This window comes from Saccostrea echinata, unplaced genomic scaffold (genome assembly GCF_033153115.1).
Source record: "Saccostrea echinata isolate AGI-Se365-2 ecotype Australia unplaced genomic scaffold, CSIRO_AGI_Sech_v1 ptg000054l, whole genome shotgun sequence".
NCBI classification, from domain to species: domain Eukaryota; kingdom Metazoa; phylum Mollusca; class Bivalvia; order Ostreida; family Ostreidae; genus Saccostrea; species Saccostrea echinata.
In genome coordinates, this window is record NW_026889803.1 from 47,572,983 (window position 1) to 47,634,159 (window position 61,177).

The window sequence follows — 61,177 nt, forward strand, 5'->3', positions numbered from 1 at the left end:
TTCGGCACATATTGTGGCCGGTGACAATACGTACCGATGAATGACAATATGTGCAGTGGGGATAGGTACATACTGTCCCCGGTGAAAGGTGTACAGGATGACAACATGTACCGTCACAAAAGTTCTATTAAACTACATATGCTTTGCAAATGTAAAAGTTAGAGATATACTATAGAACAATATGCTCAAACAACGTTATAGGATCAGTGATGCAGATAAGCCCTATCTATCTTAAATATTTAAGCAATTATCTGATTATTCAAAATATTCACTCAAAATTTCATATTCTTTTTGCAACATCTTCAGAATGTCATCAAGCCTCTTTGCTTCCTTGCATAGTTTTCCCTTTTCCAATCCAGATATCTCCCAGAGATTCGAAAATAGAGATACAAGATCCAACATGATTCCGAAGTTGGAAAACGTGCTCAGGACCTTTATCGAAAGTCAACTCCTCCGGAGATATCTTTGAGTGTAGTCGGGATAAGATCATCCATCAATGAACCAAGCCCCAAGATCCTAGCGACCTCATCTGAACTTCCGGTTTCAGTAAACACATCTACAGCATGGGAGTGCTTAATCAAATTTCATATTTCTGTGACAACGGATATAGCTTCTCCGACACGTTTAATTTCCTGAAATGCCAAAGACACTTCCAAATCCCTGTTGTCTTTTATTATGGCTTCTAAACTTTCACCCTCCTCTCTCAGTACTCTTATTAAATCTTTCATTTTTGCAGACGTTCTATTATGGTTCTCAAGGCAAAAGTTTGCATCACTGAATTTCTTTTTAACGATTCCGAGTTTGATACATCCATAGATAAGTCCTGCAGCTCCGGATGTTACCCCTGTAGCGATGCCAGCTTCGGTAAATCCGAGGGACACGCCTAGTGTTAACGGAGCAGTGACTATACCAACTAGTGTCAGTCCTCCGCCAAGAATCCCGATACTCGAGCATCCTATGGAAACCAGAGAATAAAGTTTGGCTTGCTCTTGGACAATTTCTTTGATGTTTGTTAGATTTGCAATAACCCGTTTCCTTTCAGGAGACCAAACTTCTGTGAAATACTGCTTTGCTTCTGGAAAAGTTTTTAATTTTTCCATTAGTATTGTATGTACTTCACCTTAAAAAAAATGCATTGTGAATGCAGGCTAATCAGGGAAATTAGTAATGTAAATATAAAAGAAACACCACTGTTGTTTTCCAAATATACAATACTTTTAAACTACTTGCTTTTTCATATGTCAGTGAATCATCACAGGAGAATATCTTGGCATTGCCGTGGTAATTTTGTAAGTCAAAAATGTGTGTCTTTTTCTGTAAAGAATAAGACGGTTGACACGTCTTTCATTTCCAGTAGTTCACTGGTAAAACATTCTCACCTTTCTTCTCTCAGGTGCTTCGTATCGTCATCAGAACATGAGAAACAATTCCAATACAACAATATTCCACAATCATAATATGCTCAAGGAAAGCTTGCAGCGATGTCAACACTGATTTTATACAACTTCTCCCAAATTGTGTTAATGGTATGATGCTTTCCCTTTCAGTTTGACGAGTTATCATAAACTATATAACGTATGTATAACAATGTCAATTGCTCTATATATGGTACTTATATTTTCCTTCGACATACTTCATTCATAAAAATGAAAGGACGTTGACATGGACTATATTATAGAACTTGTCAGTGAACTTTTATCAATTCCCAGTATCGATATTTGTTTTGTAGTATAGTTATCACTTGTAAATTGTGTGTTTCAAGATTAAATATCAAAATTTTCCCGATGAGTAGTAAATATTTTTCCGATGATGGTATCTTAAATATGTGACATGAAAATGGGGTTTACACTTAAGGTGGGACTACCCTCTGACAGTAGATATAATTCCTCCCCACCGCCCCCCCCCCAAAAAAAACCCTTAAGATGTTCGTAAGTTTGTCTCACCAATAAAAAAGTGTAGTCATTTCGAAGATTGGTGTTGTAGAGTGAGATTTCCCCTTTAATTAGTCAGACTTCCCCCGGAAACCATGCTCTAGGATGAGACTTCCCTCGGAAGTGTTGCTATAGAGCGAGACTTCCCCCAAGGAGATGAATGACTCTAGAGCAGGAGTACTCCCTAAAAAGTCACTCTAGAGCCTCACTTCCCCGGGGGAAAACATATTCTTGAGTCAGTCTTCTCCCCATAGTGGATCTTCCCTCTTCAATTAATGTTGTTATTTCTTGTAGTGATATCCGTAGAGATTGTTACAATGTAAAACTTTACAGCGGTACCTTAATTGATGCGGCCCCGCTTTCACTTCAAGTAAGAGATATAAATCTGGGTCTGTTCGTCTGCCATTTTGTCTGCGAGTTAAACTTTCATATGCATAAAATATAAATTAGTTAATATAAGAGTACAGTACTACTAAAAAATTAATAGACGAGTTGATATTCATATATACTGTAAAAAATATCTAATGTGTTACTGGTTTTTTTTTTTTTTTTTTTGTATAAATTACTTAAAAACACATTTTATATGCTCCATTTTTATCCAATGAATTGACAAATTTTGAATTCACCTGGGGGATTTTACTTGAGAGCTAGACTTCAACGGATAAACATGGCTGTAGGATGACATCCTCCAAGGGGAAAGTATCATTTCTCCCAGGGGGAAGTAAGGCTCTAGAGTGAACCTTCCCCTCTTGGGTAGTCTTACTCTTTATCGAGACTTCAGGGGGAGGGGTGGCTCTGAGGGAAAGTATGGCTCTAGAGTAAGACAACCCCCTTGGGGGGAAGCTCACTCTAGAGGGAGACATCCGTGGGAAGTCTCACTATGGGGCGGGAAATTTCGCTCTACAACACCGGCGCAAATATTGACTTCTGTTTTCTTATTTAACGTGATCGGAAGGTCGTGTGTTCGAATCACGGCCGCGACTAACCTTAGTCGATAAAAAATAGGTAGCAACTGTTCCTTTGCCAAGCGCTCGGCACTTTGAATTGAAAGTTGCGGGTCTTTCGGATGAGACCTTAAAAACCGAGGCCCCGTGTCACGGTAGGCGTTGGCACGATAAAGAACCCTCACTGCTCAATGGTCCTGAGTGCCGAGTAAAGGTCTAAATTTAAAGCCCTTCACGGGTATATGGTGACGTCCCTATATGAGTAAAAAATTCTCAACAGGGACGTAAAACAACATACAATCAATCAATCAACAATCTTATTTAACAATCATTTATAATATTTGACCTAAAAATATGCATCTTTTTTTAAATTGTTAAAAATAAGGACAAGTCTATCTTTTTATAAACAAAAAAAATGCAGAAGTTTGACACGCACCATTTGTAGTTTATATTAGTACATTACTCTTTCCTATGTACAACAAAAAACATTGTAAAGAAAACTCGTTGATGGATGCATGTTTTCAACAATCACAGAGGAGCACAGATAAGCTCGTCATTATGATTTCCAATATGATCTGCAAATGTGATTGACACTAAATAACAATTTATTATTTTCATTAATACATTGAATATCAACACAGATATAAACAAGGATTTTGGGAAAATGAAAAATAAGGCTGGTTTGATAGGAAAATTTCATATCAGATAAAATGTGTTTTAAATAGCAATTTTACATGTTCTCGTAGATTCTGAACAAGCTGTATGATTGTTTAATTATAATTATATTTGACTTTTGTTGTTGTAAACCTCTGTGTCCAGTAAGAGCTTCTAGTATCTTTGTTGGCACTATGCATCAGCTCATATATCCGAGAGAGGAACGAACGACAACTCTGCAAGGGAGATTGCTCTGTTTGGGTGGACTAACTAGTGCCAGGGACCTATATACTATAGTATATAGGTCCCTGCTAGTACCGACATTGTTTTAATTTTTTTTTACAGTTATTTACCAAAAACTTCTTTCATAAAACCGCATATCAAACTTACTAGTAATATAATACCTTCATTTACTTAATTCTGTTTGAATTCTTAAGCTTTTACTCACAGTCTAAAGATCTTAAATACACTCTCCTCAATTACAGATAGCTATAAATTGCAGATGGGTGAACAAAGCGTGCAGAATGCCTATAGCTTTAGATATTAAAAAAATTATATTCAATTTGTGAATTAAGTATTTTAAGTAAAGTTCTTATTATTGAATTCTATGAAATTATGATCAACAAAACTTTTCTGAGAAAAAAAGATCTCGGAAAAAATTCTTTTATTAAAAAAATAAAATGGTATTCGTTGGATTCGAACCCCTAACAATAAAATTCTAGAGTATCATATTGCTTTGAGACTAACACCCTAACCACTACGCTTACACAGCTCCTGATGGAAAGTGGCATTTAAATCATGTTTGTGATATGACCCTTGACTTAATGGACTTCAAGTATTTCTCGGAAAGATGCGAATGCTTTGTCATAAAAGGTATAGTGGGTCTTTGCTCCATATTTTTGTAAATCCAAAAATGCATACTTTTATGCAAACTTTTAGGATTAACTTTCAAAAAAATGGAGCAAAGACCCACTCATATCAAAAAGTTTTGTTAAAGTGTGAAAAAATGACCCTTTTTGTTTCTAAGGGAATTAGTCACATCTAACGATCTAATGTTATATAGGGAAAAAAATCAGTAGAGGTATAATAATATACTGTATAACCAGTTTTTGCCAACATTATCTCAAGACTCTGTGCGTATATCAGTAAATCTAGACGTTAGTGTCCTCTAAGAGTCAGAATACCGTGAGTGCGTGTGAATGCTGAGGATGTGTTATGTATTGTATCTCGTAATATGCTGAATTTTAGGAAGTTGTCCTGAATCAAAATTAAGGACGTTGTGAATAATGTGTCATTCATTTTTATGATTCATAAATTCCCATTACACTACATACCTTCAATTCAATGGGTACATGGACATGCATTAAAATCGAACCCAGTTTTAGTAGATGTATATACGAACATGTACAAGTTTGTGGGAATGTCATTTTAAAATTATTTTACAAGAATTCCAGAAAAGCTGATCAGTAGAGTTAATAACCTCGACTAAATTACATCATAATTAACAAATAACTAGCAAAAATAAAAATCATCTGACCGAGAAAAAAAATACCTGGGGTAGTATGTGGACATCTTGACGTTTTGTCCTCGGGGAATCGGTAAGTTTACTGTCACTGACATTCTTTCACCCGTGTCATTAACAGACATAGATAGCATACCATACTGTGACTCGCTAGGGGGTTCCGCTTCTAGATGTTTTTTTTAAAATACCACTAAATATGGTAATACAATTTTTCTCAGCAGGTAATGACATTAGGTTGGCACTGATATTCCCTACCTTGAAAATAAATGCTAATCTATTTATTTCCTAAAATTGTGAACTATTGTCTTGCTGGTTTCCTCATTCAAAATCTCTTGAAATTTAAAGTAGCTTAGACTAAATGTGATGGAAATTTGTTACTTTACATCCTAGTAAAATCTCTTAAGGGCAAGCTTAAAATACAAAGAATGGCATTTTTGTGTGTGGTATATACATTGTATTTCTAAATTATTAAAATGCACCTTTTCCTTACAAAAATTCTCATTTTAAAGTTCTTTTTACCCCCCCCCCCCCTTTACAACTGAAGGAAAACACGTAGGGTTTAAAATATATGGGATCAAAGTTTTATATGAGTGTAATAATTCATACATGTATGCAAATAATTATCATGTCTGAACACATCCTTGTTGTTCAACCAAAGAACCAGGATTGGGGAAAACAGTGTGCTCAAAACATACGACTTTTTCATCATAATTGCTTTTTCCTGAAATTCTCAAGAAAAAGAGCTAAAAAGGTTTAATTTTAATGGCATGGCTTAGGTCCTCCTAGTGAATTTATCATATTTTGTCAAATCTGAATTATTACAAAAAACGAATCCGAAGTTTTAAATAAGGGAAATATAAACCCTTTTCAATCTTCTAGCAAATTCATATTTTTTAACATTCGTGTGTAGTTTACATTTAAAATTAAAAACAATGAATCCTGGGGCTGGGTGAGGAAAACTAGTAGTCCTCATTTACATTAGAAATTAAAAAAAAAATGTCTTATCAAAAAAAAAATCTGTTCAAAATCGGCCTATGATAAAATAAATGTATAACTATAATTTTCAACGCGAAAGATTAACACAGAATACACGGTTAGTCAACATATGACAATGACAGCTTTTAAAAATGCAAGTTTTAATATCGCAATAAAATACATAAAATAAATAACCATTATTACATCACCTCACATTTAGTCTATTCATTTTACCAGAAAATTCACTTAACAACTTTTGAAGAAATTGATAAAAATTAGAGATTCTAAAATACCCAAAACAAACTCTTGTATAACAGTTGTAAAATTATTTAAACATCAGATACCAATGCATATAGCAGGATGCGTTTACAATTTAAGTAATAAAATGACAGATGATTATAATTATAATGAATAACAAGGATGCCTGATTTCATTTTGGAAATTTGATAAATAACAAACCAAATAAAGACTTTGTGAAGAAACTTCATCAAACAAACTTGTACCGCAGTAACAAAAAATTCAATACTTGCTAAACTATATACCCTCTCTCTCTCTATTAAAATTACAAATTCTAAAATTCAAAGATACACTTTTTTTCATTTGTTGCTATTCTTCTGCAAACTTTTAAGCAGCTCATTCATAATTCTGTTATCTTTGGTTTTTCACTCACACTTATTCTTCCTGAGTAAGGAGTTTCATTTTCAAGCATGCACCATTATTAAGGATGGTAAACAATTATTAAAACAAAGTCTTTCATTAAGGGCTCTTCAGTTCGATTAAATAGATGGTCCTAAAACACATTGCATAGATAGATAGTGATGGTAAATTGATTTAAGGGACCACTAATTACATTAAATGAGCTGAGATCTAAGAAACATTAACATATTAATTATAGGCAACAATTCACATCTAGTGTAACTGGTATATCTACACAAGAACTCCTGTTACTATGGGTATATCAACTCAGGTATTGCACATAAAATGCTGATGGACTAAAATGTTACATAACTATTTACAGTTCACAGTCTTAAAAGTGGTAACAACTGCTAAAATTTACTTTAAAATTCAAAAAAAGTCATTTTCTATTTATATATATATATATCTATACATGTAAAAGTTCTGATAAAAAACATTTGTAGCTATTCTTTAGAAAGCAAGCTTGTACATTCGGTGGATAAATACTTTTAAAAGAGTTCTATTGAGTTTTCCCAACAAAACAATGGATATGGGGTATATTTTTTTCCCTGTATATCAAAAAATCATGCACCAATATATGTTTGCAAGAAAAGCAATTACTATGTTATCATTTTGAATAAAATCAAAATATATATGAGTTATTTTACCTATGCTAGTCTTTAACTGTTGTTAACATTATCTTAATCATACTGATACAAGCTGTAACAACATACATTTCTATCATTTAAAACATTATCTAACAATTCTTTTTTTTTTACATTCCAACTAACAATGGAATGATTTTTATAATATACTACTATCTACATACAACACAACAGGCAACAAAAATTAATGTTTGTCTTTGACACAATTAAAATGTGCAGAAATATGACTATGGAAATCTTACTTTAACCAGTTTCAAACATTATTTTACCCAATTCACCTAAACTAAAACAAAAATTGGAAAAGGATATAAATATATGACAAAGTTTTCTTTAAAAACAGAGTTGTTAGGGACTATTTGGCAAAATGTTCAGTGCTTCATCTGCTTGTTGTTGAAGCTGCGTGCTGATGGGGTTTGGATTCTGTTTTTCTGGCTATATTTCTTGCCATTACAAACAGTATTCTTGTTGTGTCTATCTAAGCTGCCTTTGGAGAGGTTGCGAGTTTCCTTGTACTGTTTAGCACGCTGAGCAGATCTATAGGACTCGACTTGAGCAAGAATTCCACAGCGAGCTGCAACTGCATTAGGCCGCCTTGGGGGTTGGCGGACAACTTGTCCTTTACTGTTTCTTGGACGGAGGCCCCGTTTGGCCACAACATTGCTGAAATTATCATTGGAAGACTCAGAAAGATTGCTGTCCTCCCCTGAACTTCCTCTGGAACAGTGACTATTGTACACAGACATACTGGGATGTTCTATGAGAAGGTTCTCCATCTCTGACATAGGAACCTGTGATGAAGATCCGCCTGCAGTAAAACAAGGAGGTGGGGTTAAAATCCAACTTTCATGCATGCGCAGAAAGAACCTGGAGTTAGGCGTGGAGGCGCCAGACGAACTGGGCGTGCCATGGCCCACACCAGTGTCGCTGTCACTATTATAGGGGGAATGCCCATACACACGACCTATTGATGGTACAGTGACACACGTAGTCTTATCTGCAAGGAGAAATTCTACTTTGCAGTTTTACCAGGGTCTGTTTAATGAGGAATTTAAATCAAGCCAAAAATTCTTTTTTTTTTGTTTTCTTGACACAATGTCTTAAAGAAAAGATAAACTTTTTAACATGTAATTTACAATTTGCTCTCAAGATACCGAAAGTTAAAACAATGTTATTTTTACTGCGCACAAAAATCACTACTCATGTATTTTTCCCTCTGGTACTTTACAATCAACATATTGATAGTAAGATAATTTCATTTTTTTTTTCCTTTGAATTGAATTTCATAATTTTCTTATAATCTCATATGTTTGAAATGTTTAAAAACTATATTTATTTTCTTCAACCAGTTCTAAAAATTATAATATTGATATGTTGATTTTTTTTTTTTTTTTTTTTTTTTTAGTTGCTTCTGCATGTAAGCAAATTTACAACACCCAGCAAATATACAGACTTTACTTAATGCTAATCTATACCAAAAAACATGCTCTACAGCACCATAAAACTAATCTTTATACAGTGTACTTTGAAGGGTCAGCTAGTTTGCCAACTAAGTATGTGCAATTTACTGTATGTGTACTTATTTCATTGTATAAATTTATTTCTTTAAATTGATAAAGAGGCTTAATTGTTTGCACAATCATGAATGAGTAATATCAGTACTTCTATTTACTTAAAAAATTCATTATATACGATTCAAACTATTGAGAAGGGAGACATCACCGGTTATCAGATCTGAGTACAGTTGTCACCCATGAGGATGACAACCCTACTCAGACCTGATAATATGTGATTCTCCCTTCTAAACAGTTCATACATATTTTATTATCCTGAAGAATCTAGATTTAATCTTAAATAGAGTAAGAAAATATCTGTCCAACCTCTTGTGTTCTCTTTAACCCACCCATACCCACTGCTTTGATTCCATACTTTTGAAATCTGTGAACAGACAACTTTAACATCACCGTTAAAATCAATTGTTCACCAATCCTTCATATATATATATATATATATATATATATATATATATATATATATATATTTATATATATATATATATATATATATATATATATATATATATATATATATGAGCTATCTCGCTTACAACATTTTATTTTCATCTAAAGGGAGACAAGTTGTCACCCTGCACACTGGCTTGCACATTTTCATTGTAATCTGAAGGGAGAGCACACAATTGTGACCCTGCGCATGGGGGAGACATCATGAATTGTCTCCCTGCATGCGACATGCTCTAAACCAATCAGATTGACTGTATTATTCTGAAGGATAATAATCATTTTTATGTTGATATTTTCACAAAGTTGTTGGATCAAGAATTAAATAAAATAAGTACACATATCATTAAAGTACCACTGATAGGTGTGCTGATTAACAGATGATGGACACCTTAACAAATGGCATGCAAACATTGAGACCACAATAAATTATAAATATTTAAATTTATCTGATTCGTTTACAAAAAAAAATATTAAAATTTATGATAAATTTTGCAGATAAGTGTATTGTTTTCTTAATGATAATTGAACATGCAGTTAAAGATGAATGAGATGTTAAAGGGAATTAATCCTACTGTGGGATCTGTTGATTTGTGTGCATACCTTGTACATTGACAATTAGCCAGTCATCATCTTTGGCAGGTGATGTCTCCAGCTCCATCTCTTTTACAGATTCCTCCTCTGGCTGGGAGGATCCAAACAGATAGTTAGCCACACTGCTGAACATATTGGCACAAGGGAGTGGATCTAGCTGCTTCAGTTGTTAGTGGAGATGTGCTTGTGTATGTATATCTCAGCTGTTATTGGAGGATGAACTTGCTTGTATATCTCTGTTGTTAGTGAAGGATTACTCTCGTCTTGGTTTAAGCAGTAAATTTAAAATTCTGTGAATCCCTGTAAAATTTCAATGAAATAAAGTTTTGTAAATGAACGAGTAATATCCTTTAATATTATGCCATTTCTTTTGGATCAAGACAAATTAATTGGTTTCTTAATTACATCAATTATATGAAAACAAAGAAAAAACATGAAAATTGACCTAATTATCTGTCATTAAATTCCATAAAACTGATTAACATATATACCTGAGTGAATTTTATCAAGCAATTTTGTGATATTTGAGTTAAAGATCATATAACTACCTGGTTTAATTCCTATACTATTATACTCTGGGGTAAAAATTCAGTCAACCATGAACCATTAGGTAACATGCATGAAGTGTCCTGTGCAATTATGTAATACAGTCTAACTGATGAAATGATATCACCCACTTTACACGATGTGGTGTAAAGAACTATATGTTATAGAAGCTAAGAGGAAAAACTATTAGACCCTGAGACATAATTATAGGTATCTTCCTAAAAAATCTGTTTTTATAAGGTTCATATATTAAACCTTTACAGATTTGAATAAATATGCCAAAAATGAAGTAACAATACTTAATTGTAAACTTGTCAATTAGAGGTCTATTGTTATTTTCCACACAACAGGAGGAAAACAATACCTGTTTGAATTGTTAAGCATGAAAAAGTCCTGTGGTGCTCCCTTATCCTAATCAAATGACACACAGCATATGTTAACTTTTAAATACCCTGGTGGCCTCATAAGTTTATTTTTCAAGGTAAAACAGGGTATTGCGGGCAATGATGCAATGTGGAGAAATTGTTTACAAGGATCACATGATTGGTCATGCATTTAACACTTTGGTATTTCATAAATGTACAACTTTCCACTTCTTCTTATATTATTTTGTCATAGAGACATGAATTGAAGGAAACATTACTAAAAAAAAAAATCATTGATCAAAATTCAGTCATTTAAACAATCAATGAATGGTTTATGATATAAACTCAAATGAGTTAAGAATTCCTATCATTTTTAATCAAAAAATTAAACATCGATTTATTGGAGAAAAATATTCCAAAAAAATATTGTTATATTGCTATACATGGAATTTTCAAACATGCGTCTTTGGATGGTGATCTATGTCTATATGCAAAATCATGTATCTAAAAATACACAGAAACGCTGCATCAGCCATTTTATGCATCTAAAAATAGGTCAGGATTTTGAAGCTTGCAAGAGAATGTTTATTACACAGTTTTCCAATGATTTCTAACTGAGAATTTCACATCATGATGATAGGAACTTCTAACTAGAAATCAATTCTCAGAGAAATCAATATATTGATCAGAGCGTTGCTACATATAGCTGATTTTGATTAAAAAAAAAATCCCACCATCAAACAGCATTTCACTTAAGGCTACAAATTGCAATAAAAACTTCTAATTTCCAGGTCTACGCTTCGTATAAACGATATACAAGTCCTGCGTTTACAATGGAGCGAGTTTAATGTTGAACGATCAAGATTCAACAAGCACAACCAGATAAAAGGAGGATCCGCCCGAACCTGGACAAAGAACGCATCAACGATAGGCTTACATAAACAGGAAAAAGCATACAACATATGTTATCTAATAAATCTAGGAAGGATTACTTATTCTACTTATGTAATTGATTCACGAATATGCATGCTTGCTTCTCATTGCACCAATTTTATAACAGCGTATATACACAACAAACTGGCAGCCATTATGAAGGTCAAATCGATGCAGCTGTCAAACTTGAAGACTAAAATTTACAAGAATAATGGCGATAAATGTTGTTCATACTCACGTATTAACAGTCTTTAGATGTCTTTCAACAAAGCTGATCAAACTTAATTTCAAAATTCGATAATTTTCAGTGAATATTTCGTTGTATTATTCCTCTGTTTTCCTCTCTCAGCTGACGACTCTAAAATAATCGACGCAACAGTGTTTACGTTTGATGGCATATTCTGATTGGTCAATTTTCCAATTGTCACGTCCTTATAAGGTAAATTCATGAATATTAATAAGAATCGATGAACCCATTATAGCAACGGATCTGCGCGCGCAGTTTCTGTCATGCGTGAATGTTATGAATAGATCGTGATTGTAAACCTCGTTCCCTTTCTACAATCGTGATGTAAACAAAGCGTACAGAGCTTCTATCATTTTAGCACTGATAAATTCCCATTTAATCAGACCACATAAAATTAAAATTTTATAATCCCCGGCGAGCGCGAGGTCATTGCGGCTGAACTTGTTCGAAAAAAATCCTATAATTATAGTATATAAGCAAAGATATGCTACCAAGGACCTGCATGTATATAACGTTAATGTAAAGGTCCCTGATATTTCATAAAGATTTTAAAAAGTTATGCATTATCATGCGTGGATCTGGGGGGGGGGGGGGAGTCCCCCTGGAATTTGCTGAGTTATAAAAAGTATATGCTGAAGCAAATATAAAAAAAAAAAGGACTTTGGAACCAACCAACCAACCCCCCCACCCCCCAGAAAACGTGGACCCCACCATCACCACCACGAAATAGGTGTTTTTCACGTTTGGAAAATGGATTTTACCTTTTATTTATTTATTCATTTATTTATTTATTTATTTTTTTGGTCAAGAATTTTTTGACCCTCCCTGGAAAAGGAGACGAATTTCATTTCTTACTGGAATGTAATGTATTATGTAATATTCGAAAAGATTTTCTGTTAAAGAAATACTATGTACATCCAAATGTTATAAAATTTTTTAATTTATTGACAAATACTGATCCATCATTCTTAAGAAAATTGTGTATATTTATCACCAACATTTTTGACACTGTCTGTCTTCCTGTAATCTCTGCTCGTCCATAATTATTGTAAATATGTATATATATGTACCTCTTGTACCATTCATATGGTTTTTGAGAGAATAAATGAATGAATGAAACATTACACAACAAGTCAATGCGTCAAAACAAGACATGAATAATTGATTTAATGTTGGTTTCATTTTAATATATCGTTTAATTTTTTAAAAACTTTTTTTTACATGTAAATTGAATTTTTAATTCGTACTATTTTTTTTTTTAAAAATATTTTATATTTATATCTGATTATGATGTTTTAAATATATATTTTTTTCAAATTACGTGTTATTTTAATCACATTGGTAACATCACACCTTGTGACTTATAAATATTTCTTGATACCTGTAATTCAAAGAGAGAAGCATTTTTGCAATTAAAAAGAAGAACCGTGGAATTCTCTGAATCTGAAATTTTTCTCTTTAAATGTACAGCCGACTAAAATACGTTAATTTTCAGTGTTTTTAGATTGATATCATGGCCGTAGGAACCGGGAGGGGGGGGGGCACGGGGGGGGGCGTGCCCCCAATAATTTTGCCGATATTTAGAATACTATAGAAAACATACATAGCTTTTAGATGCTTGTCCCCCCTCAATAATAACGTCTGATGACCCCCCCTTTTTTTTTTTTTTTTTTTGCTTGTAAAGGAATTTTGGTAGTTGATAGTGCCCCTCCAACTGAAAATGTATGGTTGTGCCCCCTCAAAGTGAAATTGCTTCCTACGGGCCTGGATATAATAAATAAAATCAGAAATATTATGATTAATTCATGTTTTTCTTGTTCAGTTATAGATTCCAAGGAAATTCCGAAAGCGTAGCATTTGGAATCTGAGACAAAACAAACAATGGATATAAACGATTGGGATAATTATGGAGTAGTGGTTGAGGTAAGGAAACCGTTCACCAAGGTCATCTACAGTAAATTGTGTTTAAGAGTTAACTCTCTTCGTACTGATTTTAGCACAGGTAGAGCGGATGAAAATATAACGAAAATAACTGTAATTTAATCGTTTATAATTTTTACAATAGGACCAAATTTCAGGTTTTGGTTGTATCTAGCCTAAAAAAAAAATAATAATAATAAAAACCCAAACTAGAAATAGGTCCACAGGATATAATTCAACATGAAATGCATTAGTGGATGAAGTTTGATAAAAATATCTTGAATAGTTTCTCTAAATTTGAGTTTTATACACAATAAATAGTAAAGACAGAAGTCATTGAGAAGGTCAAGGTAAAAAAAAAAATGGACACAGTTCTTTAAATTCTTACCAAATAATGTTTCAGCGCATAAACTTACATAAAAATATCTTGAAAAGTTTCTTTCCAACTGAGTTTAACACAAATTAAAGAAAAGTGAGGTAAATTTAAGGTCAAAGGAAAGAAAGTTAAAAAATGTTGATGCAATTGAAAATCTTTCATCAATATGTGTAAGCATATGAATATTGACAAAAAATATATTGAATAGTTTCTTTGAAACTGAACTAAACGCAAAGTGTCATGGAAGGACAGTTGGGAGGACGGAAGACAGACATGACAAATGCAATATGCACCGACCATACTCATTGCATGGCACATAAAAAGACACAAAAACACAATATCCAGAGGTCCTGAACGGCGTGCCTATTACGGTAACAAAGAAATCTAAAAGTTTCCTGTTCTATTGTACATTTCTACCCTTTACATTCGTATTTATAAGGCCAGAAAAAGTAATCAATAGTTTCTTAGACACCGCCGCATCAGGTCAAAAAACTGCCGCATTGATCAATTTTATTGACATATTGAAAAGGGAAGTAACTCAATTCTCTATTTTTTTTTTAAGTTGAAAAGGAAAATCGAGTTATTTCCCTTTTCAAAATGCTACTAGATAGACGTTCTTATTAGAAATGTTCAAAGAAGTAAAAACCAGTCGATATCATCATTATGTTGAACAACTGACATGAAAAGAGGTATAACACCCGCTCCCTCCCCCCCCCCCCCCCCTAAAAAAAAAAACAAAAAAAACAAGACGCCAATGGGTCACATCGCTCACCTGAGCACATTGACTAGGAAAGAGCACAAATCTGTTCAGTATTAAAAATTTAACATGGGGGCGGAGGGCTTGAATTTTAAACTTCCTGAGGATATGCTTCCACATCAGTATAAGAAATGGCTTTGCTGTTCTTGAGCAGATTTTTTCCTGTATACAGCTTTGTAAAAATTTGATCCCCCATTAGGGCCCCGCCCTATCCCCGGGGGTCATCATTTGAACAAACTTGAATCTACACTACCTGAGTATGCTTCTATATCAATTAGACTAAACATGGCTTTTCTATTCTTGAGAAGAAGATTTTTTTCCTATATATTCCTATGTAAAACTTTGATCCCCCATTGTGGCCCCACCATACCCCTGGATGTCATCATTTGAATTTTGAATCTACACTACCTGAGGATGCTTCCATATCAAAATGACTAATAATGGCTTTGTTGTTACTGAGAAGAAGATTTTTTAAAGGTTTTTCCCTATATTTATTCTTATGTAAAACTTCGATTTCCCATTGCGACCCCACCCAAACCCCGGGGGTCACGATTTGAACAAACTTGAATCTACAAAAAGAGATGATGCTTGCATATCAGTATGACTGATTACATCTTTATTGTTCTTGAGAAAAAGATTTTTTTTTTTAAATTGCTCTATGTATATTCCTATGTAAAATTTTGATCCCCTATTGTGGCCTCACCCTACCCCCATCGGTCATTATTTGAACAAACTTGAATCTATACACTATGTAATGAAAGTTTTACATAAGTTTAAACTTTTCATGCTTATTGGTTTTTGAGAAGAAGATTTTTGAAAGATGACACCAAATTTTCACTAATTCTTAATAATTTCTCCTTGAAAGAGGGCGTGGCTTTTATTTGAACAAACTTGAAGCTAGAAAGAACCTGCCTGCCGCATTGCATTTTGAAAATTTTGGCCTTAGAAACTATTAATTAATCTTTTTTGGCCTAAACGATGCTCTTTTCACAGTAGGCTAAAACTAGCAGGGACGAAGATAAACCTTTACTCCCAACATCCTACATAACTAGCAACATCAATTATTATGTGTTCGTCGAGCTGAGAACATTCAGTCTTATTCATAATAAATTTACATTCACGTGTACAATAATTTATAAATAAATAAATTTGCGTACTTTGAATTCCTATCTTCATTTATTAAGTAAAGCTTTCCTCTCTAACCCCCCCCCCCCTCCCGGTAAACTGTCTCTAGAGTAGAATTTTTCCCCAGGAAATAGGTTCTAGAGTAGGATTTCCACCATGGAAAAATGACTCTAGAGTAGGATTTCCCCTATTAGTAAGGAAATCCCACACCAGATTCAATATTCCGGGGGGGGGGGGGTGTTAATCCTTTATTTTTATATTTTTTTTCTCCAATTGTATTTCAAACTATATGTACATAATATTGATGTGTAAATGTCTCTCCAAGATTCTCGAGATTAAATATCCAAAATAGCTGCCGTTGCCTTGGAACAAAACATGGGTCATTTATTCCTAAAAATTGAAATTTTGCAAAACTTTAAGAGTGTTTTTGCTCTCTATTTTCAAAATAGCTTTATTTATCAGCTTGTTTTGATATGGATCGTTACATTATAATAAAAATCATGGAAATAAGAGTGTTTCCAACCTACGAAATGCTCAAATTTAGTATGGAATCTTAAAATATATAGCTCAAATCCTTTAGCCTCAACCAAAAAATGAACTCATTGTAAATTTTTAAAATTAGTCACTCAAACAATCGTAGACTCGATTTCTCATCATCCTTTCTCGGCACAACAGTACCTGTCTGTTCATGAATTTAAAATGTATATCAGGCCATCTTTAAAGATTTAATGTAATGTAAAATTTTGAAAGCCAAATGTGACCCCACCCTACCTCTGGGGGAGGGGTAGGGGTCTTCATTTGAACAAACATAAATCTACACTACATGAAGTTGCTAATTTGACTAATCAAGGCTTTGCTGTTCTTGAGAAGATTTTAAAATGCTTAATACTCTTTCATATATATTTCTATATCAAACTTTGATTCCCTATTGTTGCACCACCCTATCCCCGGGGGCCATGATTTGAACAATTTACAATCTACACTACCTATGGAAGTTTTCACATATAGGTTTTAGCTTTTATGGTCCAGTGGTTCTTCAGAAGAAGATTTTAAAAGTATTCACCTATATATTTCAAATCTATAATTTGATTCCCCTATTGTGGCCCCAACCAAAATGTACATAGCACTATGTGAGGTGAAACGAATATTTTCAGGCGGCATTCAAAGTTTGGACGCTGTTTACGGAGACCAAAGGAAATAAAGACAAGCATGCCTTATATGGTTTTGTAGATGAATTATCGTAAAAGAGAGTGGTAATAAATTGTTTGCCAGTGCATTTTCTCTGAAAGTGTATACGTGACTGCAATTCTTGGGGAGGGAGGCACTCTGTATAATTCAGAGCTAGATACAGTGTTATTATCACCATGTACTATGAGGCAAAATTTACTGCAGAAACAAGTACCTGTATATGTGGTGCAGGCGTATTTCATTATGCCCCTGCCACCCAACATGGCAGAGTAAATACAGACGAAGTTTTCGAAACGGTAACATTGTTAGCCCTGAGAGGACCGTTTGGAAGTTGAAAGGTAAATGAGGTAGCAGAATAGGAGTAGAAAATGTTTATTACACGGATACCATGCGTCGGGGGGGGGGGGGGGGGGTGCGAGAAATAATACCTGAAAAGTCGAAGGTTTTTACAATGGTACGAAAGCCTATTAGGATCAAACTTCGGTAAAAAAAAATTTAAAAGGCGTTATAACGCGAAAAAAAGCGTAATATAACGCGGAAAAAGGCGTAATAACGCAAATAAAGGCGTAATTACGCCTTTCCAAAAGGCGTTATAACGCGAAACGTTATTACGCCTTTCCAAAAGGCGTTATTACGCCTTTCCAAAAGGCGTTATTACGCCTTTCTATATATAAAATACATGGTTACTTACTTGAAATATAAGCGATATTTGGGCGAGGGTAAGAAAACGTGATAGAGGGCGAGGCTGTCCTATCCGCAAAATTCCGCAAAAATTGGACAACGGCAGAAAATACCCGTTATACGGTAACTCCTTTTCAAACAGGCCGGTAGTACGAATGCGAGTGAGGGGGGGGGGGGGGTCCCACACCCCACTCTTTGAGAGAATAGTCTTGCTATAGTTTAAATATAACAAATCATTTATTGATATTTTGGTCCCTGAACATTTTGTTGCAGTATGGTTAAACTCGGGCAAGTCTTTGCATTTAAAAAAAGTTTTACCGAAAAATTAGAATAAGTTTCCCCTCAAGTTTAGGCAGTTTATTTTTTTCGGGGGGGGGGGGGTTGTTTCTTGGTTTTTTTTTTTTTTGTTTGCTTGTCAATTTTATGGGACCCCCCCCCCCCCCAACTTTAAAAGCACGGGCCTGTCAAAGACATAATAATGGCCCTTCAAAAAGCATAATAACGCCTTTTTGAAAGGCGTATTAATGCCTTTTAGAAAGGCATAATAACGCCTTTTAAAAAGGCGTAATAACGCCTTTTGGAAAGGCGTAATAACGCCTTTTAGAAAGGCGTAATAACGCCTTTTGGAAAGGCGTAATTACGCCTTTATTTGCGTTATTACGCCTTTTCCGCGTTATAACGCCTTTTCAAAAGGCGTTATTACGCCTTTTTTCGCGTTATAACGCCTTTTTATAACGCCTTTTAATTTTTTTTAAACTGTAGTTTGATCCTAATAGGCTTTCGTACAATGGGCATATCTTTTTCTGTCTGCGTATTCAGTTAGACATTCCGAATTACAAAATTAATGTTATATACACTGTAGAAAATAGAATCCTAAGATTTTCATATAATTACTATATTCATGCATAAAACAAGATTTGTAAACCATTCTTCGCATACGTCTGATTTATGATTGATTTCTGTCAACATGTGTTACTTAACATTCGATTTCAGCGCTAAATAGAGCCCTAATTGAACATAACAAGCATTCAAAGAACACAAACTTAATCCGGGAATACTTTAACAATAGATGATTGATAGTTATGCCCGAAAATAAAATGTATTACGGACCAAAAACCACAGATAATAAAGTTAAAAACATCTCACTGTCCACGTCAAGGAGTTAATGGCTATTTAAGTTTGGGGGTAAAACAAGAAAGGGTTAACTGTCCAGCGGAATCTCGCCTTTACCGAGGAAACGTGTCACTTTCACATGCTAATTGATATGAATTACTTGTCGATTTCTCTAATTTAATGCCGTCCATCAATTAAATTGTCATTTAGATCATGTTGGTGATGAATGACAAATGAATTCTGTTGAGATTTTTTTTCTGGACACCAAGGAAACCGATTAAATGTAAAATATAGTAATTAACGACCAGTCTCAGAGGGACTTAACTCATTTCTTAAAGTTCAACTCGAGGTCTTTGTCGCCTTTCGATTATTGCACTTTCTGCAACGGCGATATGGCGATAATGTAAATACATATTTACATGCAGTGTAATTTTCTTTATGAAATGCGTTGGAAACCTACAATATTCAATACCCTATAACAAACACGAAACCTTGTCACTACGCGGTAGAATACACGGTAGGAACTACATGTATATGCATTTTCAATACTCTGGGAACACCAGAATGTATATTGCTTAGTTCAATTTAATCTAAAAACAAGTACCCTATTAAATTATTGTAAAACTGTAAGAAATGTACATTTGAAATTAATTTGTCATTTTTTCCCTCGCAATATTCATTTCAATTATTTAACTTTCCAACGTCAAAACGGTTCTTGCGTCTATTTAGCACACTAGTTCTGAAAAGCGCTAAATTCATAATGAATAATTACGAAATTAACAATTACTAAGAGAGAAAATTAGAGAATGTAAATATAAGCATTGAATTCTTATTTTTGGATGTCGTCGGTCCGACAAATTATCTTACCGCGCTAACGCGCGGTATTCAATTTGTCAGCACTGCCAGGTGCTGTTATGGGACCGACGACAATCAAGAACAAGAAAACATTGATGTAACCATCAATTGTCGCCCGGGAAATAAATAAAGTAAACAATGGAAATGAGTCTTTATCATCAAACCGCTTCGATATGTGTGAAAAAGAGGCATGCGTCTAAATGATGGAGACGATAGTCGAGAATATTTTGAAAACTTATAGTCGGATGAAAATCGAACAAAAACGATACCCTTTTAAACTTTATCAATTCCTCAAGTAAATGTTGGCTGCATAAAATATAATTTGAAACCACACACATGCATCACCTATTTTCAAAAATATCTTTCACTTTAAGAATATAAAACACGAACTGTGTAAAGTACATTTTTACGTTTTTATGCGATAAGTAAAATTCGATGTTCTAAAAAAAGGGACCTGTCGTTTTTTCGATAGTAAATGATAAGCAACTTTATATATTAAATATGAAAAACATATATATTTTTACAGATTCACTTTATGGAAGTAAATATATTGTGTATCTCGTAATTTATAAAGGGAAAGAACATTCTGATTAACAATCTTTTTAATGTTTATAAAACCTATAATTCTGAATAACTTCTCCCACCTCAATCCCCATATACCAACACTTAAACTTATATGTATAGAGCAGCCCGGTCCTCCGGGCTGCAATAAGAATCCAATGCTTAAATATACCGGTCTTGTAGAGTAGGACCCCCCCCCCCCCCTAAAATCTTTCCCTCCCGCGGAAAATTGGCTCTAGAGTGGGATTTCCCCACAGAAAAATGACTCTATCTACAGTAGGATCTTCCCTAGGGAAATCCTATATCAGAGTCAATTTTTTTTTGGGGGGGGGGGGAGGGGGGAGGGTCTTACTCTGTGTAATAGTTATAGAGTGCGATTGCCCGAAGAAATATTATATCATTTATATTCTAAGATTATGCATAAGGCACAAGTATTCATATATTTCAATAAATCCTATATCAGAGTCAATTTTGTGTGTGTGTGGGGGGGGGGGGGAGGGGGGAGGGGAGGGTCCCACTCTGTGTAATAGTCATAGAGTGCGATTGCCCGAAGAACCAAATTTCCCCCAATACAATATCATGGCCATACGTATACATGGGGGGAGGAGGGGGCGATACATTGTTACAAGTGTCCTCTCTTCAAAAAGGCACTCAGTTACATTGAAAATATAAATTATTATATACATTTTAAAATTCCTTCACGAACAAATTGGTATCTACGAGAGAAGTGTTGAGACAAAGGTTCTTAGGATTTTTTAAGTGACTAATTTTTCAATTTTCTATATGGGTTAAAACTTTGGGTTGAGACTCAATAATTTAAACTAAATATTTTAAGATTTACCGTATATACTCGCTTATAAGTCGGTCCGCCTATAAGTCAGTTGTATTTTTTGAGGTTATTTTGGAGGGATTTGCCATTGACCAGCTTATAAGTTGGTATAACTTTTTCCCAGAATCGGTTGATAATTTCAGTTCAATGCTTTTACGTTTTTCCTGGTTTTAATTAACAATTTTAGAAATGACGCCGATATTTAATTTTCAATCGTTAAAAAATAGGTATTACACATTAAAGATAAAAATAAAATTATTGAAATATATGAATACTTGTGCTTTATGCATAATCTTAGAATATAAACGATAAAATATTTCCAGACTTTGTTCAACAATAATCATCGGAAACGCTTGAAGAATGCTACATTTCGCCGTCCAGAAAAATACCAATCTTTTTATGACTCGACTATAAGTCGGACATAGAGTTTTGGACCAAAATTTAACTCCTCAAAAACGACTTATTGGCGAGTATATACGGTAATACTGCATTTGACAATTCTTGAATCGAAAGCACTCTTGTTTCCATTTAAAAATCAGTTGATTTTCATACAAACTTTTAGCCAAAATTGCGTGGATTTAAGCATTGATGCAAGGGGGAAAATCCTACTCTGAGAAAGAACGAGGGGAAATTTGGCTCTAGTGTGAGATTTGGGGGAAGTCCTACTCTAAAGTACAGATTCCGAGGGAAAACTGGTTATGGGGGAAATTCTACTCTACAACACCGGTAGTTTATAAAGACATAGGAGGAAAGTATGCAATGGCACTATGAATTATAAGAATTTCTTAATTTGTAAAAAAAAGTCATAAATAACCGAAATCCATCATTTCTGAGAAGTCGATAAACGAATTCTGCAAAACATACACATGTATGTACTAATGACAACTTTGCATTGCTCCCGGACATTTTACTGTAATTTACTGTATAGTATATTTTAGGTAATATGTTTATATTCAATGAAGTTGAACTCCAGACTCTACAGATAAGAGGTCCCCAACTTTTATTTCAATATTTATGAAAGGGGGGAGGGTTGTCCAGGATGCCTATAACACATTCGAAGTTTTTTTCCCCGCTCCTTGGAAATTAGTTGCGATTGATTGACACTCCAGTGAGTAGTTGTTCCTCTTCCTTGATTTATTTATTTAATAACTTATAAATTTAATACAGGAGTGGTATCAAGATTCATGTTTTTATTTGTCCTGTAAATTCAATAACATAGTCATAGAAAAATAGTACTACAACCTCTCTCTCTCTCTCTCTTCATCATCTAAGATTCGCACAGAAAAATTAATTGACAGAAGTTGAAATCACATTGTACATATTGCATTAAATGCCGGAATACGCTAGTTATAAATAAGGTACAAAATGATTTGAATAGATGAATATAATCCTCACAGCGTCAGGAATTCTAAGTCTACTCGTGGCCCCTACGAGTGGATTCAGGATCCCTGGCGTTGTGAGGATGAGATGTTCCCTGCATATGACACAGGTACTTCGAAATAAGTACATTATGATAATAGCGTGTGGGAACATGATCATCAAACTTTATGAAGCTGAGTTCATACAAAGTTTATTTTTACTGTAAAATACAACTTAAAAACACCCCAACTTAAGATTACAAATAAAACTGTTATATAATCAACAACTTCGACAAAAAAAGCTCTTCCCAATTTGTAACTGCAGCAAAAATAAATAAATAAATAAAAATAAAAAAAAATGAAAACGTGAATTGGGACGTTGGTGTTGTTTCAGTTGATTACGCACCTGCTCGACATACGGATATTTAGAACGAGGTTTTTTTCTATAATCATTTGATAGTTGGACAGCATACTAAAACAAGAGTATAATACAACACTGTAAAGGATCCATAGAAGTATGAAATAAAAGAAAATAAACTGATAGATGAAGTTATGTTCCCCCAAAATTAAAAGAAATACAATGTAGGATGATGAGGAATCAACAAAATAATTTAGTCAGGTACTCAAGTAATACATCTTAAAGTAAATCTATTTATTTGCCTTACTTGCCCCCATTTGTCACTATCACCATGAAGACTAAACAAAACAATACTGTTTGAGCATTAAATTAGTAAGCCTATCTTGTTCTATTTCATATTGGCCTCTATCGGTCTTTAAGAATATATAATGTACAAAGATAAGATACATGTGTATATTTGTTTCATTTTTATTTATCTATTATTTGCAACTCGATCAGACCATTAAAAACTATAAAAGTACTTTTGTATTATATATTCAATATAAAAATTCTTGTATAGTTCTTTCATACAAATGACTTTTCAATTACATTATTTACAGTGATAAATTATCATAGGTGATAGCAAAGTAGAATAGCTTCTTTCAGAAGAATACAAAAAAGAAGCCCTGCACACTTCACCAAGTGGTCCAGAATTTCAAAAATCTGGTAAAAATACATTGCTTATAATTGCTTATTACAACTTTGTCCTCTTAGTCCAGGAATAGAGAAAAAATATTTTCAAAGAAACAATAACTTTTCATAATAGATTCAACACAGCTCCACCCTAAAACCAGAACCCCTGATCCAGAAGCCATTAAATTCATAATTTTGGAAAAGGCACACTTGCTAATCTTAACCATGTATTAGATTTACCTGCTTGATACCTGGGAGAAGATAAAAAAAGAAATTGAAAGAAATAATGCATTTTCACTACAAACCAGTAATCAATAGAGCCCTCCCCAAACATCAGAACCCCTGATCCTGGGGCCACAAATTTCACAATTTTGGAAGAAGCACCCTTGCTCATTACAACTATGCTCTTTGTTTATTTGCTGAATACATAGGAGCAGAGAAGAAGATTTTCAAAGAATAAATGCATTTTCACTATGTAATCAAAAGAACCCCACCCTTACACCAGAACACCTGATGCAGGGGTCATGAAATTCACTTTTTTGGAACATGCCCTTCTCATCAGAACTATGCACTTAGTTTGTTTGTTGTAATACCTAGGAGAAGAAAAAAAAGATTTTTCAAAGAAATAATACATTTTCAATATATAATCAATAGAGCCCCCACCCACCAGAACCCCTGACCCTGGGGCCACAAATTTCACAACTTGGGAAGAGACACCCTTGCTTCGCATATCCATGCATCTACATGTACTTTCCTAAATATACAGAGGGAGAGAAGATTTTTAAAGAGTTTATGCATTTTCACTATATGTCATTAGAGCCCTAGCTGTCTTAACTCCAGAGCACCTGATCCTGGGGTCATGAATTTCACAATTTTGGTAGAGGACTCAATCCTTGCTAGATGTTCAAAAGGAAAGAAAAATATTTTATGATGCATGTAACACTAATTTTGATGATTTTAGCTCCACCCTTTTTTGTACCCCCTCACCCATTGATGCCATTTGCCAAATTTGGTTAAAATTGGTTCAGTGGCTCAAGAGAAAAGCTGAATTTGTTCAAATTTCAAGTTTACGACTGACGAATGACGCGCATTGCAAGACAACGGATAAAAAACCCAACAGAAGACGTTGGTAAGGTTAAAGCTGGACATCGTCTGCTCCTCTTGAGATGGCTTCTAGAGTCTGGGTGCTGATGCTGGTTCCGTTAGCTAGAGTCTGTGTGGCACACGTAGAACGACTGATGGTACTGCTGAAAGAGGAAGAGGGCCGCAACCGACTCATCATTTCCATATCTGTAATAGAAATGTATAGTGAATGCACTGCGAATGCAATAAAGAACACATATAAATGGAACGCAATTAATTTTCTTATGAGGAAAATATTATAAAGATGTTTTATCATTATGTGCTTATGGTCTGCCAACAAAATTCAAAGTTGTCTATCCTTGGCACATATAAACAGTGTACAAAATCTAGAATCAATATAATCCCAACTCATTTTTTTTTAACTTTTGTAATAAAGAAATCAAGAATCACGAATTTTTAGTGAACAAACGGACAAAACTGAAGAAGAATTCAATCAAATTCCGATTCAGTATCTCAAAATTTAATGCTAAAAATTTCCGGAAGACAAAATGATGGAAAGACGGTTACCCCCTCTCCAGTACTGGACTAAAAAGCATTCCTACATACACAAACAGTGTGTTTCAGAAAACATGCATTTTTGATTGATTACATTTTACTGGTGTTTTATCCAATACCATCTTTCAACATATCAAATTAAAAGGCACCTTTCAAAATTTATTCTTATGAAAATAAATTTTTTTAATAGATAATGAGTTAAAAAAATATATATATATATATAAAATTTCACTTAGTTACAAAATATTTTCTAAATGGCGTCATTTTTGTTGAATGAATAAAACCTATCTAATTACTAGTGTAAAGAGCCTCTGTGTAATGAGTCTGGTCTCATTTTTTTTTTTTTTTTTTTGACCATTTTGAGTTCATGTTTTTGGGGTGTGTTGTATAAACTGTGATATTCAAATGTCCCCACAAATAAAAGTGCAAGGGGTTTAAATCGGGTGATTATGGAGGCTTAATGTTCTTGGATTCGAAAGAGTTGAATCGGCCTCCAAATATCTGTTCTAACCAGTTCAAGGTGTAAGATTCAAATCATATTTCAGCATCCCATATACACTTGACTTGCTCATTTTTGAGTTTTTAAGTCATTCACAAGCTCAGTCATATTACTTAAGGATTTCATGCGAGTCTCGATCTGAAACAAAATCTCTTTCATCAATAACATTCTCAATGTTTACATGTGTTCTAATTGTCTTTGTTTTCCAAATTTTCCATTTCTTTGATCATTTACTGTTTCATTAGATTCAAACTTTTTAACCATTTTGTACAACTTCCACTTAATTGCATTAAGTTTTTTACATTCTGGAAACCTTATCTTCAATGTTCTAATCACAAGATTTGCTTTGATAAAGCAGTTTCGGAACTTCTGATGATTGTTTATTATTAAATTCCACTTTTAATAAGAATGAAATCATCTGTTTTCTTGTAATGTCAAATCTGACGTCATAATTAATTCAAATGATAATTATTTACCAAAAATTTTTATTAGTAAAAACTAAAGCCTTTTTAGGCTTTTTAAAAAAAATATAATCTTGTATAAAACTTATATATGTTTCTTTTTGCATATTAATTGAGGAAAGTAAATACATGTACGTTTTCTGAAACACCCTGTACATGCATGTGAGAGAGAGATAGAAAATTTTCAAGACTGAGGAGACCGTATCTTGTCTAATAAAAGATCAATGGATATCGCTTTTATATTCTGTCATACTAATTAACACGTTAGGAATCGATATCATCTTCTACGCTGGAATTTATGGCACTTCCAATAACTGGATAATCAAATAAAGTGCTTCGGCCCTGCGACAAAGTCAGGAGAGGACGAAGGACCAAGAATTATGCTTAACCTCTTCGGAACCTTGCTCTCCGCTAGATCCCCTAGACAATGATAAACATCTTTTCATTGACCAAATTAATTTCGTCCGTCTTATTCAATCAAGATTGTTTTTGTAATCGGCTTATCAATATGCACGGTACCAGAGCAGCCGCACATAACAAATATTTTAACAGGAGGAAACATACAAATGACATTTTGGTCCTATATTAACAATATGTCTATGACCAATTTTATGTTTAACAACAGACAAATAAGCTCTGATATTCCGTCTTTTCTCCCTTCCCATTAGGACTACGCAGTCCAAATTAACAATTCAAAAATAAATTTTGGGAAGTGTTTGATATTTTAAGGTGATTGACATGAACCACTTAAAATTCTCCGACTTTGATATACCATGGTCTTAGAATTCTTACCTTTAGTTGAGCAGCTAAGAGTTTTTGAATTTATTTGATTTTCTTATCACCACCGAACAGACTAAGCTGTGTCAGGATTATTTCTTACCTCCGTAATCTGACTGGACAGATTGAGCGGTGTCCTGTCGTCCATTAGAATGGTAACTAGAATGTATACTTGAGTAGCAATTGTTAAGTTTTGGAGATGGCATAACAGGCTTAGCTGCCAACAGACTCTGCCGAACATTTCTCTCCGGATGAAGAATTATAATATACAGTTTTGTGGCAAACATACAAATCAGTCCTACAGTGGCACTTAAGCTAATGGAAAATGACATGGTCGCTATTCGAACGTGAATGTTATGTTCAGTACTGAAATAAATTGACACAAATGCTAACCATATAATACAAGTTGTGTACATTGTAAATCCAATATACTTTGATTCATTGAATGCTTCTGGGATATTTCTAGTCAAAATAGCGTAGAATGTACAAATAATCACGAGAACAATAGGGTATGTGAAGCCAACCATATACCAAGCTCCAACCGCATCATTGCAAACTAGCTGATGGTCGTCACGGTCTGCATGATACGATACAGCCCGGGGCGGACGAAGCAACAGCCACACAATGCCTACGGCATTCTGGAATGCTACAAACGCTCCGCAAATGAAGAGCTGGGACCGTGGACTGATGAATCTTGGTCGTTTTGAAGTCCTTTTTCCTGCTCTAAAGATTCTAGATATTCTGTTGGTTTTTGTGAGTATGGCGGAATATATTATAGAGAACGACAGTCCAATACAGTACTTCTGAGCGCCGCAAGTGATCTCGCTTGGTTTTGAGACCAGTATGAAAGTCATAGCATAACACATAAAAATTCCAAATAAAAGAACAAAGCTTAACTCCCGTCCAGATGCCTTCACTACTGGGGTATCATTGTACAAAATAAAGATCACCATGACAACAGCTGTTGCTATGATGCCGAGAGAGGCAAATGCCATGGCAACCAATGCTATGGCATCTGTATACCTACAAAATATTAAATTAAAATTACGCAAATGTGACTTAATCGTGTACGAAAATTTCTACATGTATTATATTATTACTGTTGATCTTGAAATCTTAAATCATGCACTATATGAGGAATATGATACTATTTATGAGGAATCAATTGCTTCCAATACCAGTTAAAAATGGATTCACATTCTGATTGAATATTCATTAAAGGATAATGTGATTTCTTTCGTTTTTTGTGCCCCCATATGAGACATACTTATATGGTGTTATGTTGGTTTACAGATGTTCCACACATCTGACATTATATACAGAACTATTTGTTCGTTGCATGAATACTTCCCCAAGTGGCTGGAAGTAATTGAAAAAACATTTAACCATCTCAAATGAACCCTGCTTGGGGATTTAAGATTGCTGTCCCAGGGTATAATTAAGGTTTCAAACTATGCACACAATTAACCTTTTCTAAGATATATCGATCGACTTCAGTATGTGTGAAAACCTGCTGACATGCTGACGCAATTTATAAAATATTTTGAATAGCAAATACATTTAAACACGTTTATATCGGATCTACACGGACATGACTACAAAAATCACTTCATACTACAGGGTTCACTTTTAAGCATTTTCTTTAAAAACAATTTTTAAACAATTAAATAAACTCAGACAATAAATCTACCTCAGATAAATAATTGGGATTTCTACACAGTGCTGCCTATCAAAGCTGGGGATGGTCCCCGATGGGCAGTCCACGCATGCGTACTTGGTGGGTAGATACTGGAACAGATGACAAGGAGAACAGGTCCAGCAGCATGCTGAGCCGTCAATCATATGATGGGCCTCTCCTTTCTGACACGGCCGACTACACACTGATTCAGGATGTTTGGGCTCTTCCCAGCGAAACTTCATATCAACCATCTATACGTTGCAGAATATGTACAACATATAGTTAGCATAACCCGTACAGTAGCATAATAACGAGACCACTCCTTATGATGATGTTTAACCAATAAACTTTATTTTTTATGATATATTTTCTTATTTTCCTTTAAAAATATTTTTATCTGTTCTTATAAACAATTTCAGAAACTAATGGTTGTACAGATGAGAAAAGTGTACAAATGAGAAAAGTGACGATAGCGAACAGTGATCGATCTTCAGGAAAAGATGTAAACAGGGCATAAAACATGGACCCCTGGAAATTCCAGAGGTAGGATTAGGTGTCTAGGGAGAGTAATAAAGCACACCCCTATTGACCACAGGTGTCGCATAATTTACGTTCCGGATACTTCGCGTTCCGGCCGGAACCTTAAAATCATAATATTGGTTCCGGATTTTACTGTAAGTTTGGTTCCGGCCATGGCTGCAATCTTCGAATCGCGGTATCTCTCAATTATTATATGCCAGTTTTCATTCTACACTGAACAGTGCTGAACCATAGAAGTAGTTTTTTCCTTGAGGATTAAGCATAGCGCAGCGGCATGTCATTTTCATGTGGCGCAATGTTCTTTTTATAAGGCGTCATGCCCTTTTTGTACAGCTATTTTTAAAAATAATTGAATAAAAAGCCCAAGTAAAGATCGTGAAATACGCTTTCTGATAGATATAGACCGAATAAAATTTGGTCACAGGAAAGGCTTTGTTTATCTAATGCATACAAATTAAGTCCCTTTGTTTATTTAGTGCATGTCAGGTGTGAATTTCTCGCTTGAATGCACGCAGACCCCGTATTTACAGGGTAAAGAGGATAGAAGATAAACTAGACTGAGATTACAAAAGCCTAAAAAGAAGCTCAATGTCAAAGATTTTGATCAGTAAATTTTAATTTTATAATCTGATAAAGTAGAGAATTAAATACGAAATGGTATATGTATTTACAGAGATGCATTCTCTGTTTAAATGATATTACAAATGTTGCAAATTCCACAATGTCGAGCCTCTAATACATGGGTCCCATTCCTCATAGATATTATCACTTGGCATGAAAATATGATTTATATTCCATTAGAAATAAACAAACATAAAAAATATAATTCACTGATGAAGATAGTTATGTAGTTTTTGTGATAAATTAACAATGGATATTTCATGAATATGTGGTTTATTCTGCAATGAAACAAACATGAAAACATAACGATATGGTTTATTCCCGTAGAATAAACAAACACAAGTAATTAATGAAAATTATGTTGTTGGTTTTTAAAGACCGTAGGAAGAAAAAAAAGCAAGGTTGAAATATGAAAAGTAAGGACCAGCAATGTTGATTGTGAAAATAGCAGTCAGATAAACTGAATTAGCTCAAATATTTTAGTAAAATCAACTGAAGGTTTTAGCAAATTTTAAATGATTTTTTTTTTATGTTTTAAAGGCCTTGAAATGCACTTTTCTGTAACTTCGATGAATGTCCTACCCACCCACACCTTAAGATATTTGGGAAATAACTTTTATTTCTTGGTGTTTTTTTATACATAAATTACAATTTTTATGACACTTTAAAACTTTATCGTTTTATACATACCATTATGTTTAATGAATATCAAAATTTGTGGAGAAAAAATTCAAATATATACATGTAGGCAGAAGGCAAGCTGCAATAATATAACATCCCTCCATTTTTTTTAAAAATCTCAGCCCCCTCCCTCAAATATAAAAAAAGGAGGAGGTTATAACAGCTCCAAAAATTAAAAAGAAAGTGTTAGTTAATTATCTGAACCCCCCCCCCCCAAAAAAAAAAAATGAGGAGTTTAAATTATAGCGTCTGCAAAAATGTAAAATTGTTAATTCATTTTTTTTTATCAATTGCAAATTAAAAATAATTATAATTCCAGGTTACAATTTCTGAGAGTAATATCAAACATTTTTGTTTCCTGTTCATTGTATTCTACCTTATAAAAAGATAATAAAGTATTTTCAAACATTTTTGTAACTAAGTTGTTTCTGTTCCACTTTATAACGAAGATAAAGTAGCCCGGAACCATAATTATTGTCAGAATAAACGTTCCGGGTTACAATTGCTGAGAGTATATCCAAATATTTTTGTTACTAGGTTGTTTCTTTTCCACTTTATTACAAAGATAAAGTAGCCCGGAACCAAAATTATGGTCATAATTAACGTTCCGGGTTACAATTGCTGAGAGTATTTTCAAACATCTTTTGTTACTAGGTTGTTTCTTTTTCACTTTATTACGAAGATAAAATAGCCCGGAACCAAAATTATAGTCATAATTAACGTTCCGGGTTACAATTGCTATGCATTTTCAAACATCTTTTGTTACTAGGCTGTTTTTTTTTTCACTTTATTACGAAGATAAAATAGCCCGGAACCAAAATTATGGTCATAATTAACGTTCCAGGTTACAATTGCTATGCATTTTCAAACATCTTTTGTTACTAGGCTGTTCTTTTCACTTTATTACGAAGATAAAGTATCCCGGAACCATAAATAATGTTCCGGGTTACAGTTTCTGATATTGTACTTTCATGTATATTAGGCCAAACAAAAAATATGTGTGGTTCCGGTTTCACTTCCAAAAAAATTAGGGTAGGTAGGTAGGGATTTTTTTTTCAACAAAATAATTTTCTTAATTTTTCTAAATAATACCTATCACTGCTTTGCAAATGGCATTTAGATGTGATGTTATAATATACTAGTCAATATTGGTAGGGGACACCTACATGCTAGCTTGCTTTGGACTTAATAATTATATTAAACACTTCCACTATGTTTTGCAAGGTGGCCGTCATTGCTGAAACTAAAACTTAAATCAGAGCCATTGATGGAAATCGGGGAAAATTCCGGAAAAAAATATGAAAATTGCCAAAAAAAAGTTTAGGGTCGGGGGTATAAAATAGGGAAGGTCGGGTAACCGGAACCACACATATTTTTTTATTTGGCCTTAGTTGAAACTGATTCGCCGAAAAGCATTTGTTAAAAAAAACACGATTACCCGCTGAAGGTGTATTTCTTGTGACAAGACTTTCTCTAGGATACCAACAATTTTGACCTTGGCCTTGGAGTTTGAACTATTGAAAAAAATTAACTTTAACCTTGGCCATAACTTTTGACATTTGATGCTAGGGCTTTTGTATTTCACATATATTTCATGTGACGGGTCCTTTCCCTGGGTGTCATTGATTTTGACCCTTTGAGTTTGACCCACTTTTTAAAAACTCTAACCTTGGCCATATATAACTTTTGAACGGTTGGTTCTTGGGCTTTCATATTTCACAGGTATTTTCATTGATACAAGTCCTTTTTGGGAAAACAACATTTTGATCTCATGACCTTGACCTTAGAGTTTAACTTGCACTTTTCACAAAAGACTGCCGTACGGGAGCATCAGTGTTTCACAAACGCATTTTGTTTTTTATTACTTCTCACTTTACCTAATGTGTTTACGATAAAGCGTTTGAACTTTTTTTTAACTATTAATCTAAAACAATTCCAGTATTTAATGTGAGCATGTAACCCTGTCTTTGACACATAATCTTTCAATTTTAGTCTTAAAAGTTTATTATTATTTATTACTTGCTTTAGACATATATCTTATCGCATTTCAACAATCACAAACAATACCAAATAATACATAATGGCATTGTATGGTATCCGTATCTTATAACAAACCAGGCAGGTTTTTTTAAACAGTCTTCTTGATGGGAAGAAAAATCAAGAGTTGTGCCGCACTTCTAATATTCTCTCACACTTTGAGAATACCATTTTGATATCCTTTCAAACTGTGACAGAATATCACTTTATTCAATAAATAAATTAGAGTATTTCACTGCTAAAAATATTATAAATACTGTAGATGTTAATCAGTTTCTAATTAAGCGTGGATTTGTCCTAAACGTGCTAGTAATGACCTTTAAGCTTGTAAAGTGTGACAATAAAGCATTTCTAAGCTTGTTAGTTGTTGATTTTATAATAATTTAGTTTTCTTTTTCAGAAGGTACCCGCCAGCACGTGATGATTGCCATCCAATTACATTTGACTTGTGAAATTTTAGTTGCTATGTTTCATGTACATGTGTGACAGTGATCAGAGATGTGTATTAAATAAAGTAATTTCAATATTCAGTGTTAACTGTATATGTACAAACAATTTCTAAAATGAAGCAGAATATTGACAAATAAGTTGATGATACAAGAATATCAACAATCTTGTGTAAAGTCAACATTTCACAAATTCGATGGTCGATACAATTATCTTAATTGCAAAAACAATCTGTCAATGGGTAGAATGTTGACTGAATTTTTCCACACAGATTGCTAAGCAATTACTCTCACACTGAATTGTCTATGGATTTTTCATTTTACCTGATCATGACAAAGAGTATGGTGTGACTGGTCAACAGGAGATGCTTACACCTCCATGGCACTTAATATCTCAATGTCGCATTGAAACCTACAGCATGATACTTTTTTATTTTCATGTTTAAGTTTCTAAATAAATTCTAATTCATATGAATTCCAAAATACGTCCGCATATAACAGGGCACAATTAATATCTATGGAAATTCTAACAGATTGTTGGAAGACCTGATCTCCAAAAACTAAAGAATGTTGTCAGAAACTCAAGCATCTTTTTAATATCAACTTCGGAGTACTTTTGTGTAGAATCAGAATGTTTTTAAACAAAACAAGCATTCTGAGAGTATTGCATTAGCAATACTAGTCCCCTACCGGCAAGTGTGATCTGGTTCCCGTTAAGAATTAAAAATGTCATAATTCCGTCAAAAGTCAATGAAGCGGAACGAAATGCAAACTTGATCTGTAACTCATCAAGATACACTCACATACCAAAAATCAGCTCAATATCTGCAAGCGTTTAGGAAAAAAATGTGGAAAACCAAGTGGGACAGACAGACAGAGGGACAGACAGACAGACGGACGGACAGACTCAGAGGAAACCTATAGTCCCCTCCGGTTTCACCGGTAGGGGACTACAGTCGTTGAGTTTTATTCAATAGTTTTTAGCTGTGCCGTCGAAACCTTTGCTAGAGTCGGGAATTTAGAAATTTTAAAGTTCGTCATATTTTGCTGGCATTACATTGATTGTTTAAAAAATAAATTTTATCCGAGAGAAAAAAAATACACAAAATTTTTTATTGAATTATTACAGGAAATTGCTTTTCTTTATATTAAATGCTTTATAATTTTTCCGCTAAAATTAATGTCTATTCACACCTTTGCAGGTCCTCCTATTATGTTCATTCATGTATTGTGATTTAATTATATACTTGGCTTTACAAAAACACAATGGGTGTTTGAAAAAATATATATAAAGATATTAAAATATTATCCAATAATTTTTTTAATCGTAAATATAATTCATCTATTAGCATTACCAGCTGATCAGGGTGCCCTTTGCCTAAACTCATTTAAAATTGCGGAAATGACACAGCGATTCGCATGACTGCATATTGTATCGATAGAAGGGAGTCATAAAACAACATGATGGGGTATGTCAATGTGTACAAGTTTCACATCTTCGCGTTCTTTCGTTTACAAAGAAACAACATAATTACGTATAATTCCACGGATTATAGTATTGGTACATGTACATGTATCAAGACCGTATATTGGGACTTCTTCTAAATCGATATACGTTTAAATCCTGCTGCATCGTATAACCCGTTAAGAGAAAGAAAAAATCCAAAACATTTGTAAATATTAATCATAAATAAAGTTTTTAAAAGGGTGTTTGGATGCCCGGAACGTTTATTATGACCGAAACCAAACTTACGCGGGCCGGAACGTTTATTATAGCCCGGAACCAATATTATAGGTATTTAGCGTTCCGGCCGGAACGCTAAGTTACCCGGAACGTAAATTATGCGACCGGTCATACCTGCCGTGAGCCTTATTCATGTAAAGCATTTAGTGCTACATTTTAATATGAAAAATAAAGGTCTCAAGACCAAAGCCCCTAGGTTGAAAGCACTGATTATAAAGAAGAAAAGCGGAAATGGAAAAAGGACTAATTTCATATCTGAATATTCTACCTGTTCCATTGTGTAAATTCGATCAGAGGACTGGCTGTCTAGAAATAAATGTTTTCCTAAAAAGAAACCAATGGTCTTCCACTCGTAGCGCCCTCTTGTAACTTGTCTGTAATTCAGGATACGATAACGCGCTGGGGCGTCACCATTGGGAAGGAATGCAAACTGTTGTCCAGATAAACCTAGTAAACAGAACTGATAATTGATTAATTCTTGTGATTGCAGATATTATACTACAGATAGCGGAACTTCCGTCAACACAGTTTTATTTACTTTTTCTTGTACCAACCTACTTAATACTTGGATAATATACAATGTAATCAAAATTAGACTTGTATTTTCGCTCCTCTATAATAAGCTTCAATACAAAATGAATTGAAGCGTATAGTAGAGGAGCAAAAATAAAAGTCTAATTTTAATAAGATTGGGATGATTTACCGACTATAAATTAAATGCCAACTAACAACTAAACTATATGAAAAGCAGAATGACTTCAACTTTTCCATCATCAACTTTTCCTATATATCCCAGAATCACCTGCAAATGGTCTTTATGCCTCCAACTAATATGGTACTCGAGCATTTTCGGAGTATACGATCAATAGTTTCACAGTGACAGGCTACTGACAAATACGTTGGTGTAACAGGGTTTTCAATTATTTTGTTTAAAGTCAGCAGTTTGCAAATTCTATTTTCGTTATAATGACCTTGTTTGCAAATACATCCTATTGTTTAGGTGTATACAGATTTAGTTACTGAGTAGGACAGTTACAGTCACAGGATATGACAGGTAAAATCAGAGAGTAGGAAAGGTATAGTTACATAGTAGGACAGTATACATACAGAGTAGAACAAGTACAGTTACAGAGTAGGCTATGTATTGTTACAGAGTAGAACGGTATAGTCCACAGGCCCTTAGATCGCTTTAAAAAATTAGGTGTTAAAAAAATATCTTTTTTATACACCCCAATTTTTTAAAGTCAGATTTAAGCGATCCAAATGCCTGTGGTATAGTTACATATAAGACAAGTTTAGTTACAGAGTAGAACAGGTATAGTTACAGATAAGAAGTATAGTTACAGAGTAGGACAGGTATAAATACAGGGTAGGAAAGGTATAGTTACAGAGTAGGACAGGTATAGTTACAGAGTAGGGCAGGTATAGTTACAGAGTAGAACAGGTACAGTTACACAGTGGGATAGTTGCAGACTATGACAGTTAACATTACAGAGATGAACAAGTAAAGTTACAGACCATGACAGGTATGGTTACAGAGTAGGGCAGGTAGAGTTACAGAGTAGGACAGGTAAAAATAACACAGTGGGATAGTTACAGTGACATTTAGTCATTTACACAGTAGGACAAATTAAGTTACTGAGAATTGTAAGCTTGTGATTTACATGTATTTGAGTAGTTTTAAAATATTTCATATGAAAAAAGGTAAAGGAATTTTAGAGATATCATTTGAAAACTTAAGTATAAAAAAGATAATGATGCACTGACAGACACACGAACGAAAGTATGCAAGTGTGTGTACCTGTGAAATTCACTTTGACCAAATAGTCTTTCAGGAGTTCCCCGTCAATAGGCATCATAGCATCGCATAAACCAGATACGTCTCCACAGAAATCTGCCAGCATATTCTGCAAATCAACAAAACTTGTAATATTTAGTTATCCGTGATCTCATACGACATGAATAATCTTTAAAATGAAGAACAATAAGTAAAACTTACCGTGAACGCGTGTGCAAAACTCATTATAGCATCACTGACGAATTGAAGCTGAGCCTCCATTTCGAATTCTTGTGGAAAAATCCGCTCATTTCCGCTACACGTCACATTAAAACCGTCATTGTATGGCGTCCAATTGCTTCCTGGATATTTACATCTGAATTGTTGCTCCCAGAATTCCACAAACCAAGGATTCCTTTTGTTGTTCCGAGGCGTGAGATTAAGAAAATAATCTTTGAACCCCTTTACTTCAAATGCTAATGGTTGAACTGTCACGGCGCCTTCTACCTACCGGGAGAAATAACGAAAATTTTAACCGTAAATTGATAACCAGCTTTGCAAATTCATCTTTGCAAGTCAAGGGTATTTTTGGTTGGTGGGGAGCATTGGGGACCGAAAACCCTTGTTTCGAAGATGTAGAAAATCAAGCTTAAGTTATTCTAAACATGCTCCAACCTGAGTCAAAAATATACAGTTTTTATAATGATGTCGGTGAATTGAACTGTCATACCTACCTCAACTTCGTTGCCATCAACAGCGAGGCTCCTCCCTCCCCAACCGTCACTTCCGATCCAGGAGAACCAGCGAGAAGCGTTCTTCCGTCTGACAGCGTGCATCAACTCCCCAACCTCCTGGTCTGAGCCAAACACAATCACACCTATAAGGCAGGGGGAAATTTTGGATATAAGGAATGTACAAAAATTGTAATGAAATTTTGAACATGTACTACGAATATTTATGAAATGTATATTAAAACAAGAGGCTTAGAGCCTCAACGATCAGCTGACATAATATTTATGACAAGTTTTTCACGCTACATTGTTTTTTTTTTTGTCCCCTTCTTTCAATTAAAGTGGGAGATAATAATTTGGACCTGTCCATCTGTCCGTCAGTCTATCTGTCATTCTGTCTGTGTAATACTCTGTTTCCTGACGATACCTTAAGAAGTCTTTGAGCTTTTTCAATGATTTATATCACAATTTCCTATGGCCTAAAAAATGCCTCTTTAAATTCAAGGTCAAAAATTCCTATATTGCAAATAATAGTTGATAACTCAAGTTTCTTGGAGCTTTTTGAATGAAATTTTATAATAACATAACTCCTAGTCACTTTAAAAAGATCCCCATTTAATTTTAGTACAAAAGGTCAAAGGGCAAGGTCAGAAAATCAATATCGCAAAAAATGGTTTCCTGATGGTAACTTTAATTGTCCTTGAGCTTCTTCAATGAAATCTTTTAACTCCGAATGACAAAAAGAAGAGACCTATTGATTTTAAGGTCAAAAAGTCAAGGTTAAAAATTCATATCTTGCATAAAATGGTTTCCTGGTGATAACTTTAGTTCTGTTTGAGATTTTGCTATGAAATTTATACCTGTGATCAATATGACTTATAGAAGACCACTATTGATTTTGAGGTCAAAGAACAAGGTCAGAAATTTTATTCTGTATACATAGTTTTAGGATGATAACTTTAGTTCTCTGTAAGCTTTTGCAATGAAACATAAGATCATGAATTTCTTTTGCTTAAAAAGATCCCTATTGGCTTTACGGTCAAAAGCTGAAAAGTCAAGATCGACTTTTTTCTTCCTCTATCTGCATTTTTTTCATGTCTTCCACCCTTTTCTTTTTTCCTAAAGCGGAGGACACAAATTGCCTGAATTAACTTCTTTTTTTCCTGTTTATCCATCTAAAACGAGAGTCCTAACAGCTATTCCCTTGGTTCCAAAAACTGAGGATGTTTTCACCATGGAAATAACTTATACCAATATCAAACGTTGCTTTTGGGATTCTTTTAAATTACTTTATAATACAATTATAAGAGGCTCAATGGTCTTAACGGTCACCTGAGTATAATGTAACGATCCATAGATTAAAACAAAAATACACGTAAGCTGATAAATTAAGCTATGTTGCTTAAAAGCAAGAGAAATATGATCATCATGGATCAGCACAATATTAATTTAGAACTCGATAACAAATCTTAAAGTCGATCTATTTGTTTGCCTATACTATTATTCCAATAACATCGTGTCGCTTTGTTTAATGGAGCGTGCTAAAGTTTCAAATGTTGATCAACATATTTCTCATCGAATGGATGTTTGATTTCAATGAAAAGAATACTAATTTGCGTATGAACAGAGAAGCCAGCAATGAGCTTTGACTGACCACGTGCTGCTGCTCATTACAAATGCCGTACTCGTAAACATTCATTCAATGCGATTGGCCAGTATCATCAGTGTATTTCTGGGTTCTAAAAAAGTGTCATTCCACTGTATATTAAATAGACCCCCCCCCCGACATGAACCCCTGACCCTGGGGCCAAAAATTTCACACTTTTGGAAAAGGCATCCTTGATCATCATAACCATGCACTTAGTTTATTTGCTAAATATCCAGGAGCAAAGAATTAATGCAATTTCATTATATAATCAGTAGAGCCCAGCAGCAACACCCATTTTCTATCCAGAGATGTCACTACCCGCTACTCTCCCACATACACCTCAGTCAACGCTTGTGACACAAGATCCTTGGAAAATTTGTAAAAGATTAAAAATTTTATTATTGTTTTTAATTTTATTTCTTATCGGTAAACGGGACTTATACGGGATTTATATTAATCATTTGTCCCTTAAAAGGATTTTTAAATTAAATTTTTAATATTCACTACATAGTTCTCAAAAAACTATGATAATAAATCGTTTTGAGGGATGATAGATTTAAAGGATATGATAAATTACCATCTTTATCAATAATTACAAAAGTTAATTACGATTTTAATTTCAAATTTTTACCGTTTAAAATGTGTACAATAATCTTGTACAAGTAGCGTTGGCAGAGGTGTTGGTAGCGTAGCGGCAGGCAACGCTCGATAGAGAATGCCCCAACACCAGCACCCCTGACCCAGATCGAGGCCAAGATATTCACAATTTTGGAAGAAATGCTCTTGCTCATTATAACTAGTAAATACTTGGTTTTATCTGCTAAATACCAAGAACAGAGAAGAAAATTTTCAAAGAATTTATGCATTTTCATTATGTAGTCAATAGAGCCCCGCCCTAACATCAGAACTCCTGACCCAGGGACCAAGATATTCTCAATTTTGGAAGAGGCGGCCTTGCTTATCATAATTATATGCTTGGTTTATCTGCTAAATACCTAGGAGCAGAGAAGTAGATTTTCAAAGAAATAATGCACTTTCACTATATAATCACTCGGCAGAACTCCTGACGCTGGGGTTACAATTTTCACAAATTTTGGAAGAAGGACCTTTGGTCATCATAAACATGCACCTAGTTTAAATGCTTTATATACAGGGTTGCCGAGCGTCTGGGGAAGGAACAGTTGCTTCCTATTTTTTTTTTTTTATCGACTTAGGTCAGTCGCGGCTGAGATTCGAACTCACGGCCTTCCGATCAAGGAGCAAGGAGTAAAGAAGAAGATTTTTAAAGATTGTACTCATTTTGATGTTTTGGCCCAACCCCTAAGGCACCAAGGAGGCAGGGACCATGAAATTCTTAATTTTTGTTCCTCTTCACTCATAGATGTTGAAATTGGTTCAGCGGTTGCAGAGAAGTAGTTGAAAATGTTCAAATGTTAATGCACGACGCACAACGCATGACAACGAACGAAAACGGATAGCAATAGGTCTCCTGAGTGACATAAATCCACTGTCAACAGCAGACTACAATGCAGCATGATTGAATATCATAATTATTAGTAAACATTCTGTTGCTAACATAAATGTTGGCCTATGTTGATTAGGACTAAAGAATTAACTAACTGTATACGAAGACTCATGCGAATCGAATAATTTTATGATTCATGGAATCTTTTCTGACACAAGATGCAAAGGACGGAAGGTTTTTGGCTCTTTGATAAGATGGTAAAATGTTGAGATCTTAATTTATATATTTATCAAGAGAAAGTGACTAATTTGTACCCACCTCGTGCGTTTGATTTCGCCAGTAGTCTTTCCACAGTTTTGTCATAGGTAGCCTCTCCAGCTACACCAGAATCCTTTATTAACTTTTCTGTCGCCGCAATACAGATCTCACTGGCCTTTAAAAGCTTCTCCAATTCGTTGAAACCCTTAAAAAAACAATGTTTCTTCTTAAATACATGTATATTATTTAATTGTTACAGAGCTTAACATATTCCAGAATCAAGATTGCGCCCATTTATTCCCCTTGAGGAGATTTTTCGGGCTCTCACCTGCATTCCGTAACTGGATTCTTCGTAAACCACCGAGACATATGTCCATCCGAACATGCGCACTAGCTCCACCATGGCCTGTGCCTGATGAACATCGGATGGTATTGTTCGAAGGAAGAAAGGGTATCTGTCTCTGCTGCTTAACACCGTACTGGTGGAGAAGAAGCTCACCTAAGGAGGCCAGTCAATATAATGCATTTTAACGTAATTGTTTGTTTGCATGCTCTATCTTTGCTAAAGTTGAAGCAATTACATGTATTAGGCTAATTATAAAAATTAAAAAGTTATCGTCAAAAACTGCAAAAGATTGATTGATTGGTTGTATCTTGTTTTACATTCCATTTAAGAATTTTTCACTCATATAGAGACGTCACCATATACTAGTGAAGGGCTTAGAATTTAGACCTTTGCTCGAGGCACTCAGGGCCATTGAGCAGAGGAGGATCTTTATCGTGTCAACGCCTGTCGTGACATGGGGTCTTAGTTTTACGGTCTCATTCGAAAGACCCGCTAACCGAAGGTTGCTGTCTATTTCTGTCGCGAAGTACCAAAACAATGATCACCAAGATTGTTGTCTTTGAAATCTTGTATTCCCTACATACTTTCGAATTAAATTATTGATAGCAAAAAAGGTCACGTACAACAGAGTTAACACAACAGCTTAAGCTGATGGGCAAAGAGACAGTCGGTTGTCAATCTTTACAATTCAAATTTTAAAAAGTTTGTTTAAGGCTTAAATCATGAAGTTTTGTATTCGAACGCTACAATTTTATCCAAAATGATTACCGGTTATGAGTTTCTGATAGAAAAAAAATATTTGCAATTTTCTTTTAATCGGTAAAAGTGCAATATATTTCTCATTATAAAATAAAATTGAATTTTTATTCTACAAGAAATAATGATAGAATACAGTTATTAATGTTTTGTTTTCCATAAGCTTTTAATCACGAATAACAGTTATTTTAGCGGTATAACCGATAATCAATGGGGAAAAAATTGCAAAAGAAGCGAAATTGAGAAAGTAAATTTTCAATAAATTGTTGCTGCTTGACTGAGTCGGAATCGTCTTCTTAATGAGAATATTGTTAATATTTACTATAGGTGAACTTTTCAAGATAAAGAAAAAATACACGCATTCGTATACCAAATAGCAATATAGCTAATTTCTCAAAGTACGGATAAAGCTAAATCCTTCATGTAAGTTATTGAGGTTTGTTAAATAATTTCTGAAGCATTCCGAATCTTATTCAATTAAATTCTTGCAGTTAAGAGAAATGTTCTTAAAAAATATTAGTTTTTAAGTCATCAAAATCAATTTATATTTTTGAGTGATTGAAGATTTCTACAGCACATGTTCATCAAGAAATCTTTCTTGTAAATTTTGTTATGTTTATAAATTTATTGACCAGTTTAGAAGATCGTGGGATGAATAAAAATTAAACTTAACTATATGTCGATATTTTCACATAATAGACAATATGATAATTCGTTGCGATTTTGTTCTGTAACAGATTTTTAGTGATTTTTCTTAACATTGCTAACCAAGGCTTTAAAAACCCTACTGTGTGTCAAATACCTGCCATTAAATTCACGAATCTTCAACAAATAGACTTTTATTGATATATAATAACATAATTGACAATCATTCTACACCTTGATGTTTGCGAATTGTATTGCAAACAAAGCCTTTTTTCTTGCTATGAAGAAGCTTTTCCCGATACAATTAAAATTTAGAAATCCTGATTTGACCTGTTCAGGTCTACATGACTTTACATTCTTATAAGAACCAGAAGTTAATGTATCTTGTGTTACTATCCTAAAAATGTGGTAATTAAGCAAAACAATTTCTAATTTTCAAAGTTCAAATCAAATGAGCCTACTAGTATCTGTGGTTTGTCGTTATTATGCATTTTATCACTGAGGCACCAGTGTTGTCATAAAAAAAATTCTTTCTACTCTGATTGAGGATTCTTTTTCATCTGGAACAAAATCTGGTTTATGGAACTATAAGTCTTCTAAGATTCAACGTTATTCAATCTTCTAATTTGTTTGACAGAATGTTAAACAATACAGAGATTGCCCAGTAATATTCCAATATTCATTCGGTATAATGTAACAGGTTTGCCATGGGGCAGACTTAATTCATGACACGGAAAGTCCTCCTAATGCATTGAAGGATTCGAGTTTCAAAGGCAGCTTGCGTTTCTCGGAATACCAGTCTGTGATTGATTCGTAAATGAATTAGTTTCACTATTCTGTGTAAAACTTGCTATTTCTACAGGTTTTTGACGGCTGCGCAAACAGGGACTGACATTGAATATAGGCCTGACTTATTACGGAGTATTGACAGGCAAGGAGATTGTTTGGGAACGTATTCTGATATGTTTTATTGTCAAAAAAATTCTCATTTCCTGTCCAAATGTGAGAACGTTTTACAGCTGATGTACGGCGTCACGGTGTTAAATGCGGAGGACTACTGAAATATGGATATGTCATATTGTGTTCGTGTCCACCGACTGATATAGAAGAAAATAAATGTGTTCGCATACTAAAAACAAATTTTGCTAATGTCTAACTATATAGTCTAAGATTGCTTGACAAATTCTGCTTTTTTGACAGAAATACATAGATCACCAAAAGCTTGAACAGTATCTGATTTTATGTTCATTCTTAAGTAATTTATCATTCAAGTTAAATTCAAAATCAAATATTGATAGAAACTGCCTCTTCGCAAGCATAAAGGAAACGTGTTAATCTAATAGATAATAACAGCTTAAGAACTGAGAAATTCTTCAATTTATGCCTATTTAATTTGCCATATTGGAACAATAACAAACGAAACAAATAAAACAGATAAGCTGATTAATGTGTAGGTGGCGTTACTTTCTAAAAAAAAAAAGCAAAACAAAATCATGAGCATTCAGATATACATGAATTCAATGTGTGTAGAATTTATTTTATTTTATACACTAGATGAAATCCCGCGAAAGAGCGGGGAATTGAATTTTTACCACTGCTGACGGAATAATTCCAGTAATGTATCATAGTTTCTACGGACAATTAATTACAGGTATATTGCAGGAAGAAATATTTCATTGAAAATCCCACAGTTGGTTTAGAAGCAGAAGTAGATATAACACTCCCCAATCGGGTCACCTCGTCCTTTTCCGTCGCACGCCAGAAAAAAGCATGCGACGGAAAAGGGCGAGGTGATCCGACCCCCCCCCCCCCTTTGGTCTATTTTTTTAACTTTAAAATCTCAATTTCACTATAATAGTTAATTGACGTTTTCTCTTTACATATTAGCAACTTTATTTTGATACCTGATGTATCATGTTATACGTATTTTATTTCGAGGGTGCTCAGGATAAAAGAAGTGAATGTGCACATTTTAAAAATTGATTAAAGCATATTTTTTTAAAAGCTTATTCATCCATAAAACCGTATTCATCATGTTCATTAACCGACATTTTCTCTTTTGCAAGTTTATTGTTACTATATATATATATATATATATATATATATATATATATATATATATATATATATATATATATATATATATATATATATATATATATATATATATATATATATATATATATATAAATTTGTACTTCGGGTCCGTTGCAACGATGCTCTCAGTGGCGAATATTTCACTGTTTTACTAGTAAACTTACAGTCTTTCGATATATAAAGAACTACGCACGGTAACTCCCGATTCCCGCCTACATTTTACAACCATTTAATTCAATATTGATGAAAATTTGGCCATAAAATCTTTGTTTAATACAAAGAACAGTTCAATGGTAATTGATTAATTATTTTAATTCCAGTGCTAAATAGTAAAATATCCCTAATTCCAGCTCTTGAAATAAGGGGGGTAGACGATATTTTCCACTGAAATCGGGCTATAAAGCATCACCATATTCTGAAATAGTCCTGAATATGAATAAATGTTTCTTAAATCTTTTCTTATGTGTTATGCATATAAAATTAAGCATATATATTAGTAAAATATAATGTTTCAGTTGTAAAGCACTTGGAAATTGCTGAAAAAATAAACATTTTTGTCGTTTTTTGTATATAAACATATGTTCCCCCCCGTGAAACACAAAAAGCTTTGGTATGAATTTGTGAAATGACAGTCCATATTACCCGTAAAAAGGAATTTTTGTTTCACGGGGGGGAAAGATGTTTTAAAAATATTTTCCGTTTTCCGTTGATTTCTATAGTGAAAAACACGAGTTTTACCAAAATTTTAGAGTTATCTCTCGTTGTTTTCCCAAAGAAGTAATGTTTTATGAAAATCCATATAAATATCAATATAAATATTAAAATTCATTCGAATATCTTAACTTTTGAAAATTGACTTGGAGGTAGGCGGGAGAACAATACTATCGTTCGTAGTTCTTTATCCAAATTGCTTTACGTGTTACCATTATTTCCATGTCCATTCACATTGAAAACATTTTTATATCCATGTTGTGATATAATAATGCCTCGTTTTTCTTTTAACATCGGGTTCAATGCCATCTAATGTTCTAGAAATTTATGTGAAGAGCTAGACGCATAAAACTAAGATCGGATACTGGCGAAAACGATTTGCACATTTTGATTTTTAATAAATAATCAAAACTAATTTCTTCTGTATAGTGTAAATCAAGTTTTCACTGAATAATTCATTAATGACGTGCTACCAAATAATTAAACGCTTGCTTGTCGTCAGTTTCATTAAAAATTGCCAGTAACTTAGATACGCCGACCATAACCACCACCGTACTCTCTTTTTGCTATTTCACGACTGTTTATCGAAAATGAAAGTAGACTTTGAATTAAATTTACGATTAGTATGCGAATGAAATCTGAATATAGTTTACGGACATCATCTCATATCTAGTGGAATAATAGGGGATTAAGTATGAACTATGGTGCAGGCGTTTCGAAGTTTATTTGCAAAATTTATTAATTTATACGTACAGATACATAAACATTAAAGTGATGACAAATGACATATCCAGGAAACATTTTTAAAGGCCAACTTGCAGAGAGGTAAAATGTTATCTAACAATTGATCTTAAATTGAATTTTTATGGAAGTGTTTTTCAATATTTCAGGCATAGATTGAAGAAATGTGTCATTTTCTATAAAAAAAAAAAAAACTTGGTTCCCTGAACTCCTCTTACATTTTCACAGTAGCCCAATAATATTTTAGAATAAGTCTGGAGTGTCCTGTAGATGTGCATTTAGGGTTTGAAATTTTGATTTCCACCCTCGGGGCGATTTTGGGTGGAAAACCGACTTTTTTGTAAAATATAGAATTATTTTGGTTTCTTCCCTTGTTACCCATATATGAAGGTGAGTACATTTCAAGGCAAACACCTACGTCCAGGTATTACTGTTTTATGACAGCATCTAGTTATCACCGATTCATACTTGCAAAAAAAAGTGTTTTACATGTATACACGAACGAATTCTACAGTGTATTTAAATACTATTATACTAAATAGTAATGCTTGCACATACATGTATTTGGTGACATAAGAGGGGGCTTAGGCCCCAAACACCCCTCACCCTTAAATCTCCCAGTGGCCTCCTTTGTTAGTAACTTTAAGAGTCTTACCTGTGGAATTTTAAAAAGCTTTAGCAGATTTGCTACTTGTATTGAAGTCACACTAGATGGCGCTCCAATCACCCCAGGAATAATCGGATCTGATCCGTCGTGACACTTGTACTCGGATCCTCCTATGTTTGCTATTGAGCCTGGACAAAATGTAAAATTTAATTTAAAAAAAATTATCTGATGGTGCATAAAACAAAAGATACATGAACTAATAAGGGATTTCAACGCATATTCGAATATCCATCCAATGACTTGATATGCGAGTGTTTATTCATAAGTCGAATATTCGGGGAGTTTTCTTTCAGATACACAAAAAATGATTTCCAAGATAAATTTCACTAGAATAGTAGAAAAATCAACCCTCTTTTTATTTACTTAATCCAGCGATCAATTTTGATCAGCCGACTCCTTTCACTTCTCAATTCATTTAAATCTAGTAAATCATTTCCTTTTGAGTTATGTGTTCCAGAAGAATAATTTTGTCCCCGAATGTTGAGGTTTTCCAGTGTACAATGCATGTTTTTTCCCATATTGTTGACATCACCAGATACTTATATACAACCTTTTCTTCTTTACATGTTGACATCGCAATTTTGACAATATTTTAAGAGGGGTGGTACATGTTAATAACGTGAAGAGTGTAATTATAAAAATAAATTTCAATTAATCAATGAATAACGTTTTTATTACATTGAATCATTCTGTATAATTAATTGACAAGGGCTCAATTTCAGAATAAATACATGAATTATATGTACATGATTGTCTCAGGTTGTGCATATTCATATTAAAAATCATTATCGGAAAATTAGTTATTTAGATTATGTTGGGCAGATATATAGTAAATACGAGTATTTAAATATGATTGGTATACAGAAATCTTGCCCTTGGTAAGACGATTGGTTCATTATTTGGAGTTTCTAAAAAATATTTTATATTTTTTAAAATGAGGATTTGTTTGTATACACTTAAAAGTATATTTATTTCAGACATTGACAGATATGAAATATATTGTACAATTAAACGTCTGAACCCAAGTTTACTTCCAAATACCGACCAAAATATGCCATGAGGGTATTATGAAGGAATTTATTAATAAATTTAATCAGAATTAATTTATTTTATCGAAAATTCGAATATATTCGAATACTCTTTTTGAATGTTCGACAATTTGATTATCGACAATTTTGACATCCCTAAAAAATAACAAACATGATTCAATCTTACAGTGATTTCTTGATTTGAAAAAAAAAATCCCTATTTAAAATTTATGTTCAGAATGATTAAATTATATGAGCTGTGACGAGTGCTGCAAACGAAAAACCCTGAGTTGAATATTTATTGAGCGAAAGTCATTCATTTATTAAGTTTTGACATTATTATTCTACATGAAGTAACCACCGTTGTTTCATGAATTGGTTCCAATACTTTTTCTGACGTTTGTAATATATTTTTTTTGCAAGGAAATAAAAAGAAATGTGCAGATAGACAGCCACAACATAGTATGAAATAGTAGAACAGTGCCTCGAGTCATTTTTTCAATATCTGGCATGGCTTTCCTGGGAAAAAAAGTGTACATTCAGCTTAGAGGTAAAAATCGAATTAAGTCCGTTAATGACTTTTCTAAGCCTCTCTTGCTTTCCTGAGTGTTTGGGCACTTAAGATCCATTTTAAAAAGCTTTGTGGATTTTTCAGAATTTGCAGTTAACGATGTTGATTGGTTTTCTTGTGTTGCAATGTAACAACCAAATCGAACCTTCAAGAAAATTCGACAACTTGTATGGTGATCTTGTTATCATTGTGTTTTGAATCATAAATATGCCTATAATATTTTTTATTTGTTTGTTTACTCGTTCTTTTTATATATATATTTTTTCATAAGCAATAATCAACAGCAGCTAGGGGTTTTGATCTAAAAGAAAAGCCCTGAAGTGAGAGAACCACGTGATACTGGGCTAGTATAGTTCTTTCGTAGACATTTAATATTCTCTGACCGTTCACGGTAGCTCAGTCGGTAGAGCGCTCGCTCCGTGATCGTGAGTTCGTATCTCGATCGGCCGCGACTGACCTAAGTCGATAAAAAATGGGTAGCAACTGTTCCTTCGCCAAGCGCTCGGCACTTTGAAATGAAAGTTGGGGGTCCTTCGGATGAGACCTTAAAAAACCGAGGCCCCGTGTCACGGCAGGCGTTGGCACGATAAAGATCCCTCACTGCTCAATGGCCCTGAGTGCCGAGTAAAGGTCAAAATTTGAAGCCCTTCACCGGTATATGGTGACGTCTCTATATGAGTGAAAAATTCTCGAACATGACGTAAAACAACATACAATCAATCAATTAACATTCGCTGCTTAAATATTTTCATGACTAAAGGTAAATTTGAAGTCGTTAGAGAAAATGGTTTGTCTTGTACATAGAAAACATGACATTAGATGACCACCTTATAGATGAGCATGGAATACTAATAAAAGAGCATGATGTATGCGTGTTTTTATAGAACAAACTTCCACTATAAATTTAGGACAAAGAAATGCATATATTTTATATGCCTAAAATGGAAAAAAAACAAGAGCCGTAATATAATTTTATTTTTTGTATATTTTTTAATGAACCCACTTCTACACAAAATGCCATGTTTAGCTGTATTTATCTCTTACGTTTCAAATTAATTTTTGTTTGTTTGTTTGTTTGTTTTTTTCGGTTTCCTCTTTAACATTACAATTGGGTTGAAGAGCAGTTTAGAGAAAATTGTCGACTTCTATTCTTATCAATTTTGATTTTAAAAAAAAGATACAAGTAGTAAAAGCAGTATACACGTACCCAGATCAAAAACTAAAAGAAGTATCACTGTATGTGAGTAGAGTGTGTAATCTTAAATATGTGAACTCCTGTGGAAGAAACTGAATGCCAGTGTATCGATTACAGACAGAGTCTGTCGTTTACATGGAGATATTGATGTTATCAGTATAACGGGGAACATGCAATTATCACGGTAGATGACCACCAATATGTCCAATTTTTACTCCCCAAGATACTATATAATATAGGGAGTTTCTGATATCATTTTCAAGCCTGTGGTAATCTCTTCAATTTCAAGTTTAAAAATTAACAAAACTAGAGGTACTGTAAGCACCCCCGATCCCGTACGAGTACATTGGCATAGCCCATTTTCTGCTATGAGAAACCCCAATTATCTGTCCGATCAGAACATAAAATAGGAGGTGCACGATAGCACTATAGATTCTCTGAAAGCCTCTTTATATTTTATTCAGGGGTATAGGAGTTGCGGATAAGAGATGGGTACCCGCAAGTGTTGCTGGCGTACGGACAGATAGACGGACACCCCCAATTCTCAAGCGGGGGTATAATAAAAGTAAGAGGTCAATTATCTCGAGATTACATGAAATTCCGAAACATGTAGTTGGGTCAACCTTCAAGTTATGTAATTATTTATGTTTTTTTTAACTTATGTTTTATGTAAATACAGAAATCCATTTGATCCTTACGATTTATATTACGGGTGAATCAAGTCCGTTTTACGAAAGCATTCGTAAGCAAAGAATTTCATGAGCTTTATTTAAAAAAAATAAGGTCGGATTTTATCGTAGGTTTTCACATAAGACTTTCTTTTCTGAAAAAGGTAAACAGACTACCAAATTACCACCATGAATTTCAGAGACTATTGTTTTTTGTTCCGACTTCCATAACAGGGCATTGCTCTTAGAGTGTAATAATCAGCCTATATTGGAAGTGATTTCTTTATTGCAAAACCTGAAGAGGACTTAATAAAACTGCAAGTAGTTTGCAATTGAATCGTGTATTTTATTTTCGGGACCTTACTTCGGCAAGTGAATGGATGTCAGCAATATGTAGCGGAAATGTGAGAATTAATGAGAGTAATCTCACACGGAATAAAACAAAAGAAGATCAGAAAAAAATCATTATTACGGAAAGCAAACCTCTTTTTGTGCCTTTAGGAAAATTAGTTGACAAGAAAGCATGGTCAATAACAAACGATATCACTTCATGTCAATATGGGATGTTTTTTCGATAGAAGTACGTGTATAGTCAGTCACGACCATGTTTGAAGGATGTAATATTTGGTACGGCGAGTTTGCAAGAACTGCATATATAATACAAGTATAAACTTCTTTTTAAAAGCTTTGCCGTCTTTAGGAACAACCGTAAACATTACTAATAAAGTGACCTAAACGTATATACCAGGCCCTATTACAGTGTATTCTTATTTTTATTTCACAGTTCCCTTTCTCAAATGAAATTCGTTTCAGTTTTAAATACTTTTAACATTCCAGTGAACGGAAGTGAATTTGAATAACCGTACCTATACTGGATTCCGAAAATTTAAAAAGGTTCAGTAATTTTTCTACCAAGCCCTTGTCTTTACTTCTCACAAAAATTAAAATAGCTTAGAACGTACGAGAACGTACACTGCTACAAGATATTCAAGAAGTGGCGGTGCAACTCGAATAAGGATTCTCAAAAACTTCAAAGAACTTTCTGAAAATTTGAAATCACAATTCCCCCTAAAATTAATAATATCTCAAGGATTGGCTTTTCATGACTTCATACAACCATTTCTATCGAAAAATTAAAGACCAGGGTTTTTTTCCCATCTGCTACTTCAATAAAAGTAGACATGACTAGAAAATTTTCAGATCTTGTAACTGTTCATCTACAAAATATTTGTAATTTATTAAAAATCATTTTAATTCTACACACAAATACTCTGAAGTTGGTATTATTAGATTCTAAAAAATTTCCTTCACATCATTTATGTAGTTCTTATATAGGGACCAGATCTTCCAATAATCTGTTGGAATTCCAATGACCATAAATTGTGCTCTTTGTTTTATTATTTCTTGTAAGGCATATTTTTTTACAAAAAGAAAAAAAACTCTGTATGAAAAGAAGAAAACTCATGCTGTGGCCTTCATTTCGATATTTAGAGATATCAACGACGTTTTATCAATTTTTAAAAGTTATTATCATCCATTTCATTTGTTGAATCGATATATCCCAGTGAAGTTGAAATAAGAAATTACAGAGTCTGCCACATCTGTTTCATATAAGATGTTTCACTGACTATAGGCGTTAATTACATGTACCAGCTTACAACTAAACGATAACACAAAAGGGATTTCAGCGTTTCCATTGTCAACCTTCCTTTTTATGACGTCATATGCAACTATCACCTGCATATGATGTTCTCCCAACTGAGTTGGTACGCAAGAACATAACGTTCCGAGTAGAACTGGTTTTTAAACAGAGGCAAACTACTTACAAATAAGTAGAAAATAATTTGATAAGAAGAAAATAATTTCATGTTACACGGTTTTCAGCAATCTCGTTTAAATTCTATGGTCGGTATGGTGACCTTATTAGCAAATACAACATACCGTTGAGTCGAGTTTTGATTGAACTGTTTCATGTCAATTGTTAAGGTCATTGGTTTTATTTTACTATTTTTACTTTACCTGATTAATACAGAAGCTCACGCCGGGTGTGACCAATCGACATGGAATGCTTGTAAAATCTTGGCACCTGATCACACCTTGATGTTTCCAGAGGTCAGTGCTTTTTGCCTTGTTCACGATTCTTATTGTTAACAAGGTTTTTTTTTTTAGATTGATAACGTTATCTTCACCTTTTTCATTATATACATTACTTCAGTTTTGGCAACAGGATCATGAAGCAGTTCTATTGTAGCAAATATCATTAAAAATTGTCAGATTATAATATTTTTTTTATGAAGCCCGGGACGACTGCTTTACAATCCTAGGATTGCATTTCTCCAATAGCTTTTTTCCCAGACAAACAAAAGACAATGCAATGAAAAAAAAAACAACAGAATTTTAACGTTTGCATGCAAAAAAGAACACCTGTTTATTATGAAAATAAAGAACCTTTTTTCAAATACTATAGATGTCGCAAAAAGTTAGAGTGTAAATTTCATTTATTGCATATTTCTTTTGTTTGTTTGCTGGTCTAACTAGATCGTATCTAAGACGATAGTTGCTTTATACGACATGAAATTTGTAGTTGAGAAAAAAAACGTACTGATTCTTACTTACAGTTTCAATTTTTTAAATATATTCATATTAATATAGATGAAAACATAGCAAAATATAACTTTATTGTACTCGTTCTTGTCAACATTGATCAAATATATTTTCCCCGAAAAGAAATAGCAAAAACGCAATTAAGCAGTCCCCAGAAGGATGCATTCCGTAATAAGTCGACGTATTTGAACATCCTCTTTCCCATGATTCTCTGTTTTCTGAACTTACTACAAGAATAAATGGTATTGACATGATGTTAAAATGATAGAAATGTGATTCCTTCATTAGGACTATGTCACTTTTCTATTCTTCCAATAATACCGATCTTGACTATGCTAACAATTACGTACATTAAGTAATATCTATAAGAAATTCTCCAAAAATCAATTAATTACCGAAAGTTGCCTTTTTGAAACCGAGAGAGCTATTGGACAGAATTGATTTAAGGCAGTTCATTCTCTAATTGTTTCATCAACATGTCGCTACCACTCTGAGGCCTTTAAGATGATCATTTTCCTATCACAATGGATCAAAACCTAAGTTGATTTTCGGAGCCGCTGTAATTGATGAAACTGGAATTAATAACACGGCTCCATTAGGGGGATTCTCTGGTAAACTCTTTTCCGGCTTTGAACCGTCTTTCCTGACTTTTTTTTTTTTTTTTTGCATTGCGTCCAAATAGAAAAATCTGATTTTTCACTTAAGATTCAAACTGAGTGATGTCGAGATTCAAAAATAAAGAGCAAAAAAGTGTGGTAAATATTGAAGTCATTAAACAGTAAATATAAAATGGAAGGAATTGTTCATGCATTGTGTTAGTAATGTTGTAAATTCAAAAATGTAACTACTTCTAGGTAAAATTCACACTAGTTAAAGTGATCTTACGTCGTGAAATGGTTTACCTGTAATAGGATTCAATTCAAAATTAGAACTAAAAGAACTTGAGTGATTGTCAATCGATACTTTCAGTTTTCCTGGTATTACTATGGTTCTGAATGAATACAACATGCACTTTCGTAAAACAGAGTTTGTTATACCCTGGGACATCTATAACGTTCTATGATTGGGGATCTCTTTGCATTTTTTTTTTTTTTTTTTTTTTTTTGAGAAGCATTGTATTGAAAGACATCATCATTTACTTCAAATCTTCCCATTTACTGGAAAGTTTTTAAAGCTTAGTTTCCTGGGGAAAATAAAAATTTCAAATCATTCCAATGCACGCACTGCAATATTACAATTAACAATACAAAAATAATATGAAAATCAGTTCTCTCAAGATATGAAATGAAAAGTTTCCTGAATAGATGAAAATGGCATTTTCAAAGATCAGAAAATGATAATTATACAAGTGTGCAATTATTTTTTGTGTCTTTTAGTCAATTTCGACTATTTTTAAACTAAATATCTTTTTACCTCGGATGAAGTCCACTGCCTGCTCTAAACCATAAATATCTCTATCACAGTCATCTTTAGCCAGTACCCCTAAGGTTACCCCCGGGAGAAGCTTTTGGTTGGCGTTGATGATATCCAGGGTGTACAACATGGTCTCTAAGGCTTGTATCCCGCCCTGGGGCATGATGGGACCACAAATTTTATCCTCACTCCTTTCATGCACCATATGCAGTGCCCCTAATACCAGGTCGCCATCCACATGCACCGCTTTGTCCCTCTCCGGCCAAGAATAATTTCCATGTGCACCCACCACCGTAAGCTGCGACTCTTTGCCAAAGGAACTAAGAGTTTTCAGGCTTTGTGTTGTAATTACGAAATGAAAAATTAGCAGCTGACAAAGATCCATCTTCAGAGCCATTAATTTTACTTCAGTATCAGTTTGTTGGTCTGAGTATGGAGAAGATTTACTAATTTCCTCAAGTATCCTGCAATTCACTTGGGTAAGTAATTCTTCAGAGACTCGGAAAACAGTATCGACTACATGTTATCAATTTATTTCTCGTGTTCATCTAAATTAATATTTCCATAAGATCTTACATCGACAGCAGAAGCCAATTCTGCGGACCTTTAAGAGCAAGGGCTCTATCGTTATCATCAAGTGTCCAAAAACAGATATGTAAGAAGGATCACGTGACTCACAAAAAACACGCCTTCCTGTGGAGCCGAAACGGAAATCCGATGGTCAATTTGTGGACAAGGTTTCTTTCGAGACATTGGTAATTTTTTAAGGAAATACTATTTAAAATGAAAACAAGCAGTCCAGTAATAAGTATCAAAGTGAATGACAATTTTACTGACAAATAGTATGTTTTGACGAATGTTTTATTTGTTTCTGAAAATTAACATGTCATTTCAGTTTTCATTGGTTAAAAAATAATCTATCTTTTCAGAAATAAGTCAAAGCGCTTTTGAAAGATTTTTTTTAGTTTAGTGTCCCCATTTAGTTTAATGTTCTCATTAAATAAAAGAAGAATACCAATATCCGTGATATGAGTACTTAGCATATTTTTTTTTTTTACATAATGGTTTACTTTTTCTCCCTTATAATTGTAGCGGGTATTCCCGGCAATGATGGAAAACACACTTGTAGCTTTTTAAATTTTACATTTTATTATGGTGACATGTCTAGTTGATGATAAATGGATAATGGAAAATGGACTAATGGAATAATGGAAAATGGATATGTCCTGCAATATACAAATTGCGTCATAAAAATATGTACAAACAATATATCAATTATCTAATATTCTGATCATAAAAATATAACAAATTATCTGTCTTCCCTTTAACAATTAATTATCATATTTATCAATTTAATTCGATATGTTCTATTTAAGGGAGTTAACTCTTACAACATAATTACTCTTAACAGTCTTGTGAAGAGTTATCTTTCTTTTATGTTTCTGTACAAATCATAAAATATATATATATACAGATAGACATACCAATTTATGGAACTGAACTTTCTCCAAAGCAATAATTTATTTTCTTTACTTATGATGTTACCTATGTACAATAAATAAAATAATCAGGATTTGTTCTTTACAAATACCTTTCTCATAACCAATATATATTTAAATTAGTTTATCAAAATATTCACATCAAAATATTTCTAGGTATATATACAAATTAATTAATAAGAAAACTCCATCAGATTTATCTACATCTGATTATACAGACAGATAATTCAATATGTTAACATTTAAAAGTGAAATATTCTGTTTTCCACCTATTTCACATAAATTATGGAAAACATATCTTAAGGCATAAAAAGATAAAAACTTACATTTTTAGGAACTGTCTTAGGTCTTTGAATAAAGTAAGTTAGCAGCAATATAACTATGTCTTCTCCATTCTAAATCTTGAGCTAATTCTGAATAAAACTCAGTACCCCACAAAGACTAAACTTTCAACCAATGAAATCTAACCATTTCAAACTCTGACCAATAGATGTGTGTGTGGTCATGTAAAAGTATATGTACAGGTGTGGATCCAAAAGGGGTGTATAACTATGTCACTAAATACCCATGTTAGTACAGAATGAAAAGAATGAAACTTTAATAGAAAGCTTATCATTTATGCATTTATAACATATTTAATAGTTTATTTAGTTTATTTAATTTATATTTAATATTTAAAATCATTTCAACTTTTATAATTCTTAATAAAAGTACCTCTACTACATAATGTCTTCTCCTATTGTAATTCGCGTGATTATACAAATAGATTTAATTTTTTGAATTACTGAATTTTCCATCCCTTAAAAATCTAGGAAATTCATTCTCAATATTTAAGTTGAGCCAATCTATAAAACGCAATAGCCGTGCGTTAATAAGTGTTGTCTAAGGCAGGCGCGCAGCCAGGCGTACGTTTGTACGCACAAACGTCCAGATCATTTCTGGAAAAAAAGGAGAGAGAGAGAGAGAGAGAGAGGCAGGCTTAATTTCCATGTATGCCTGTATGCTCTTAAGCATACACATCATTTTGCAAAAAATAAATGAATCAATAAATAAATAATTTTAAAATAAAAAAAAAACACTTAGAAACAAGTTAGAATAACGATAAAAAATAAATGAAAATGAACAGAATCAGTTTTATGGAAAAATACGATAGTATACACCTCTCTGAAATCATTAGATTTTCCCGGACTTTGGTTTATAGAATATTGCTGAGTTTTTTTTTTATAAGTGCACTACATTTTAATATTGACTTTCCGGTTACACAAAAACAGAACAGACCTCGAATATGGCTGCATAGCAAACTTATAAAGTGTTAAAAAATACGATCAGGAGGGTCGAATATGCATGCACATCGAAATCGTCGAAAATTCACTAGCTTCCGGGGGCTCCGTATTGAACGCATTGGGGGTCTTAAGGCGGTCCCCAAATAGGGCTGAGTCAATATTTCAATACATCGATACGTACTGATAATCAAGAATGTATCGTACCGAAAAAATAACTTCCAATACGTATCAGGCAGGCATTTTTTCTTATAATTCTGTGAAAAAGTAGGGAATTTCAATCACCAGAGAATATATTTAAGTATTTTGAATTAAAATTGATCAATAATGATATAAACATTATTTTAACATGTTGGTTTTACAGTCTTTAAAAGTTTGATTTTGAAGTGTATATTGTAATGACAGTGAGACATGAACTTGAAATGGTAATTATAAAACAGTTTTTATAAAATTTATGCATTAAATTATTTACAAGAGTTTTGATTGATTTGTTAAAGAATCCAATATATTGCATATCGCTTTATAAAATATTGTATCTTATCATATCGAATTTTTTGCTTAATACACAGCCCTGTTCCCAAACCCTATTCGGGGGTCCACATCAAAGGTACCCGGGCTACGCCTCTGAAAGATTTTTCCGTTTTTTCCGATCATGACAAGGAGCACATGGTGGTGTGTGACCGGTAGGCAGGGGATGATCTGCTTGGCGGGGCTTGTTTTAAATTGAGACGTGAAATGTCTATTCGATGCATTATTCCATTTGTTTCAACTACTCGATTATTATTCAATATATATTTATTTGCCTACTAAGGGTACCAATTGCTCACCGTTATTAGCAGAACCTATTTTTGTATTCATATAAAGCAGAATTTATTCAAAATCTTTTACATGAGAAGAAAACACTTGCTGTGGCTTTCAGCTCGACATTTAGATATATCAACGACGTATTATCAATGGTTATTTCCATTCGTATGTCGACACGGTATATTCCATTTGAAATAAAAGATACCACAGAATCTGACACACCCGTTTCATATTTGGATATTTTACTAGAAAAAGATGTTAATGGTAACCTAACAACTACGCTTTATGATAAACGTGATGACTTTTAACTTTTCAATTGTCAACTTCCCTTTCTTATGCAGCAGTATACCATTATCACCTGCATACGAGGTTTACATCTCTCAGTTGATTCGATACGCAAGAGCATGCTCTACGTATGAACAATTTCTAAATCGAGGTAAGTTATTGACAAACAAGTTGATGAAACAAGAATATCAACAGTGTCGTTTAAAGTCATCATTTCGTAAGTTCTATGGTCGATACAATGACCTTGTCAACAAATACAATCTATCATTAAGTCTAATGCTGACTGACATTTTTCATACTAATTGTTAGACCAATATTTACACTGAATTGTCTACGGCTTTTCCCGTTATTTCCCGATCATAACAAGGAGCACACGGCGGATGTGACCGGTCGGCAGGGGATGCTCACTCCTCCATGGCACCTAATCCCACCTCCTATGTTTTAGAGGTCCGTGTTTGCTCTATTCCTGATTTATATTGTTTAAATGGACTTTTGAGCACGAATACTGTTCGTTATCTCCATATATTTCAATTGAACCTTGAGATAGAAAAATTTGTTTGAAGTAACGAGAAAACCATTACCTTTGTCTTCTTAATAACTTTATTTACAAATCGCAGACTTTGGCAGCTTGAGTAACAAAGAAATCACTTCAATTTGATGCATTTTCGTTGAAATTAACAAATATATAACAATCTGTAAAATATTTGATTTTATACTGGTCATTTTCTCGTTGTGACATCTTGTGGTCTTTTACAACACTGAGATGGTAATACCTCCCAGTTATAAATGTATGACTTTCGATATTCGACTTCCTTTGAACATAGCTGGTTCATTTTCTGTAGATTATTATCTAGTTCTCGCATTTGCAGGTGCGACTGTTTATGCATTATCAAATTGCTATTCTTACAACCCCGTGACTTGTATTCTGTGTCAAATCTAGCATCATGTGACCGTTTAATGTCAAGTGGGCCGAGCCAGGCCCCCAACGAAACGTCCTCACTGTTGAAAAGTTTTAGATATTTGGAGTTCGAAGACACATAATGAACAAGATCAGCAGAAAGAACATAACCGCCGCCAAGGGCGTACGGCAGGTACCGGTCACAAAGAATCCATTCTTTCTCTGCCCATTTTCCCGCCTTTTTCACGTGAGCCCTGCCGTCGAAAAATCCCCAGTAGAACCTCTCTTTGGGTTTCTTTTGTAGTTCATAGGCCAGACGATCGACTCTTACAAACGAGTCTTCGTCTGCTTTTATAAGATGGGTAAATTCAACATGTCTGTCCAGCCATTTGAAACTTTCTAGAAGTTTTAAAGTCAGTGTTTCATAACTATCGTTAACACTTTTAAGAAGAAGCAGGTCGGAGTGAATGAAGTTTTCCCTGTGTGTATTGCTGTGTTGTTGCGCTGAAAGAGACCCAGTACCAATCACGAACCTTAACAGCGTTGTCTTGGGTAGATCTCTTGCCCAAGTCTCACGGATCGTGTCTCTTCCCATCAAGTTATCGGGGGCAGACATGACCAGTACAACCTGTGGAAAGGAAAGATCGCGTGATGGCGCTAGTATGTGCCCGTTCCAGAATGCTTTGTTCTGTGCATCCCTAAGATCAGAGCGTGATATGCCGTAAGTGGGATCGTCACATGGCATGCTGCAAAACGCCAGGTAAAACAGCAGACTCATTGACAGAAATAGTCCACCAATAAGAATGGTCGTGGCGTGCTTGTTCAGCTTTCTTTCTACAGAAAGTGACATTGTGTTATTAACTAATTAATTTCACACACAACACAGAATTATCCAGCACACTTGTATTCAGCCATGGCGACTCTGAGCGTTTCAGAGTTTCCATCGTTTTTTTTTTCTGCAAAGAGAGCAAAACAATTCAAGTTGACCGTTTTCAGTGGTTTAAGTCCTACATTGTATTTCATCTTCACAATGTCAAGGCTTTGTGAATTCATCCTCTAAACCTGAGTAGAGGAACGATATCAGTCACAATACCTTGACATTGTGAAGATGCACAGGCACCTAACGAATGGATGGTGTAACACGTAGCCCCCCCCCCTTTTCTGAGAATTTTCAGTTATTAAGATACGATAACTTATCTAAAATACATGAATTCTTAACCCATCAAATCTATATTCCAATATTTAATACAATTTTCCGCTACTGTTAAGTTTCAGAGATTGGTCCTATAGTACGGTATATAAAAATACTAAACATGCTAAAGGTTGCCCTCTCCCGACTCAGGGTAAAAAAAAATTAGATCGGTAGGTAGGTTGGGAAATTTTTTCCCTATAAAAATTCAGTATACATATTAATAGGATATGAAAAGGAATGAAAAGAAAAAAATATCGTTTCAAGGAGGTTAACAAAAGTTTTGAGTCAGGCTATTTTTAGGCAGTTGGTAGGGAGAGGGCAAACAATTTTTTGAAACAAAATCTTAAAAACAAACAGGGGTCTCCGCTTCTCGAAAGATTTTCAATCTGCCGTGCAGCATTACCAATAGAATATATGAGAGAGGCAGATAAGGGCGATCCTGGATTCAATTTCCCCACTCACCTCCAAATGTGTGGTGACATTAGCTCAGGTTCCAACAAAAAATGTATCTATTAGGTGTATAGATTCACGCTTTTTCTTAGCATGCAGCATGCCAAAGAAAACATATTTTAATTGTAAAATAAAAAAACTTTTTCACTCAAATGTTTAAGATAATATAATATAATACATTTTACTCGTGTTCCTACTTACAATGTTTACAATGTGTCACATGGCTGCAGCAATTTTTCTGTAGTCTTGCAAATAATAACTTATTTAAACGCTTCGTTGATCAAGCCCAAAACATTGAAAACGGTCTCCAAAAATTTCGGACCTCGATGTTTTGCTCCTCCTGTATTTCGTCATTATCTATCCACATACACCTCTGTCAACGCTTGTTATACAACATTCTTGCATCTTTGTAAAAGATGAAAAATTATTGTATTAATTATCGTTTTTTATTTTATTTCTTTAAAAGG

The 61,177-nt window shown here is 33.8% G+C and overlaps 3 protein-coding genes across 3 annotated transcripts; all 3 read right to left on the minus strand.

The window, feature by feature from the left end:
- Positions 1-584: 584 nt before the first annotated feature.
- On the minus strand, positions 585-1,100 carry LOC133204967 (uncharacterized). Its single transcript, XM_061340706.1, has one exon. It carries the CDS (start codon positions 1,098-1,100, stop codon positions 585-587), a length of 516 nt encoding a protein of 171 aa, XP_061196690.1.
- Positions 1,101-6,170: 5,070 nt separating this feature from the next.
- LOC133205180 (tumor protein p53-inducible nuclear protein 1-like) lies at positions 6,171-12,198 on the minus strand. Its single transcript, XM_061340938.1, has 3 exons — positions 12,058-12,198; positions 9,985-10,275; positions 6,171-8,360 (listed from the first exon to the last, which is right to left on the minus strand). The coding sequence occupies exons 2-3, from the start codon at positions 10,106-10,108 to the stop codon at positions 7,735-7,737; spliced, it is 750 nt and encodes a 249-aa protein (XP_061196922.1). The 5' UTR covers positions 10,109-10,275; positions 12,058-12,198; the 3' UTR covers positions 6,171-7,734.
- Positions 12,199-24,994: 12,796 nt separating this feature from the next.
- LOC133205877 (metabotropic glutamate receptor-like) lies at positions 24,995-60,018 on the minus strand. The gene is made up of 11 exons (XM_061341764.1): positions 59,081-60,018; positions 54,303-54,608; positions 46,863-46,951; positions 40,921-41,065; positions 37,493-37,635; positions 36,981-37,265; positions 36,783-36,888; positions 35,250-35,428; positions 28,925-29,163; positions 27,338-28,257; positions 24,995-25,149 (listed from the first exon to the last, which is right to left on the minus strand). Exons 1-11 carry the CDS (start codon positions 59,916-59,918, stop codon positions 24,995-24,997), a joined length of 3,405 nt encoding a protein of 1,134 aa, XP_061197748.1. The 5' UTR covers positions 59,919-60,018.
- Positions 60,019-61,177: the final 1,159 nt, after the last annotated feature.

Bases quoted from the DNA above. Each gene is read 5' to 3' on its own strand.
- LOC133204967 (XM_061340706.1), bottom strand. From the start codon at position 1,100: ATGGAAAAATTAAAAACTTTTCCAGAAGCAAAGCAGTATTTCACAGAA.
- LOC133205180 (XM_061340938.1), bottom strand. From the start codon at position 10,108: ATGTTCAGCAGTGTGGCTAACTATCTGTTTGGATCCTCCCAGCCAGAG. The intron at 8,361-9,984 runs GTATGCACACAA...TTCTCCTTGCAG, and splicing joins GCTAATTGTCAATGTACAAG to ATAAGACTACGTGTGTCACT.
- LOC133205877 (XM_061341764.1), bottom strand. From the start codon at position 59,918: ATGTCACTTTCTGTAGAAAGAAAGCTGAACAAGCACGCCACGACCATT. The intron at 36,889-36,980 runs GTAAGTTTTACT...GTTGATTTGCAG, and splicing joins GTTTTGCACACGCGTTCACG to AATATGCTGGCAGATTTCTG. The intron at 25,150-27,337 runs GTAAGAAATAAT...TTTCTATTACAG, and splicing joins TGTCCAGTCAGATTACGGAG to ATATGGAAATGATGAGTCGG.